A 60,948-nucleotide genomic window follows, 5' to 3' on the forward strand; every position below is an offset into this window, starting at 1 on the left:
GTTCGTACAGAGAATCGCCAACTCCAACTACTTCATTACAGTCGTAAAGTAATCTTCTCATTTTATTTTATTTTAACTTTTAGTTGGTGGGGGTGGCGGGAAACTTGATTTAGGAGAAATAGAAAAGGAAAATGACTTGTGAGAATTGATCATCTTACATATTTAAATAAAATTTTATATTAATGGTTGAATCAGGTAAATTAGTTAATAATTTCCCAAGTACCCCCTCAACCTATGCCCGAAATCCCAGAGACACACTTATACTATACTAAGGTCCTATTACCCCTGAACTTATTTTATATGTAATTTTCTACCCCTTTTTAGCCTACGTGGCACTAGTTCAAGAAAAAAAGTCAACCATCGTTGGGCCCACAAGATAGTGCCACGTAAGCTAAAAGGGGTAAAAAATTATTAATAAAATAAGTTAAGGGGTAATAGGACCTTAGTATAGTAGAAGTGTGTCTCTGAGATTTCAGGCATAGGTTGAGGGATACTTGGGCATTATCCCTTAGGATTATAATGAATAATTATTACTAGAAACGAGTGAAAAATATGCTTCACAAATTTCAATTAAATTGAAGTTGACTATATAAATTCTTACCGTTGATTGTCTTTGTCCAATAACATAAAAATGTAATCCATTATTTTCAAAGAAAATAATTTAATTTAATTATGTAGACAGTTTTATGTTTCAAGTGTATAAATAAATGAATTCAAACTCAAAAGCATTTTGATTATATTTTTACCCTACAGTGGGTAAGTGCTATAGTTTATTTTATTTTTATTTTTTGATAACCGCTTCGAAGTTTAATAAGTTGAGTTCGCGTGGAAAAAGTCTCAATTTTAAAAATAGAACTCCTTATTGAAGGAGTTAATTTCTCAATTTAAAAAATTCATCTAATAAAAAAATTTAAATTTAATAAAGAATGAAAAATTCGTACCAATTCAGTGGTCGTTTTTATTTTTTATTAGTATATATGTAAATGCAGTATTCGAATCCACCTAAGGACCTCTTCTTATTTCTTCTATCTCTATTGGCTATTCAAAACCACTTTAAAAGGAATATTTTTATTTATTTATTTATTATATAGGAGAAGCAAAGTGCAAGTAAATCATAGGTAGTATAATATTGTTTCACCTTAAATGGTGACTACTTTATAGGAGTAGCTCTTTTATTTTATTTTTTTGACTGCAGTTTATTCTTCGTTCCTGCACAATACTCTGGCTTTAACTTGCCATAATGTTTGACCAAAAAAGGATTAAACTAGTACTTAATTAAACATAACTAGTCTAAGAAATAATGAGAAATAAATAATTGATTATTCTTCAACTCCAGGCAAGATTTAGGTTGAACGAATAAATTTTCGTGGATTTGGTTCTATTAAAGAATGACAAAAGTCCCATATCGATGAGTGAACTCTTTATAAGGCTTGAACAATCCTCCTATCTTTGAGCTAGATTTTGAAGTGTGAGTTAGGCCTAAAATTTAATTTCACATGTATTAGAGTAGGGCCGACCGAAGACCAAATTTTATAGTTTCTAACTTTGAATTCAAGACCTCCATATACTACTCTATTCTGTTTAAGTGGCTATTCCTTAGTAGAATGTTAAATATAAATAATTGTATCATTTTTGCCTGTTATTAATTCTTTTTGGGTTAGTTGTTCTATAAATGTCTTCTCTTTTTATATCATTGGCAATTTATGGGTCTTTTAAATGATGGTCTATAGATTCCAGAAAATGTTAGATTACAGTATGGAATTTTGTAAGTTCTTACAAATGTTAAGTGTATTTTAATATTTAGTATGCAAGATTAAATAGATAAATAGATAGTAAACACGAGTCTAACATTGTCTAATAAGTTAATCTTCCAAGGACTATATATGTATAACGATAACAAAATCTAATATAATCTCACAATGACTATAATTATATTTTTTGACTTTTAATGATAGAGAAAAAATCTAAATAATGGACTAACAAGAGGATATATGCTTAAATCGGACTTCAATTTTTTTTTCTATATTTAAAAATAAATTAAACTTTAATTTTATAAAAAAATATTCAAATATAAAACTTCTATAATCACAGAGACAAATATCAATTCTACTTGTAGAAGACCTTCCTTTATATTATCATATTTTGATTTTTTTCATTTATAAATATATATAACCGATATATGTTCTTAGCAATTGAAATAACATAACAAAATGAATTACATAAATCGATATTAATGGAGTAAATTAAAAAGAATGAGAAGACTTGGTAATAACCATTGAATCTACACCCACTAACAAATTGCAAATGTCGACATATATGCTCCAAAAATATTGCCAGTATACATATTATATCACGTTGAATTTAATTATTATTCATTTAGATTCCTCACGCTAATTAAAATTATACTTACAGAAAAAAAATTGTTGCTCGTGACTAAACGTGACTTAATGCTTGTGTCCTATTTATCTACTGTAAAAAATTAAAAATTGCCTTTTATAATAGGATAATGCTACTAGTATTTGAAATCCACTAGGCACCGGCTTCTAAATTTTTTAAGTGAGAATGTTAGTGAAGCCTTAAATTTATTAATATGTGATAATTAAGTATGTTTATACATGACATGAAGTATCATTTCTTTTTTGTATAAAGACGCAGTAAATAAATGATCAAATACACGTGTTTTTTTCATTTATATATATTGGTATAATGAAGTCTATCTGATTTCACCGGCCAATAGAAAGTATGTAAAGAATCAATTAACCCAAAGTGTTTAATAATGTGTTGTATGAGATGGTTGTAATTTAAATATATTAACGTGTCACAAACACATAGTCATTCCATATAACGTGCATTTTTTCAAGTCAATTAATCTTGTCGGAGACTTATATGTCAAAAAATATGAGGGATTTGTAATATTGGATACAGTTTCAAATAAATATTACGATTTATATTTTCTTCGTTTAGAAAAAAATGACTTATTTTAAATTAGAATGGAATTTAAAAAAAGAATAAAGATTTTTTAATTTTGTGATTTTAAATGAAAGTTATATTAAATGTACCAAAATATCCTTTAATTTTGTGATATTATATATGTCACGTGAAAAGTTAAAATTATAATGTTATTATAAAAAGAAAGAAATTATTCGTTTTGAAACTGACTTAAAAAATTTAAATCTATCGGTTACGAACAAAAGGAGTAATTTTTATAAAAAGGAGCACTATAAATTATGAATATACGACCAAGGAACCAGATAATCAACCCCAACTTTTTCGGTATTGATGCAAAGTAATTGAAAAATGCGTAAAGCACCGATGAAATGTAGATATCTATACAAGCAACCCAATACGTTCCCTCCGTCCATATTTTTTCCGATCATATTAATATGCAAGAAGTTTTAATTTGTAGTGATTTTTTGTATAATTTTTAAATATTTAAATTTTTTTATTTAACACATTAAATTAATATAATTTAATTTAATTTTGAAAATTATTCATATCAACTTTTCAAAAATGTAACATAACAAGTAAAAATAAACAGATGTAATACAATTTTTCTTCAAAAGAGAGAAATTTTAACCCCTGTTGTTTTGGGAAATGGGAACACATTTGATTAGAAATTAGCCATATACTTGTAATGACAAAGACATGCTTTCATTTGTATCAGTGGTCGTGGATTGAGCTATGACTTGCATTTTCGCCCCAGTAACTTTATAACGAATTAATTATTTACTAATTAAATAATTTAACTTATTTTTACCCAATAAAATGGAGCTCAATCTATTCATTTTTTACTCTAATTTGTAACTTTGTCTACAATTTGTAGAATATGAAATAATAATAAAAAAAAAGACCTCTGGCTCTATAATATCCAGAGCAATGTGCAAATGAAGTCAACAATTTACGCTAAACTATTTGCTACCCCTCTAATTATCACAAGCTGAATTAGAGATATTTCTAACAAATAAATCTGCATCAAATAAAAGTGAATAAAAATACAGACACCTTAGAGAAATTAAAGATCCATATGTTAGGAACTATATATTTTATATATGTAAAGCTTATATTAGAAGTTTTATAACAAACAAGTTTAAGCATATTCTTGGAGAATAACTCGTTCTTATCCAGCTTTAATTTGCTGGATACCCCCTTTGGATAAAAAACATTAAAAAAAAATATTTGGCACGATAATATTTTATTTAAAACCTTAAAATAGTATAACAAGTTTATTCTGTAAAGCATGGAATTAAAGTGTATCTATCTGCTCACATTGAAGTGGTTTTATAGTTTTTTTATATATGCCCAGACATGTCCAATTGTTGGATAAAACATATTTACTGTTAAAGTAGATATGGTTGTTTGACTTTATTTGCAATTTTGCATATTATTAGATTATTATTTTTTTAACTCTGTACATCTATCATAATCACCAAGATCTCATTATAATGCAAAATTTATTTTGTGAATGAGATAGTCGTGCATACATAACTTTTAATTTCATCGAATTTGAGTCCTTCACGAGCTGGCTAGTGGACGCACCCAACCCCCACCAAATTAAAATCATGCTCAACATTAGTTTAGTAGGAATCTCAATTAAGTCCAACCTACTAGTGACATTGTTCGCTTTGGATCTAGGCCTACGGACTATAAAACGTGTCACTATTAAGTAAAACATGCTTACTTATATACATGACATTTCTTCATTACTATATTTTGTTGATGTTGAATTTCTTATCTCAAGTTATGGTATTACAGTATCTTTCTTGAGATTTTGTTAATTATGTCCTCGTACAACTTGTTAAAATTTTAAGGATACATTGTATGACCAATATTCTTAAGAACAGTACTCTTAACACATCTCAAGTTAAATCATACTTTCCTTATTGATATATAGGCGCGACAGGCGACATAATGTCGTTATTGATGGAACGATAAAATATTTGGATATGATGTTGTTGAATAAAGTGATAAATAATTGAAAGATAAAGTAGAGTATAGTAGATAGTGAATAGTGTGAGATGGAATTTTAGAAGAGACAAAGTAATAATGGCAGCTTTGAATTTAGTGGCTTAGCTTGCGTTCAAAGGAAGAGGAAAAATAGGAGCTAGCCACGGAATATGCTTTCTTCCAAGAAGAAGGGTGGTCATTTCTTGTTCCTATTCGTGTGCATGCTACATAGGACACATTTTATAGTTTCCTTGTCGTTCCTAATGAACAACTAGAATCTTTGATTAATTTTTCCTTTTCATTTCCGCCAAATACTTTTGTTAGATTTTATTTGCCCTAAATTTCTTATCATAAATAGGTTTTTTTCTTTAGAAAAAGGTTTTGAATTGACTAATTCTTTTTATAGTAGGAAAAGATTTAAAACTCTATAAATAGAGACATGTTCCTTCTAACTTAATCAGCATTCACAATGTAGTCTTAATGTCTTTGAGAATTTTGGTTAGGGGGAGAATTTATGGGTCACAAGCTTGATACGTAATCACTTATGTGAACCTCCCATGTATTCCGAGTGAATTGGTTGAGGTTGTTTCCCTCTGTATTTTGTACTCTCATATTTATAGTGGATTGCTGTTTTCTTTTGTGGACGTAGGTCGATTGATCGAACTACATTAAATCTTTGTGTCTTTTGGTAAATTTCTCATTGTCTTCTTACTCGTAATTTTTCGAGGTTTGCTTTGTTAGCTTTCGCATTTATACCTGCTTATTTCCGGTCCCAACAACTTTCCCTCATTCACTTTTTGTTCTTCTCATTGATTCCAAAAATAAAATCTTCGCTTTTACTTGTTATTTTTAATTACTCTATTCATTGATTACTTATTCCATAAATTATTTTGTAAAATCTAATAATACTAAACGTCACAGGAAAATACTCATACAAATCATTATTTAAGAGCCTGTGTAAAATCTAAAATGAACAATTAAAAGTGAACATAGAAAGTAGCTTATCCCATGAGGAGGAAAATGTTTTCCTTCCAATATAATTTTTTTGATGTTTGATAACCGAGAAAAAATATTATTCCAACAATATTGGTAGATGATTTTGGCGCCAAACACTGTGGGAATGGTGGGGTTGAGGTAGGGGGTAGGACTACAGTTTATTGGAGGGTAGAGGGAAGACGATCAAACTTATTTATTTCCATTCCCAAAAAAAAGTTATTTTTTTTCAATTTTTAAGGGAGTTAACTTATTTTTTTTGAAAAAAATATATTCTTCAAACAATTTAATGAACCAACCTTCTTAATAAATTTTTTTTGACCATACCAAACACTATAAATAATTTCACTTATTACACTATGATATTAGTTGCATGTGGGCATGCAAAATCAGGCAACAATGTTTCAAGTGAAGTGACATTAGAGTCTCCCTTGTGTTTGGGCGTCAAGCACTCCACAGGATCTTGCCGTTATTTCTAGAATGTTGCTTTTCGTCCTCTAATTGTGGGAATTAATATTCTTTAAGCCAAATCAGAACGCATGCATGGTGCAACTTGCATTAGTTAAAATGTTTATATGTTTCATTTCTGTATATATTGATCTTTGGTTCCTACCTTTTTAACTTATCGAAAGACACCGTGATAATGTACAGGTCAATTAAAATGAACATACTTTTTGATTGACACACATGCGTGCTAATATAACTTAATGTGAAATATATGTATTATGAGTTTGGATGGTGGTGGACATACGCTACCTAATTAGGTATAGAAGCTCTATTCGTCCTTTTAAAATTTTTACTAATTAAGAATATTTTTTATATATATTTTTGTCAATCTTTTCTTATTCACTGTATTATTTCGGAATGTTTAATAATATTTGTTCAATTTATGAAATCAATGAATAATTTATCATTTTCTATCTATTTTACTTTTGCTATTAAATATTACTATTTATTTTTTATGTTTAAATTATTTATATTTATTTAATAGGAGTGAATTGGTAAAATCACCGCCAACATTTACTATTTTCTTAATTTATGTGTCAAGTCAATAGTGGATCACAACTATTTTTGTATAGAGAAAGTAACTATTGGTGTAATAAACTATAAATAATATAAATTACCGTTGAAAATAAGATAACAAAAATGAATAAACAAATCTTTAGGCTGAGGCGCCAACATCTCGCTCTCTCTCTTCAAGGAGATTCAAGTTACTATGGCATAAGCTATAACGATCCATCAGTATCACTCTTGACTTGTCCTCTCTCGAATACAACTGTTCAACAACGTCTTACAACTCAAATAACTATAAAATAGTTAAAGAGTTCAAAACCTCACAAAAAAACCACTTCTTCAACATATAATTATTTCTTATTTGTACAGTAAATATAGTTGAAAACTTAAAATATTTTTTTTATCTCAATTCTTTCTCACTGTACTAATAACTCAACATAATACTCGTCTTTTTTTTTTTTTGGCTCTGTTGGCAGACAAAAAAAGGTGAGGGACTCCGGTATTTACATGTTCAGACACATGTTTGGATTAAAATATACACAATTTTGAGGGAGTGATTCATTGGTTCTCTAGTCTCCAACTCACTCATTTAGATTATGTTAATTCTTGTCACACATCATTTTCAATATATTGATGCAGAAAGATAGTGGCATAATTCACTTAAACCAAAGATACAGGCTAGAAGCTAAGATATCTCTACAAGTATTATACTTGAGACTTTGCTAAAATTATACTACCTTTTTTCCTGTCTTAATCACCATTCACCACTGAGATTGATTGGCCCATTTGTATTAATAAGCCCTTTTATGTGGGTCTCTTAGTTCTTTTTGTGCAGTTTGAAACTTTGAGGCACATCAAATCTTCCATTCAATAATGTAGTTTCAAAGGGTTTATTTTTTTTGTCCACCCTAAAATTTATGATTGAACGAATGTCGTCGTTTGTAACAAATTTTAATATGACATAAAATAAATTACAATTATAATAAAATATTAAAAAACACAATTTTATTGATAAATATTGCGAGTACAAATCTATTTTCCTCTGGTTTTCTTTCACTAGATTCATTGGGATTCGAGGGTCGTGGGGTATTTCCCGAACTTGAATGGTTTGGACTTAATTTTCGTTATTCGAGAGTCGTTAGTGGCGTATTTTCCGAACTAGGATGATTTCGATTTGATCTTCATAATTCAAGAGTGGTGTATTTCTCAAATTAAGATGATTTGAAATTTATCTAAGGGCCCGTTTGGATGGACTTAATAAAAGCAGCTTTAAAAAAGTACTTTTGAAAGTGCTGAAACTTATTTTTAAAATAAGCAGTTATGCGTTTGGATAAAAGTGCTGAAGTTAAAAAAGAAAGTTGTTGATGTGTTTGGCAAATAAGTGCTGATAACCAGCTTTTTAAATCAAAATGTCTGAAATACCTTTAAAAGCTGTTAACATAATAAAAGTTAATTAATTTATATTTTACAACCATAAATAATTATATTTTGCTATCATTCACATATATCTTTCTCACCACAAATTATTTATAAGAGGAATATAAACTTATTATAGATTTTAAAGATATATAATTTGAATAGATCAAAGAACGATTTAAGATTTTATTTTAGTTTCATCCATAGGTAATAATAATTGTCTATCATTCATATATTTCTTTATTATCACAAATTATTTGTAAGAGAATACAAATTTTTATTTAAGTTATATGTGCAACTTATTTTACATTTTAATAATATATAATTTGAATAGATCACTTGAAAGATTTAAGATTTATTTTATTTTCATTCATTAGTAATAGTAATTGTCTATCATCCACACGTGAAAAGGGAAAAATAGAAGAAAGAGATGTTAGGGTTATGTGGGTAATTTGGAGATTGTATAAAAATATTAAGGGCAAAAATGTAAAAATATGGTCAACTTAAAACAGCTTATAAGCTGGAAAAGAAAAGCACCCCTACCCCAACTTTTAACTTTTGGTTTAAAATAATTTTTTTTTAAACTTAAAATAAGTTATTTTGAGTATTGTCAAACAACTAAATAAGTCAAAAATCAGCTTTTAAGTCAGTTTGACCAGCTTTTAAGCGGAGCCAAACAGGCTCTAAATCTCCACGAATTTGTGGAATATTTGAGATTTGGATCTTTTTATGAAAATTTTGAGATTATGATCTTTTCATGAAGTTTTTGAGATGTCTTTTAAGAGAATTTAGAGCGTGTTTGGATGGGTTTAAAAGCTGGTCAAACTGACTTAAAAGTTAGTTTTTGACTTATTAAAGTGTTGACAATTATCAAAGTGACTTATTTTAAGCCAAATGCTAAAAGCTGGGTGAGAAGTGTTTTTTTTAAACTTAAAAGTTATTTTATGTTGACAAAGCATATTACCTTTTTGCCCTTAATTCTTTTAGTATTATTATTATTATTATTTTAAATATTATTATTATTATTGTTATTATTATTGTTGTTGTTGTTGTTGTTGTTGTTGTTGTTTTTATTATTATTATTATTATTATTATTATTATTATTATTATTATTATTGTTATCATTATAATTATAAAAATTTTGTGATGATAAAGAAATATGTGAATGATAGGAAATATTATTACTTATGCATGTAAAATATAAATTAATTTTGTTTAATTTTTTTAAGTTAAAAATCTTAAATTAAATCAATTTTTAATCATGTCAATAGTTTTAAGGGTTATTTAAAACATTTTTATTAAAAAAAGTGTTTACCAACAATTATTTGTCAACCACATCAACAATTTTTTTTCAACTGAGGCACTTTTATCCAAACACAAAAGTATTTTTTAAAAGATGTTTTTTTAAGCTCATCCAAACGGGTTCTTAGTACCCTTTGTATAAGCATGAACTATGGTTTAATTGAAATTGAATACATATTTTAGAGTCCAATTTAAATTAAACGTATCATGTAGAATCACATAAAATTTCAATGTCTACTATCGTATCCATTCTAGCACAATCCTTGTGGATGTGTGAAATTAGATCTTATGCCTAACTTATACCCCAAGAGTTAGCTCATTGCCCAAACCTTATAAGGATTTCATCTATCTCATTAACTATCGGTGTGAAACTTTTATCATTTTTTAACAGGATGATAATAACATAGTTTGATCACCTCTAGTGGTGGCTAAATTCATACATGACTCTTTTGTTTACTGTAACTTATTCCTTTTCTTACATTTCTGGCTTAATTCCTGCTTCAAGGGCTTGCCTAAATAAGGATTTAAACAAGCTAGTGTAATTTACTAAATACATCTAAACAATGAGAATATATATATTTAGTTGATTAATATTCTTCAACTCCAAGTAAGAATCAGGTTGAATGAATAATACACCTCCCGAAGAAACTAGAATCCTCACATAAAGATAAATTGATCAGTCAATGGGGAATCCCAAGACTAACAAATTGCATGTTGTTTACTATAATAAGTAACAACACAAAATTTGCATGGCTGTCAAAAACGAGTTTAAATTTGGTCAAAGAATATATATTTGATGGGTGAAAAAGGCTAATAAGTAAAAAAAACATGTCATGAATCAATTCATTTAAAAGTTGTTTGTTCAAATGTGTGTTCAGCGGTGAGTAGAATCAATCCATGAAAATATATATATCTAATTTATTTAATTTTGGATTGACTAATAATTTATAGTTCAGCTTATTCAGAAGTAGGACGGAGTATAGTTTAAATTGATTCATAAAACATTTTTTTTTTCAAATTATTTAAATTAATATATATATATATATATATATATATATATAAAATCAATTTATTTAATTTTGGATTGATTAATAATTTATATTTTAGCTTATAGTAGGACGGAGTATAGTTTAAAATGATTCATAAAACATTTTTTTAAAATTTTATATATATATATATTATCTTTTAAATTTTAATTTAATTTTTTTTACCTAAATTCGCATTTTATTATATTTTCTAATTTTTCTATCATTTAAAAAAGTTACAAAAATCTCGTCTCAGATACATCCCTATCCTCTGTCAGATACATCACTATCTCCTCTCAGATCATCTCTATCCTCTCTCTAATACATCTTTATTCCCTCTTGAATACATCTTTATCTTCTCCTGAATACATTTTGCCTATCGGATACACCCATATTTCCTTTCGTATACATTCCTCCTCTCTGGGACTCATCCATGAGATATGTGGCTGCAAGTTTTTTTTAAAAATAGTGTCACGACCGATGTATTCACATTTTTGTTGATGTATCCAAAAAAATTTAATTCTAAGAAATTTTTGTAATTTGAAAAAGAATAGGAATAAATTGTAATTAGCTCTTAACACTATGAAAAATTATGTAATTTATATTCAATTTATGTGACATATTTTTCTTTGTAGTCAATTTCAAAAGAATGATATATTAATATATTTAATAGCATTTTGACTTCAAAACATTCATTTCATTTTTAGTAAGATGATTTATAATTATATGAACGACAAAAGTTTGTTTTAGAGAGTTTTAAAAGTGATTTTTTTTATAAAAGAAAAAACTTCATGTTAAGTCAAATAAGAATTATATAAATCGAAATGGAGCGACTACAAACTTATATCCATTTTATATTTATGAAATTTAAGTTTTTATTACTATTTTGTCTTTTAACAAAATTTAAAATGAAAATACTAAAATTGTTTCACAATTATTTTCTATAGTATATTTTTATCAATATACTGTCGATAATAACCAAAATTGTAATAAAAATAAGGTAACAAAATAACTTAATTTTGAAATTCAAGTATTAATATCAATTGAGGAAATATTTATTTTTGAGTTGTAAAGCATTCATAATCTAATATTTAATATGTTTCTTACTCTCGACGAATGACACTAATTTATTATAATTCATGATTGTAAAAAATAGAAATCAAGATTAAAAATTACAACTCACTATTATATGAAGGTCCTTATGAGTTAATTGCCACTCATTAGAGATATATATGTCAATATGTTAATTGTCGTAATGAAAGAAACATGAAAATTATAAGAGATAATTTATTTATAGTTGAAAATTATTTATGAAAAATGGAGTACAATTATATATTTTAATATGTTTATGTCATATACATATTAGTGTAAAGAAATTTTACACTATAAATTTATTTACTTATTTTTATATGTAATTTATTTTATTATGAAAAATTACAAATTTGATATTTTGTGAAAAATGGTACGAATATTTTTATATGTCCTTATAGTAAAAATTTCTTTACTCTATAATATAGAGGATTGTTACTTAAAATAAGTTATCACGTCAATTAACCATATTTGTTGTAATATATTAATATAATTCTTTTAAACAAACATCACGTAAATCAATTTTCTAAGTCTTAACAAATCATTAATTTAGAATTATCTTTAGACCTATAAAAATCATTAGTATGTTGTAGAAATAAAAATTTATTCGACATTTGTTTAATAGATATTTTTGATTTAATGAAAATTTTACACCATATAAAAAAAATCTATACGAAGTGTAATATCTCATTAAAATAGGCTAATTATTAGTCTATACTATTGAAAATGTGAGTCCATATTAAATATCACATCATTAGGATACATATGACATTTTAGGAAAATATATTTGATTGTTTTGTCATTACACAGTATTTCTTGATATTATAACGTAGAAACAAACATTTAAGAATCTTTATGAATTGACAAATTTACCTTTGGTCTTCTTCAACTTGGCTCTTCTATACAATAGAAATTTGTAAGGATATTATATGAATTAGAAAAAACCTATAATTTGAGAAAATTAAAGTAGATTCGATATAATCTCGATGTTATTTGAATTGACATAAAAATTGATCAGATCTACTTTTAAGTCAGTTTTGGACTTATACAAGTGCTTGAATATATAAAAATAACTTAAAATAAATTAAAAAGTTGATTGAGTTAAAAAATAACTTATAATAAATTAAAAATAAAAATTAACTTACAAATCAATCCAAATAGGCTCTTAAGACTCAACTCATCAACACATTAAACCATCTTGTAGGTATCAAATAGGCTGTTCTAACAAATTTAAATTAAAATAAGTTGAGTTGAAAAAATAACCAGACTTGTTTAAAAGATATTTGGATTGAAATGGGTCAGAATAAAGTGTGGGTCATACTTACCCCTCTTAATTTTTATTAAGTTTTAATTGCTTATAAATTCCTTTATTATGATATATGCAACCCATTAAATAAAAAAAATGATAAAATTTATTCATGGATCAATTTGGATTAATTATCGCCCTATTTTCATTGAACTAGAATAAATTGAATTATAAATGACATATGAATAACCTATCCCTTTTTCATTGTTTATTTAAATTAAGCTTTAAGATAGAGAATTTAATTACTATTTGGATGTTGTTGCATAGTGGATTGAGAATGATATACTCGTTTTGTTATACTCTTATATTCTTTTCTAGTCCACAATTAATTAGGTTCATCAATCGTTCGACAAGTTGAGTGCATAAACTTAATTAGTCTAATTTTAACACCACTGAGAAATTAATACTGTTGATGGAATATTAGTGTTTTTTTTCTTTTTCTTTTCTGAGTGACAAATAGCTCACTCTAGCCAGAATAAGGTTCTAATTACTAAATGACATTCATTTGACCATCTCACTTGCACTACTTAAATAAGAGGAATGTGTTGGACATGGACTAATGATATTTTGTAAAGAGTGGATAGTAATGACATAATATAACACTGTTTGATTAACAAAGTATTTCTTTTTTTTGATCAGTTGTTTTCTTAAATTTACAAAATTATCATTGTGTGTAATATTATCTTCTTCTAATTTTTTAAGGACACAGAAGAAAATAATGGGTTTGGAATAAATTTTATTTTACGTTAATAATTTATGATGTCCTTATTATATTTTTTTATTTTTTGAGAGATCGAAATCTTGTAATTTCCTACTTCTTTGTGACTTTCTATATGTTACTCGGAACAGATTGAGATTACCGCTGTGCACTACATGTTTATCTTTGAACAAGAATTTGTGTTTACATATCTTTATAATAATTGTATAAAAGTGTATTATGCATTAAAACGTGGAAGATTCGAATCACTAGGCAATTTACTCGTGAGGTTGTTAATAGTAGTATAACCCAGTCGAGAATATTAATTTAATTTACACATATAAGAATAACATAACGCGAATATATTAAACTGTCAAAACACACTTTTATTTATTTATATGGTAAATAAAAATCTATACGAAACACCAGAAAAAACCAAAAAGAAGAAAAGAAATTGACCCACCATAAATTAAGAAAAAACCATGTAATAATTCATATCCACCGTGGGAGATTGAGAAAATAAACAAATTAAAAATGACATAGGTAAAAATCCAGAAAAGAAATAGGAAGCAGAAAATAAAATTAAGGATAGAAATTATTAGGCCACACATTAGCATTATGATTATCATTAAAATTGGGCAAAATCATCTCATCTGCATGTCCATAACCAATATGCTGATCACTTGCGTTGCTGTTCATCCAATCAGTAAACCACTCTGTTTGTGTCCTCTGCATCGAATCCAATCCCAATTCCACCACAGCAGGCTTTTGCTCCATCGGTGGAGCAACTGCCTGCGATGCTACTGCTGCCGCAGCAACTGCAGCAGCAGCAACAGAAGAAGAAGAGGAAGTCGAAGCCCCCTTTTTAACTGCCTCAATCCTCTTATAAACCTCTTTCAAATTCTGATCAATTACCCATCCAAGGTCATTCAAATCTCCCAAATTCAAATTCTGAAGCCCTTTTCCAGTCAACCCTTGATACATAACTTCGGTCATTTCCTTTTCTCTGTTTTCCTTGCTCTGTTTCTTCAATTGCTCGCTCGCTTTAGCTATCCTCTGCCTTATGAAACTCTCTTGATTCACCATTTTCTTGCTCTGTTCCATCTCAGGCATCCTTTTAAACTCGGCGAGCACGCGTTGAGCTCCCATGGTGTTTGGCCATACTTCTGGTGAAGTGTCATAAGGGCTATAAATAATAGCACAAGCATCAATCCCACAAAGGGTGCTCAATTCACTCACCTTCTTCATCAGACCCTTCTTCCTTTTCTTGAATGTTGCTTTTCTTGCCGAGTCATTAGTGATGAAGGCTAATTTCACTTTCTTTCTTGTCATTTTTTTGGGATGCAAAGCAACAAATATGCAAACAAGATGAAAAAATAGGGTAGATGTACAGTTCTGTGTTCTTTAGTTTCTTGGAATGGGCATGTTATATACAAATATGAAGATGTTTCACTAATTAATATGGAAGATTTTGTATTTATTTGCATATCTGGAAGATGAATTGATGATCAAACATATTTGGAAAAAAATTTAGTGCCCAAATATTTTCAATTTTGATTGTCAATACAATTTTTTGGTTCCACCTGACCAGGGGTCCAGTTATAATATCTCAATTAAAAATTTACATGATATATTGTTATAGACGTGTTTATTAATTTTTTTTTAGAAAAATAATAATAATTACTAATTTTCCTGCAACCCTATCTGATATAGAAACATAAAAGATGAATAAAATAAGATTGTTAATAACATTTTTCAATGGAATTGTAGTTTAAAAGTTGTATCTAAAATCACCTCTTATAATTTAGTTGTTATTTATTTCATAAGAAAAAATCATTAGTTGAAATTTGTCACGACTTTTTCGTAGACTTAAATTCTATTTAATAAAAATATAGTGTGATATGTTCAATTTTCACATATCTTAATTCTTACGGACCATATGATGCATGTAAACATTTAAATGAATGAGTTTTATAAAAGGTTACTATGGTAAGCTTTAAAATCAAATTGTAACGGTCATCCTACGAGATCTCATGTAGTCATTCGGTACATCATACATGGACAAAAGTGAATTTGGAAATAATAGATAAATCATAAATTCCAAACACTAATTTCTTTTCTTATTCGAGGTCATAATTTTTATAGACAAATAGTAAGTTATAATCAAATGTATAGACTATAGACTAACAAAAGATATATACAGTGTGATGAAATTTAAATAATATCCCCTCCAATTTATATATAACTTTCACTTTTTTAAAATTATATTCATTAAACTATTTACATTTTCACTTGTCATATGTATTTCTCTCTATGCAACTGTTACTTAAATATTTTCTTTTATCAATGCTTTGTATTACAATAGTCAAATTAGTAGAATAAATTATGTTTCTAATCAAATTTCATTATATGTAGTAATATGATGTATTTCTCTCTTTGCAACTGTTAGTTTAATTTTTTCTTTTATCAATGATATGAATTACAATAGTCAAATTAGTAAGATAAATAATACTATCTAATCAAATACCATTTTATGTGGTAATTAGGGGTAGTTACAATCAATTTAACAAAAACAACTTAAAATGGCGATACACATACAATAGGACAAAACTATATGAGGTTTCAAACACTAATTTTGAACAAGTTCAATTGCCTGAAATAAACCTCGTAAAATAAAGGTAGCGAATTGACTGTTGCTATTATATTTCAAATAATCTTAGCATAACTTGTTCTCGAATCAAACAAGCCCAAAATCATTAACGGCCCGTGATAACGATATGGGCTGGTTCAGTCTGGGCCTTAAGCCTAAGCCTGTTGCCCGCTGGTTTGGACTTTGGATCGTACCATATTTTTTCACTAGTTTTTCCGCCATTTTCAGAGTTGGTTTAAAACCCTAGACGAAGAAATGTCAGTTCAAAATTTCAAAATCTTTCTGAAACAGTAGATCAACGCACCAATTTTGTCGTGGAAAAAGGTTAATTTCTCTGTTATCGTAGTATTCATTTTTATTTTTTTTGTGTGAAGAGTGTTTTTAATTATCATTTCTCATATAATTTAAGAATTTCCGTTTTTGTGGTGTTGACATTGCAGAGAAAAAGCCAATGAAAGTCAAGATTTTGCGTATCCTTTTGTTAATTATGTCACTGATTTGAAATGTTTAAATGAAGGATACGGTATGTATGTTGGTTGAGCAGTTAATTAGTGCAGTGAATTATAGCAACTGTTACTAAATCATTTCTGATATGAAAGATTATTTTCTGTCTAAATATGTAATTAGTGATTGGATATGGCTCATCTTGTGATCTTAGGATTTTAATATCATTGATTTCTGAATTTTGTTGGAGAATGTAGAGCCATTAAACTCCCCCAAATCAACTTTAGTTTGTGTTTCATCGATTGTTTCACTAAGGTACAGAAGTGCATATTCTGACTTTCTTAAGTAAATGGAGGGTAAGCCTAATGTTGCAAGTTTGTTAGTTTCTTTGACTGAAGGATATGTTGGCATGTTTCCTTGAGAATTGGCTGTATCAGTATATCATGAAGTTTCCCTTAACTTGATCTATTGGGTGTTTTGCTGGGATTGTGAATAGAGTATGTCCTCTTGATTGCATTTGGTATTTTTATTGTTGTCGGACTTAAGACTACATGGCATGGTTACTTCATCTTACTTTTGTTACTTCCTCGTGCATTGCAGATGGCATGCGGTTTCTTCATGGACATGGGATGCTCAGGATGAAACTTGTGGTATATGTCGGATGGCTTTTGATGGTTGCTGTCCTGATTGCAAACTCCCTGGTGATGATTGTCCACTAAGTAAGCCTGTTTATCTCTCCCTAATAGTTTTCTCAGGCATATAAGATATGGATCATCAATCACATGTAATCTTGCTAAGAGAAAAAAGAAAATGTGATTGTGCATTCATCACTTCTTTGACAAAACGTGAAAATTCCACCTGCATTAGTTTTCAAGGTTTACATGTTTCTACATTGATGTTACTCATGAACACAAGGAGAGCTATAAACTGTTGCTTGACAATATTTGCAGTCCTTCATAGTTGGTTTAATTTGTTTGATTTGGTGTGAGACTGGAGAATGATATAAAAGGTACAATATCTTAATGGATGGCAGGTGTGTTAATGAAAACTGCATCTAACATGCTGACAGTTATAAGAGTATACTTTGTCCTAGTAACATTGTTAGTTGCTGTAGAGAACTTTTCAATTGAAACTTGTGATACATCTGGAGGCTGGAGCTGTCCAATTATCCTCCATTACAAAAGAGACTTTCTCAAGACAACTTCTCCCTCTTTTGAATTTGTGGTTAACATAACTGAACCTTCTAAAATATAGGTTTAGAAAGATACTTTGAAGGTAATTGTCAATATAGGGTGTGTTATAACAGCTAACTGAGTATATTAATCAAATATTTTCACCATAAGCTGTCAACTAAAAGATACTACAAACACTTGTCACGGATGTTGTATTCTTTCAGAATCAGTATTAACATATTATGCATCTTCTTGATGCTATTAATTTAACTCTTACTTTGTCAAGAAATCCAAACATATTATGTGTCTCTGTGTTACAGAGCATTTCAGCGGCTTGACTATATCTTGCTGTGACTAGTTCATATTACTGGCTCAATTTTTTATATAGATTGGTAAGTATCCATTTGATTTTCCCTTGTGGTTAGAAGTTTGTGGTATTGAATCTATTTGTATCATGCGTCTTCCCATGAAGACTAATGTCTATCTACTCTGATGGAAGCTTGAATAATCACAGTGTATTAACATCAACCAACAACAACCTTTATGCACAATTATGCATGTTAGAAGAGATCAAAGTTGGGTTTCGGGACAAGGATAGTCTTTAAGTGCTGGTGTTGACTTGTATAAGTTCCCGTAAAGCAGGAGTTTTCAAAAATCACAACTTCTCAATAGTTTCCACAAAAAAGTTCTTATTCTCTCCTTGTTTGGATATGTAATTTCCATGAAGTTGGATAAGAAAAAGAAAAAGTAAGAATATATTATTGTGCTTATTCATGGAATAAAAGTATAAAACTACTTCCTCTGTTAGTTTTTTTAATCCTGCTTGCAAGACGACCAATCCTAATGGCCTAAGTTTATGGAAGAGAAGAGATGGGGATCCAGGGCTAGACTTTATTTCTTTGTAAGTTCAGTGGTGAAGACGTCTGGTTTTTCTCCAAATAGATTTTAGTTATGACCTTTTGACCACCCAGTGAGACTGGAAAGGATATACTATGGTGGACTTACTTATAGGGTTAATAAAAGAAAACAAATGTTCAACTAGGTTTTACTTGAGACCTTTTGGCCTTAAAGTTATTTGGCAAAGCTACAGTATTGGAACAGAGCTTCTTATAGGGTAAATAACGAGAAGACGGAAAACTCAACGAAGTGTAATTTGTGACCTCTTGGCCATAGTTTTCCTTCCAAACATTAACTACAATATGGCATTTCCATTCCAACACAAGTTGTTCACAGTAGATTTAATAAAGTAAAAGAAGGATAGAGAAGTGATATATGTAACAAGAATCCTAGACACTAGTCTGTATACACAAGAACAAGCAGAAGTTCTGTCTTGAAGTAATCTCCTCTCTATAGGCAATTTCTTGAAGAGCATAGACACTTTATTCTTTCTGTATCTGGACTGCTTCTCAATGAGCCAATATTTATCAGCATGAAACTTGAAGGGGTATTATCTCTAAATGGGGCCTTTATACGCCCACCTGTCAAGTAAAGTAGAAAAATGAATTAGATACTCTTCATAAATAGTAGAGTATATTGTTTGAACTCTAGAATATCTTTTAAGCAAATTGAGAGAATCTTCAAGCTGTTAGATCTGAGTTGAATGCTCCTCTAAACTAAAATGACAGAAGTATCTTTTACCCCTTTTCTATTTGGCAGTAGAAAGGATGAAATTTAAGAACAATTACCATAGGAAAGGAAGACCATTTGGTGAGGACTGGAGGGCCCAAAAAGCATAAAGAATACCAGGTATCCACCCAAGGAGAGTCAGCAAAATACAGATGAAGAATTCAACCTGTTTCCAGCACAGAAAAGAAAATTTTCAGAGAGTCAAGAGACCATGTGAAATCTGCACCATCTTTATACAAAAATTCCAATTTTTTAGAAGAAAAAGTAATTTTTTTACTGTCATTTGCATTGTAAACTCACAAATCCTTAGCCCTGGCCAGTGGCCACCCTTGAACCCCAAAAAGGAGAAAAAAGAGGAGGAAAAGGTAGTACCTCTCTAAGCCTCTAGAAGGCTGGTGCTATAAAAGAGCAGATGCCATGTTTTTACAGGCAATATTCAAGTTTTCGCCTGCAGTAGTTATAAGTTAATTGGAAGGAAGCCTTTTATTTAGTTGGTTTATGCATTTAAAGTAATCGAACTAGTGAATTTGGTTACTGAATGTCCAAAGCAGAAAATAAAAATAAAAATTACTGTAATATGAAATCAAGAAGAGAAAGTCGGGAGAAGGGAGTAGTACCTTACAACCGAACTTGCGGTAAGCAACAAGGGGAGGCAAGATAATTGCCAATAGAATGTCTAGGCATGTCATTTTGCTGTCTTCCATTTTCCCCTCTTCTTCTTCTCTTCTGTTCCTTAACAACTTCTGATAAAATGCTAATCAAACTCTAGATTTAGGAATGTCGATGGATTTTGAAAATGAGGAGGAAGTGGTTGCCCTATATATATATACATAAAAGGAGAACAGTGACATTTGATTTTTTGATATATTGAATGGGTTCATAAATTTTTTGTGGATAGTATTGACATGACTTTTGTGGTATCTGGCCCCCTTTCGCTTATAATGCTTTGACAATTATTTGTCTTTGACTCTTTGCAGTATGGGGTGCTTGCAACCATGCATTTCATCTTCATTGTATTTTGAAGTGGGTGAATTCTCAATCTGCTCAAGCACATTGTCCCATGTGTCGTCGTGAATGGCAGTTCAAAGAATGAACAAAGGTTCCGTGCATCTTTTGCTCATGAATGTGGCAGTAGGAACGGAATGATGTGTCTTGTGTGTGATACAATGATATTCTAGCGATAATTGCTGAGCTGATATGTGCTCATCCCCATTTACGATTACTAATTTAAGCCATTTAAGGCCTAGAATAGATAGTGTATTTTATCAGCAGGTGCAGATATTATATTAGCCATTTATCCCAAAAGTCCTCAATACATCAGTTGCCAGCCATTGATTGAGAAGAAAAGGATATAACGGATGTTCATTTCTGGTCCAAAGTAGGCTGCCTGTCATTATAAGTTTGGCTCCTTTACGACAGCCGCCTCTACCCCATTTTGTGCCCACTTGAAATTGGAAAACAAACATCAATATATTAGTGCCTTGTGACTACTTTGGTCATGTACATAAATTATCATGAACGTGCAGGCATGGGCCTAGACGTAACTGGCATAGGGACAATGTTTTGTTTATGTTCTGTGATATATCTACAACTCAGATATCTTGAGGTGTTTGAAAATTTGATTTCCCAATTCTGGCTTTCCATATTTTTACCCTTTTTCGAAATATATCAGTAATTCCATTAATCTTATGGATTTGCATGTACAATTGCTTCTTGTGAACGGTATATGCTTTTGTGGCTGTGATAGGTATATGTCTGTTTTATATTTCAAATCGATTATCCCAAAATACATTATAATATCAATTTTGGTTTGAAATAGAACTCTGTCCATTATAGGAAAGGAAATCAGTTGTGTAAGAGAGTCTTATTTGCTTCTTTTTATCTTTTGTGGATGATCCAAAGTTATTTGCTTTCTTTTTCTTTCGTGGATAACCCAAAGTTAGGAATATGAAAGAGAAAGTTAAGGTGGATGGCAAAGTAAAATGATTTAGACATAGCACCACCGCTTGTCACTTGCTACTTTGATGATGATTGATATGTGACAGCTATTTTGTCCCCATTTGTGATTTTTCTTTGTAAAAAGAGAAAGTATGACCCCACTACAAAATTAAGAAGTAGTAATAATCATCATAAGGTTGATTTTGGATAAAATCTGACACGTATCAACATATATATAATATTAGATATAATAAAATAAAGTTACAACCTGATACCAGCTGTAACACAATCAACATAATAATCCAATAAAATACAGATTGGAAGTTACATTACAATCCCAAATGACATGATATTATACGTTCATCAAACAATCTATCCACAAGAGAAAACAACCAAAAGCCAAGAATAAATAGAAAAAGTAGCTAGATACTCCATTAGCGAAGTAGTAATAATATGGTCTTCAAATATCCACCTGTCAAACAAGAAAAAAAGAAGAAGGGAGAATTGGATACTGTTTCTATACACTACTATTAAATTGTATGAAAAATATCTTCTGAGCAAATTAAGAGAATGATAAAGCAAATTAGATCCTATTTGGATACTTTTCCAAACCACCAAAAATAAAATAAAATAAAAAATTGAGAAAGAATTACCATATGATGATCACTTGGTGAGGACCCAAATAGCATAAATGATACCAGGTAGCCACCCAAAGAGAGTCAGCAAAACACAGATCCAGAACTCCACCTGTTTTGTTTTCCCAAAACACAAAATATACATTAAAACTGCACAATATCTTTATAAAAAAAAAACCTATAACAAGTAGAAAAAATTCAGGGAAATTGTGTGCAGTAGTTATTTAGTTGGCATATGAATTTGAATTAATCGGACTACAAAATTAAAAAAAAAAAGTAAATTTAAAGAGAAGTTAACCTGGCAGTTAAATTTGAGGAAAACACCAAGGGGAGGCAAGATAATGGCCAGAAGAATGTCTATGCATGTCATAGTGTTGTCTCCCATTTTCTCTTCTGATAATCAAATGCTAATTAAACAATCAGTAGGTATTTTGATTAAAACAGGAGGAAGTTGTGGCCACTATATATAGGCTGATAATTTCGTCTTTAAATGCGTTTGCTTCATCATAACTGTTTTCCCTTTAAAAACTTTTTTTTGGGGATCAGTACGAATAGGATTTAGACAGCTAATCCCCATTTAGCACGACACGTGGCAAAAGAGCTTTAATGGGAGGGAGGATGGAGTACTGTTTTCACCCTCTCCATCACATGGGAAGTTGGCGTGACGTTTGGTACTGAAACTAAAAAAAGAAATAATAATTTACATGAAATTGTTTGGGAGGTCTTGATTGTTGAATTGTGGGATAATTTTTCACTCCAGTTGCGGATGGAACCCTAGTTGTTGCTTCATATATGGACATGAGATGACTTTTGATAGGCTACTTTCGATGAAACTTTTAATAATAACATTTTTCTTAATTGTTAAGTTAATTATATTCATATTGAGCCTTATTCTATTTGTTTAATTGATGTGATAGTTTTATATCGATGTCTAGATTTAATTTTTATATTTAAAAAATAAAAATAAATTCTTTGAGAATTACATAGTTAATGATGAATAAGAAACTAATAATCGTCCTCTCAAAAATATGCAACAAAATTAGAACGATACCCACCAAAGAATAACATACAAAGCAAAAAATGATTCAAATTTGAAGAAACAATAAACGTTTAAGAATTGCTAGTTCTGTTCAAATTTGAAGAAACAATAAACATTTAAGAATTGCTAGTTCTGTCTTCCCTTCAATTGACTCCCAAACACAAGTGTGGAATTGAAAATTGAAATTTGAATCTTCTACAAGTGATCGGCCGTGTAGGGATGGGAATGGAATGTGCAGGGTTGGGCAGGTAAAAATTTTAAAATATATTTGAAACATTAAAAATAGATAAAATTATCATTTATCTATTTATTGGTTTCAAAATGCGTTTGTCATCCACTTATTGACTTTAAAATATTGACCACTTCTTTAGTTGTTTTAAAATTAAAATCTTTAAATATTTTTTAAAATACTTTGATGTTCAACTATTGTTATAATTTAATTATTAATATAATTTATAAACCAACCCATTACCCACTCATTACTAACTAAAACTCACCCAATTAATAATCTAATTATAATATCAAAATCGTCATAAACACTACTAAAACACGATAAAATTATAGATTACTGAAAATGACATCCAAAATTATTTAAGTCCGAATCGAAACCCCAATTAAATTGAGGTTGAGCCGTTTATTTAGGAGGACACTTTCAATAGGATTCTCTTTCAATATTGAATTAGAAATTTATGGTTAAAGGTAAAGAAGTAATACATCCCAAATAAATTTATGCACTTTTTAAAAATATAATTTTATAAATATTTATGATTTGTTTTAAAACCTTTAATATATTATTTTGAAAACAAAAATTACATATGAAGTAACATTACATAATTGAGACGTAAAAATAAGTAAGATAAACATAGTCAGATTTTTAAGTTTATCGGTAGTTTATATTTAGACAATTATGTATGATAATTTAATTCGATAGATATTTTCTCCTCAAATTTTTTAAAACACTCAATCGGCAGTAGCTTTTCTGTTGTTGCATTAAAGCTAATTTATAAATAATGTGACAGGTTTATTAATTTGGAGGGGTTTAATTAGTTATAGGTGGGTAGTGGATTGTTTTATAAATTATACTAATAAATAAAATTATAACAAATAGTTGAGCGCCACATATTTAAAAAAATATTTAAATAGTTTTAATATAAAATCGTTAAATAAGCGGTCAATTTTGAATCAAAAGATGGATGACAAAGGTATTTTGGGCTGAATAGGTGGGTGGAAAGTGTATTTTTTGGAGCCAATAGGTAGATGAAGGATAATTTTGTACCATTTCCTATATTTTGAAAGTATTTTAGGCCCTTTTCGATTTTTTTAAAAAAATCATTTTCACCCCTTGCAGACTCGCATGGCATGAATCCGTCTTGTATAAATTTTACAAATATTTTTTTATCTAGTTAAGTTAGATACTAAAATTAAAATTTATAAAAAATAGAGGTTAATTGAGAAATAGGTAATACTTGAAAAAAAAAATTTATTGAACTAATTCATTTACTATCTTGAATATTTTACTAATTTTAAAGAAATTATCTTAATAAATAATACTCTATCACTTTTATAACTTACAAAAAAAATTAAAATTAAATTTAAACCCATCTAAAATTACATATGCCCGCAACTCACTTCATCCCATACTATTTTTTTTTAAAAAAAAATCCACTTCAAATCCAACCAACCACGGCCACGTGTGGGCACTAGCCAGTCAGCGATCACAATTTGGTCACGAAATTGCGTTCATTATAACTGGATACATCTGCCGACACACGCTGCTAATATTGCCAACTTGGATACCTGATTTGGATTTCATCTCTATTATTATTTTCTCCGTTTTATATTTTATTCGAGCAAATTAATTTGACATATCTATAAAAAAAAAGTCATTAAAAACGTATTTTATTGAACTAACCTTGCTGACCATGTCTTGAAATATAATTTTATATAGTTATAAAATGTAATAAAATCCTCTTGATTTGTTAAAATAAACCATTTAAATTCCACATATATTTTATTTATATATCTTAAAGAAAAAAGCACCACGATTGTCGCTTACTACTTTGATGATGAAACTGATTGTGACTGCATGCCAATTGTCTACTGTCCTCACTTCCCATATTTATTTTTCTTTGTTTAATATGAAAATAGAAAATTGAGTATCACCATAGATGTTGTAGATAAAATCAAACACGTCTATCGAAATATCCTACCTACCAACTACCAGTAGTTATACTTGACAAGCAACATGTTAAAAAGAGAAACCATAGGAAAATAACAGTACTGACAATTATTGGTATATTCAATTAAAATAACAGAATGGAAGTACACAACCAACACTCTATCCAAGATGGAATACACAAGAGAGAATAGTAGCCAATAAAGAAAAAGGAGGGGATAAACTTAGAAAAAAAATACATCCAAGAATAAATAAAACAACAGCTAGATAATACTCCATTAGGTGGAAATAAAGTGACTTAGTTATGGGCTTCATCACATATTCACCTGTCAAAAACAAAAAAAAAAAAAAAGAAGGTAAAAGGGGAATCAGGTGCCTATCAGAAATTGTAAGCAAATTGAGAGAATTTGATCTCATTCCTCCAAATTAAAATGACAGGTTTATGTTTTAATTTACTACCTTTTTTCTCACTTGGTCAAGACCCAAACAGCATAGACAATACCAGGTAGCCATCCAAAAAGAGTCAACAAAACACAGATCCAGAACTCCACCTGTTTTGTTTTCCCAACACAAAAACATAAAATTTGAGTGTTTTTATCTAAGTAGTAGAAAATTAATTGCGATGATCACGACTAGAAGATATTATCCATATACTAGTGAAAAATACAAATATCTAAGCGCATAAATTGATCTAAGACACTAAATCAAAGAAGGGGGTACTACCTTGCAGCCAAATTTGAGGAAAACCCCAAGAGGAGGCAAGATGATTGCCAAAAGAATGTCTACACATGTCATTGTGCTGTCTCCCATTTTTCGATGATAATCAAAGAGTACTAATTAAACAACAGATTTAGGGATGTCACTGAATTTTGAAATTATGTGGAATTGGATGCCCTATATATATAGACTGATTGGTATTTCTCTATCGAGGGGCTAATTCGGTATTTTCACTTCGTTTCCTTAAACGCGTTTACTTCATTAATAATTGCCTTTTTTTTTTTTTTTTGGTTCAACGGTTTTTAATTTTGCTTTTGGGGGATGAAGACGAATTCGATTTGTACAGCTCATAGCATTTAGTGGTGCCACTTGGCAAGATGGATTGTCATGTGGGACCATTATCTACTACTTCCTTAGTCCATTTTCATGTGTTTTGAAAGTCAATTTAATTATTTTTTAATATTAAATTAAATTATATTAATTTGATATTATAAATAAAAAATTTAGATATTAAAAAATGATATGAAAAATATTATAAATTGTAATTTTTTATGATTAAAAATATATTTTAAATATTAGTCAAAATTTTTATGATTTAACTATAAAATAAAAATAATGACAAATAATTATGAAAAAAAAAATAGTGGTTTCTTACATCTTGGAAAATGACAACAATTAATACTACTACTATTTTTTTGTTGAAGAATCATTAGAATAGGAGGGAGAATATGACCTATTATAATTATTTGAGATGAAGAACTCTACAAGTGTGAGCTTGTAGAATTATGATATATTTTATATATATATTACTTATCAAGCGACAATTTCAAAATAGGATAAGTACAAGCGAAATATTTTGGAACCAAAGCGATATGCTGATAGAGTAACTACTAGCAACTGAATATCATTGGCTCCAATTTTAATGCGAATGTTGACTGTCAATATGAATTTGAGTCTAAATTGAAAAAGCACTATATATTTTAATTTAAACATGATCCAATTTCCAAATGAATTAAAGAAAAAAGTAAAATGCCGTTGGACAATTTTAATCACTTCTCCAAAACAAACAATTGGACAATCCCCCGAGATTCTGGGTTCAAATTCAAAAATTTTAACTTGTGGGGTGATTTGATTATTGAAAGGGCCCTTTGGTGATAACTAATTTGCTCAGAACTATTAAGTTTTTATTTGTTAATAGCAAAAAAGTTTAGCCCTTTACATATTTGGAAAAGTAAAAAAAAAAATCGATCATATTTTAAACTGATGACGATATTTTCCCAATGATCATTTTCTTGGCCAATTATTCCTTTTTCATTAAAATTTCTGTTACAGTAGTCATTGTTTAACATTTTTGACCAATTTGATTACCAAATAAAGAAGAAAATCATCTACCAGCAACATTTGACAACATCTAGATACATTTTTCATACTAATAAAATCTCTACCTACCCATTTTGAGCCCTCCTTCATTCGCATAAAAAAGAACAATCATGAAATTGGAGAAAAAGGTCTTTTTTTTTCGTAAAAAATCAACTCAAAATTTTGTTTTTTAGTTATTGGAGTCAGTCACCATACCTAATATATAACAAAAACTATACATTTAAGTTCGTTTTTGAACGTGTACCTGATAATGCATTATGTGTCTTGAAAATACATGAGTACTTTTTTTTCCCGGAATGATGAAATACATACATTGTTGAAAAGAAAAAAATAAAAGGTTCTCCACATGGTCAACTAGCTGTAAGAACCAAATTGTCGAAACATGAAATAAAAGGTTGATGGAAAAACAACTCATACAGATCAGAATAAGAAAAAAGCTGATGGAAAGAAGAAAAGACATTAATAATATTTGTTTCTTTTATCAATTTATATTTTTTTCTATGATTTTTTTTCTTCCACAAATTAAGCAGCTTTGCTTAAAGCCGGGATCCAAGGTAATTAAGTTGCTCTATCGAAGAGAAATCAACTTTCAAATTTAAAACTTGTCCCACAATTAATCTGGATTTTATTAAACATGAAACATTCACTATATCAAAAATGAGTTTTAATGGCAATTAATTAGCAATTATCATTAAATATGTATTTTTAGCGGCAAGTAACACTCTTTGTATATGTTCCTAAAAGCTTTAGCGACATTGAATCTAATGACATTTAATTAATGCCGGTAAAGACTTTAGCACGCTTTATCAAGATGTCTTTTTATTAGTGCTAAAAGTTATTTTTGTTATACTGATTGCAAGTGCCCAATTGTCCAGTATTAAATAAGCGATGAGAATATAATCAAATTATTAAAATGTGTTTTTAACGGATTAAGTTTTTAGATGAAATGCTCACAAATTTCACATGTTAAGTTATGAAAAAAAATTAGATCAGCTCGTAAAGGATCGTGTTAAGAATATAATTAAATAATATAAATATGTTTCTAGCTTATATTTTCACAATAGATAGTCACAAAATTAAACAATAAATGCGTTTATACGTAATTTTATCATTCCTTTAAATCCAAAACAAGATTGGAAAAAATAATTTATGATAAAACAATTTATATAACTCAAATTATTTAGCTTACGACAATAGATACATGGAATCAAAATACCTAACTCTGATTTCCTTTTGTGGTTTCCACCAAAATGAAGATATTTCTCCACCTCATAAATCAAATATTTACTTTTCTTGAAATGTAATCGTGTACAAGTTCATACCATCGACATTCTCTTCGTTTTTTTTTTCATTTTAGCACATTCAAATTGACAGCGATTTGATACTCAAATCATCAAATGGAAGTCAATTTTTCTTGTCACGAAACGTAAATTACGTATATTATTTAACAGAAAAAGGAAAAAAAAATGGTCCTAGTATTAGTTGAGGGCACGTGACAGATTAATTAATCCCCCGCTTCTTTTTATATATCACCTTTTTATTTATATTTGAATTAAAAAAATAATATAATTTTACTCTTTTATTCTTATTTAATTTTTTTAAAATTCATATTTTCAAATGAATATGAATAAATTTATTTTGATTAATTAATTTAATTGATAAATATAAATTATTTACTTAATTTTTTCTAAGTTGATCAAATATATATTTTTAAACTAATAACTTACAAAGGTAAAAAGAAACGATAATTCATGTATTAATTTTATAAAGTGACAAATATTATAGATCAACTATTTATAGAAAGAAATGATATATAAAAAAAAACGGAGAGACTAGTAATTAGTGTTGATTTATATATGAGCCGTCACCCCACGTGTTGGAGGATCATATTCCACGTGTGCCAGATAATAAACCCATGTTTGCTGCCAGACAGTTTCTTCTTAATTTGCTAACAGAATGTTATTAAATTCCCAAAACCGGTTTGGGTATGAAATATATATAGCCTAAAAACTTATGGTCCGTTCAATTCACTTAAATTTTTTATGTACAAAGTACAAGATAATTTTGTATCGAATTGATTTTTAGTCTATTTAACAAAGAATTTATTTTTAAAGCTAACTCCATTGTTTAGACTGAACTTTTTTTATAAATATAAATTAATATCGATTTGATTATTGTGATAGATAAAACGTGCTAAATAAAATAGGAGGGTTTAAAACCGACAAAAATAAAAAAGTAGAAACTAATTAAAATGAATTTATGTATAGTTAATATGAGTTGATAATCAATTTTTTCCTAAAAAAAAAAATAGTTGGACTTATCAGTTAGATCATAGATGTTTTATTGGACCTGAATCTCCTCATGTATAGATCCTATTTATTATTAAAAATTATTAGGACTTATTATTGGACCTGAATCACCCCTCATCTTGTCAACGCATGTACTCTTCGTCCCGTTTTATTTTACATGCCACCTTTTAGACTTGACGCAATATTTAAGAAAAAATAAAAAACTTTTAAAACATAATTTCATTAATAGTAAGATAGAAACTTTAAAATTTAATCATATTAAGATGAAATTTTTTTTTTTGTCACGAACTAAAAAGAAAAAAATTGTATCATAAATAACACGATATGGATAGGTTGGCCCTTTTTGCCTTTACCAAGGAGGTTAGGTTTATCTCATTGGGATTGTCTTGAAGAAGATGTCAAAAAATAATAACGTAACATGAAATATAGTACTCTATGTGGGTATTAATGAAGAATTACTAATTGAATTGTGGTCGTGTTTGCATGTAACATGACAATATGATGTCGGTCTACGTTTTACGCAACATCAAACTTATAATCCGTTGGCTACGGCGTAAAAAGTACAATACCTTCACTTCCCCCCATGTGAACATTATGGCCTAGCTGCACCACTCAACAACGTAACTCACAAACATTCCAAACAAATTTAAGTCAACTCTAACTAATTACTCAGTCTGTTCGTTCATTTTTATTTATCACACGATAATAAATATTTATAAAATAACAATTTTTATTATATAAGTATAACAAGTTCAACGTTTTAAGAGATGATTATAACTAATAAAAAAAGTTAATTGAATATTAAATAATATACTATGTCTTGATTTTTAAAACATGCAGATGAATGTTTCTTGTATGATGCTGGTCTGGGTGTTGCATGTCTTGGACTTTAATGAAACTTACAAACATTAATATTAATGAAACAAAGTCAACTCTAAGTTAAATAGGAGTAGTAAGCTTAGCATATGCATTAATCATTAATGGTGTGTCTTGTAAGCGTTTTATTGGGGCTGACTACATCGATCAAGCTGATCACCGACCTTGTTGCCGACCATTTTCTCATCACAAATTTTTATTTTTGTAATGTTAGATTAACTTTAAATAATAACATCATAATCCATTTTAAATTACTAAAAGCAACAACTTTTTTCTTTAAATTTTTCCAAGTTTAAACTAGAAATTTATTTGGATATGCTAATGATGCTAAATGAAACAATGGATTGATTTAATTTATAGATTTTTTTTAGTGTCACCAATTCCCAATTGTTTTAAAATCGCAACAATATCTTCTTATTGTTAAAGAATGACAAAAGTCCCATATCGATGCTTAATGAGATGGGTGGACTCCTTATAAAACTTGGGCAATCCTTCTTCTTTTGAGCTAGCTTTTGAGGTGTGAGTTAAGCCTAAACCTAATTTATACATAATATCAGAGCAAGCTCTACGTGCTAAGCATTAGGCGTGAGGTGGAATGTTAAAGAATGACAAAAGTCCTACATTGGTGGTTAATGAGATAGGTGAACTCCTTATAAGGTTTGGACAATCATCCTCCTTTTGAGCTAGCTTTTGGAGTGTGAGTTAGACCTAGACCTAAATTTCTACATGGTATCAGAGCAGGGCCCGTCTCCAAAAACCAAAATTGCCACGCACCACATGCTAAGCATTGGGCGTGAGGTGGAATGTTAAAGAATAACAAAAGTCCTACATTGGTGATTAATGAGATCACCCGATGTTGGGGTCCCCAAAAATCAAAATTGCCCACGCATGCACGCACCACATGCTAAGCACTGGCGTGAGGTGGGGTGTTAAAACTAGCTTTTGGGGTGTGAGTTAGACCTAGACCTAATTTCTACATAGTATCAGAGCAGGGCCCGTCTCCAAATATCAAAATTACCCACACACCACATGCTAAGCATTGGGCGTGAGGTGGAATGCTAAAAAATGACAAAAGTTCTACATTGGTGATTAATGAGATCACTCGATGTTGGGGTCCCCAAAAATCAAAATTGCCCACGCATGCACCACATGCTAAGCACTGGCGTGAGCTGAGGTGTTAAAGAATGACAAAAGTCCTACATTGGTGGTTAATGAGATCACCCGATGTTGGGGTCCTCAATAATCAAAGCCTATGCACCACATACTAAGCACTGGGCGTGAGGTGGTGTGTTAAAGAATGACAAAAGTCCTACGTTGGTGGTTAATGAGGTGGGTGACCTCTTTATAAGGCTTGGGCAATCCTCCTCCCTTTGAGCTAGCTTTTGGGGTGTAAGTTAGGCCTAAACCTAATTTCTACACTTATAAAGCATAATCCTTGATAATAATCGATGTAATGTTCTCGCTATTGCAATCCTGCTCCCTTTGAGCTAGCTTTTGGGGTGTGAGTAGGCGTAGACCTAATTTCTACACTTATAAAGCATAATCCTTGATAATAATCTGTTGTGCGGAATTTGAGATAATACGAGAAAATATAAACGCGAAAAATAAGACAACAGATTTACGTGGTTCACCAACAAATTGGCTACGTCCACGGGAAGAGAGGGAGCAGTTTTATTATGGAGAGGCAAAAACAGAATTACAGAATAGGGTTTCCCATAGCGTCTATATATAGTGCTAAGCTACGCCCTAACAGGCTTGGGCCCAACATACAGAATCAACAGAAAATTAAGGGCCCAATACAACAACATTGTATACCGTCGGCCCGGGGGCGTCTCCGCCCCCCCGGACCCCCAGGCCAGGGGGCGCGTCGCCCCCCTGGACCCCCCGACTCGCTGACCGGGCAGCGAGACCCCCGTCCTTTCTGTTTGTAGCGGGTCCGATTCAAGGCATTCAACAAATCTCCACCTTGACTTGAATTCTCCGAACAGATTCTTCAGACGCACTATGATAGTGCCAAGCCTCCCCCTCTTCCTCAGAGTTGCCCCGCAGGGCAATTAACAGCTTCTGATGTTGAGCAAGTCCAAACAGTGTTGAAACTTGCTCTGTGGAACCGGCTTTGTGAACATATCAGCAGGATTATCAGCAGTTCCTACTTTCTTCACCTTGATTCTCTTCTCACTTCTTAGAAAATGATACCTTACGTCAATATGCTTGGTTCTCTCATGATGGACTTGATCCTTGGCTAGACAAATTGCGCTCAAACTGTCACAATACACCGTAGCCTGATCATGATGCAGACCAAGATCACTAACCAGCCCTTTCAACCAAATCCCTTCTTTTGCAGCCTCTGTCAAGGCCATGTACTCCGCTTCCGTAGTAGACAAAGTCACTGTAGGTTGCAAAGTTGCCTTCCAACTGACGACAGATCCTCCAAGGGTAAACACATAGCCAGTCATCGATCTTCTTGTGTCAACATCTCCAGCATAGTCTGAATCAGAATAGCCAGTAACCAAGCACTGAGTATCACCTCCATAAATGAGACCAACGTCAGATGTACCTCTAAGGTACCGGAAAATTCTCTTCACAGCCTGCCAATGTTCTCTCCCTGGTTGTCCCATGAATCTGCTCACTACACTGACTGCATGTGCTAAATCTGGCCTTGTACAGACCATAGCATACATCAAACTTCCTACGGCACTGGCATAAGGGACTCGTGACATATACTCCTTCTCTTCTTCTGACTGTGGAGCGAACATGGCAGTGAGATGGATATTGGCAGCACTGGGGGTATCAATGGGCTTAGATGAAGACATGCCAAACCTCGCCAAGACCTTCTGAATGTAGCTTCTCTGTGACAAGAAAAGTTTCCTTCTCTCTCTGTCTCTAATGATCTCCATCCCTAAAATCTTCCGAGCGGCTCCCAGATCCTTCATCTCAAACTCAGCACTAAGTAAACCCTTCAGCTTCTGAATGTCATACTTCTTCTTTGCAGCTATCAACATATCATCTACATAAAGCACCAGATAGATGAATGAATCATCATTGAGCCTATTGTAGTAGACACAACAATCATATGAGCTCCGAGTATAGCCCAACTTCACCATATAGCTGTCAAACCTTTTATACCACTGCCTTGGAGACTGCTTAAGTCCATATAAGGACTTCTTCAACTTGCAGACGTGATTTTCCTTCCCTGGAACTTGGAAACCATCCGGCTGAGTCATGTATATCTCTTCCTCCAACTCTCCATGTAGAAACGCTGTCTTCACATCAAGTTGTTCAAGCTCCAGATTCTGATGTGCAACTATCGCTAGTAACACTCGGATGGAAGTATGTCTGACCACTGGTGAGAAGATCTCATTATAGTCCACTCCCTCTCTTTGGTTGAAACCTCTGGCAACAACCCTGGCTTTATACTTGACTCCTTCTGCTGGTGATATCCCTTCCTTCTTCTTGAAAACCCATTTGCAAGTAATAATCTTTCTCCCCGAAGGCTGTATGACCAGATCCCATGTCTGATTCTTGTGTAGGGACTCCATCTCATCTCCCATAGCGGCAAACCATTTTTCAGAATCAGAACTTAAAATGGCTTCTTTGTAAGTAGACGGCTCAGATGTATCTACCTCTTCAGCAACCTGCAGTGCATAACCCACCATGTCCTCAAAACCATACCTCGTAGGTGGCCGAACTCCAACCCTCCTTGGCCGATCTTGAGCTATACTCTGATGGATATCTGATGGCATAGATTCTGGAATATCAGTTTCAGTCTGTGGCTCTTGATCCTCCTCTTCAGGTTCCTTTAAATCGCTCTCGTTCTGAATGACTTGAAACTCCACCTGTTTGTCAAGACTCCCAGTTTCTGACGTAGTTGTAGGCTTCACAATGGTTCTAAGCAGAGGACTTTCATCAAAGACAACGTTCCTGCTCATAATAACCCTCTTTTCTGCTGGAGACCAGATTCTGAAACCTTTCACTCCATCTCCGTAGCCCACAAATACTCCCTTTTTAGCTCTTGGTTCTAACTTACCTTCACTGACGTGATAGTAAGCCGTACAACCAAAAGCTTTCAGATTTGAATAATCAGCAGCTTTTCCAGACCACATCTCCATAGGTGTCTTGCACTGTATACCTGTATGTGGTCCGCGGTTAATCAAGTAGCAAGCTGTACTAACCGCTTCTGCCCAGAATCTTCTATCTAGCCCAGCATTAGAGAGCATGCACCTTGCTCTCTCCAGAAGTGTTTGATTCATCCGCTCAGCTACACCGTTCTGCTGTGGTGTATTTCTGACTGTGCGATGTCGAGCAATCCCTTCATCCTTACAGAATTGATCAAATTCAGACCAACAGAATTCCAGCCCATTATCAGTTCGCAACCTCTTGATCTTCTTCCCTGTTTGATTTTCCATCAAAATTTTCCACTCCTTGAACTTCTGGAAGGCTTCACTTTTATGCTTCATCATGTACACCCAAGTCATCCTTGAGTAGTCATCAATAATGGACACAAAAAATCTGCAGCCTCCCAAAGACTCAACACGGCATGGACCCCAGCAATCAGAATGGATATAATCAAGTGTGCCTTTTGTTCTATGAATGGCCTTTGGAAACTTGTTGCGATGTAGTTTTCCAAAAACACAATGTTCACAAAACTCTAGGCTCTTAACCTTATGACCAGCAAGTAAATCCTCCTTTGACAGAATTTGCATCCCTCTTTCACCCATATGACCAAGTCTTATGTGCCATAACTTAGTCATATCCTTCTGGTGAAATTCTGACGATGCAACATGGGCTGAACCTGTAACCGTGGAACCTTGTAGAAAATACAAAGTACCACGCATGACACCTTTCAGAATCAAATTTGAACCCTTCCAGACCCGCAAGACTCCATCTTTTCCCGACCAGCTGAATCCCTTGCTGTCCAAAAGACTGAGAGATATCAGATTTTTCGTCATCAATGGAACGTGCCTGACCTCGTTCAATGTGCAGAAGCTACCGTCATGTGTCCTTATCTTGATCGAGCCTGTCCCAACCACCTTGCAGACAGAACTGTTGGCCATCGAGATGCTGCCTCCGTCTACCTGCTCATAAGTCGTGAACCACTCTCTCCTAGGACAGATGTGATAGGATGCCCCAGAATCAAGAACCCACACATCTGAATGATGAGTGTGCTCATCCGCAACTAGGGCAATATCTTCTTCAGAATTGGTGTCTTCTTCAGCAACAGCAGCAGACACTGATTGTTTTTCCGATTGCTTCTTCTTCTTCGGACAATCAAATTTCCAATGTCCCTTCTCCTTGCAGTAATTACAAACATCATCCGGCTTTGCACCCTTCGACATCGGCTTATTTTTCTTTCCGCCGTTTTTCCTTCCCTTTCTGCTACTGGTGAACAGACCGGAAGGCTGTATGTCCGTACTTGTGCCGTTAGCCTTATGCCGTAATTCCCTGCTATGAAGGGCTGATCTGACTTCTTCCAGTGACACAGTATCTTTCCCAACAATGAACGATTGAACAAAATTCTCAAACGACATTGGGAGAGATACTAACAGAATCAGGGCAGCATCTTCATCCTCGATCTTCACATCGATATTACGCAATTCTAATAACAAAGTATTCAATTGCTCTAAGTGTTCCCTGAGTTGTGTACCTTCAGCCATTCGTAAACCGAATAGACGTTGTTTCAGAAGCAGCTTGTTGGTTAGAGATTTTGTCATGTACAAACTCTCCAGCTTCAACCACAGACCAGCAGCAGTCTCTTCATCCGAGACCTCCGTGATGACGTCATCCGCGAGACACAGCATGATCGTCGAGTGCGCCTTTTCCTCCAGAATCGCCATCTCAGGAGTAACGACGGCGTTCTTGTCTTTCGACAACGGCGCCCAGAAGCCTTGCTGTTTCAACAAGGCCCGCATCTTGATCTGCCATAAACTGAAACTGTTCCTCCCTGTGAATTTGTCGATTTTCACGTTCAAAGCAGACATCTCGAATTCTCCAAGAACACCGATTAACCGAGAGGCTCTGATACCAATTTGTTGTGCGGAATTTGAGATAATACGAGAAAATATAAACGCGAAAAATAAGACAACAGATTTACGTGGTTCACCAACAAATTGGCTACGTCCACGGGAAGAGAGGGAGCAGTTTTATTATGGAGAGGCAAAAACAGAATTACAGAATAGGGTTTCCCATAGCGTCTATATATAGTGCTAAGCTACGCCCTAACAGGCTTGGGCCCAACATACAGAATCAACAGAAAATTAAGGGCCCAATACAACAACATTGTATACCGTCGGCCCGGGGGCGTCTCCGCCCCCCCGGACCCCCAGGCCAGGGGGCGCGTCGCCCCCCTGGACCCCCCGACTCGCTGACCGGGCAGCGAGACCCCCGTCCTTTCTGTTTGTAGCGGGTCCGATTCAAGGCATTCAACATAATCGATGTAATGTTCTCAGAATTTCACTGCCCCAAAATGCCATATCAATATTAACTATAACGTTTGACATTGTGAATATAAGATATAATAATGGTTACAATACTTGAGAAATTGCAATTCTGAAGCGTTTACTCACAATTTCCAAAATTACGATTCAATCTGAATCAACAAAACATGAATAGGCTATATACCTTCGAATGCAGAAATTGAATGATTTCGATCCTTTACACATCAACTAGAGTTTGATTTTTCCTGCTTACAGACGTCAAAACATGATTTTGACAATTTTAACTAAGATAATATCTCATATACAACCTCTTAGCGAGTGTGTGATACACTATATCACGAGTGAAACTAGTGCTACATTTTATAAATATTAAAACTATTGTTGTGTATGGTAATTCAACCCTATAATACAGTCATTTGTGAAAAAAAATCAAAAAAATAATCATACTTAAAAGCAATGGTTACACGTATTTTCATTTCATGGGAAAATTACGCGTATAAACAAATATATACTAGTTAATTAGCTAACATATTTAGAGCCTATTTGGCTCAGCTTAAAAGCTGGTCAAACTGACTTAAAAGCTGGTTTTTGACTTATTTAACTGTTTGACAATACTCAAAATAGCTTGTTTTAAGTTTAAAAAAAACTTATTTTAAGCCAAAAGTTAAAAGCTGGGGTAGGGGTGTTTTTTTTTTTAGCTTATAAGCTGTTTTAAGTTGACCACTTTTTTATGTTTTTCCCCTTAATATTTTTATACAATCTCCAAATTACCCATATAACCCTAACATCTCTTTCTTCTATTTTTCCCTTTTCACGTTTGGCATAACAACTTCAGCACTTTTATCCAAACGCATAACTGCTTATTTTAAAAATAAGTTTCAGCACTTTCAAAAGTACTTTTTTAAAGCTGCTTTTATTAAGCCCATCCAAACGGGCCCTTATAGTTTGAATCAAGGACAGCCCACAACTTAATTTTAGGTGTAATTACATATCACTTGTACAAATTATACACATATATATACACAAGTATATGACAACTATACAAATAATACAATTAGCCTCTCTTGCTCGCCTCTCTCCTCCCTCTCCCTATCTCGTGCACCTCTCTCCTCCATATAACATGTATATATAAATCGTAATGAGCAAACTATAGCTATAGAGCATAACTAAGTTATTTTTGAGTGATTATATACGAAAATTCCCCATTTTTCATTTGTTTTAAGGTAAATGCAACCAGAAATATTCAAGTTGGGCCAACCTCTTTTGTAGGTCTTTCTGAAGCCCGTATCCCAGCCTAAACTCTGGACTGCTCGACTTATGGGCCCTTACCCCAAATCCTTTAACAGGGCTGGCCCGGAGACAAGTATAACAAACTTTGATTGTTCCATGATAACTCAGATTCGATTATTCAATTTTTTCATGTTTGATTGATTATAAGTTCTGACAAATGTTTTTCTCAGAAACAACAAATTTCTTTAACTTCCCCTTTTTCACACCACCCAAAAACCCTACACAGCCCTGCCTCTACTCCTAATACTATTTGACAATATTAATAAGGAACAAAAATTGAAGATAGTTATTGCATTTAAATATTTCTCGTTTAATAAGAAGATGTAGAAAAGGTTCAAATTCAAAACATAAATTAGTAGGCAACATATATAAGATCTGAATCTGACAGTCTTTCAGAAAACTTTCAAATTTCAACATCATATCCTTAAATCATAATTAAAAGAGCTGACAATTGTCCTGAAATTTTCATCTTAAAAAGTTTAGTTCCTTGCACTTTGTATGTGTGGTCCAACATAGAAGTATTTTTTGTTGGACTTTTGTGCTGACAGCGGAGCTAGCTTTGTAAATTGTAATCCTAATCTTTTGCTTTGCTTATCTTTCCACCTTTTATATTCATAATAATGGCCACAAATGTTCCTCTATCTTGCTTTCAAGTATAAATGAGAATTAAAATTAAATCTGGCTTGGCAGCAAATTTAATTTCTCTCGAGTCAAATTTGCCTTTAATGAATGACTACATGTGTGTGTAACTTCATTGATACAAGTAAGAAGATGCATGCATTGAGAAATTTGCATCTATATCTCTAAAATGGAAAAAAGAAGAAAAGGGCTATGAATCTTGAAGTATGCATGTATTTATACATTCTTCTTATACAAAGAACTAGCTAGTACGTACTATGTTTTTAACTAATTAAATGGTTATCGGTCCTTTTTTATACTAGATCAAGATTTGATCGAGTTTATTTTCTTCTTGAACGGATTGTGTATGAATGTATTCTTTTTTAGTATCATTAGATTAAGATCTTACATTCAACGCCAGACAGTAATATATAATCTTGACTCAATCACATAAAGTATTAGTAAATTAATAAAGCAACAGTATAACTTTGCTTATACTATTAGTATATAAGTAACGTCATTCTCAGTGTATAAAGAAAATTAAACTTCCAAATTACATATCTATTGGTAAAGCTTCGTCATTAAAAAAAAAATGGCCCTACAGGCTACATTTTATACAGAAGGTGGGAATGGGTATAGCTGACAAATACACAAGTGATGCATGCTTTCAGGAGTCAAGGGCGGCCAGGTCATTTATTTATGCATTGAGAATCTCAGTCAAAAATATGGATGACATGATGAATATACTATCTTAACCTTTTTTATTATTTTTATCCGTATTTATTTTTGAAATTCGATTAATTTAGATTCGTGTCTAAACATTTCACTTTAAAAAACAAATTATTTTTTATATCAAAAAACTTTTATTTAGGGTTTCAACTTGAAACGGCTAAATACTGATTACCACTCTATCACAATCTTAATTCGGTGATAATACTATCTTGACCTTGGGCACAGACATCTTAGGTTCTGGACATGAGTTGTTATAGCAGGTTTCAGTACTAAATATTATTATCCTTGCCTTTCAGAAATAATGGATATTGCTAATTTATTCTTCATTGTTTATTCTTATGATTGGCAGCATCAATTTCTTTCACCAGCTAGCTTCATTTGTTTGTTGGTTTTGTATCTACCCTACTATTACTATGATTGAATGCTTGCTGATTATGTTGCAGCTATGCAACATTAATATAACACTAAAAAATATTGCAACTTGCCTTACCCAAATCATGATATGTCCACTACATAATTCGTATCCTACGTATCTTCTTCTAGTAGTCATAGTACATGTACCAACTTTCATTAGAAAAATATATATTTTACATCAATAAAATTTCTTCATATGTTTCTAGACATTCGACAATACATCGGTTAAATTAATTAAGTATGAGAGAAATTGTGGTGGCCAATAACATTAATGTTGGTGTAGTGATCATGTGCAGAGTCAGTGATTCAGATAAGCAAAGACAAAAATCTGCAGATACTGTTAAGCACTAATTAAGAAGACATTTATTCATGCTTTCCAAATTCCAAATAACTAGGCTCCCTAAGCCCACAATCGAATTTTCTATGTATATAAGGACTCTATCCCCTGCTCCACCACTTTCAGGGCCCCAACATCTTTTTTCCTTGCCAGCGGCAAATCGATGGTCTTCCCCACATTTTAATTGTTTTATAGGTTTTAATATCGAAAAGCAAAAATTATCATACAAATTAAAATTTAAAAAATAAAGAAAATTTTAATTAGCTAGCATTTGGTCTTATAGATTTTATATTAGATTTGGAAATCTGTTTGAGATTTAAAATTATTTACTCACAAAACTTCTAACAATTTTCTAGGTAAATGTATATTTAGACACATAAATTTTAAAAAACAGCAGCTTAGTTTTCGATGACACAAGTACTACACCAATGATAGATGAGAAGAAAATAAATAAATTTAAATCCTTGGTCTGCTATATGTATATATTACGTCGATCGATAGAAGGATCACATGCATCCCGCACGCCTTCATGAGGAGTTCACTCTTTGATTTAATACCATACTATATTTATATCTTTTCTACTTCCCATATCTCTGCAGATGGCTCCAGAATAAGGTTGGTTTGTTATTTTCATCCGTTCAGTAATATTTGTTTTATATTAATTTGATATATATCTTAATATTATTATATTGAATTTGAACATATTAAATTTAATTTTTTAAGAAACATATTAAATAATATTTTATAGCAAGTACAAAATAAACATAAAAAAATAATTTTTTTTGATTTATTAAATTGAATTGGAAAAAATTATTTTTAATATAATGAATAAGTAAAATGGATAGACGAAAGTATTAAATAAAAATGTGTGTTAAGAGATGATATGGTAGTCTCGTGGACAGGCAATAACCACCTAGCTATTTGTGAAAACCATGGTTTTGTCAGGACATATTTTGTTGTATATGTGTCCATTTCTACCTTGTTTTCAGGTTGTTTTCATGCTTTTTTTTTTTAAATTGGATTTTTTCATATTGGTAAACTTTCGTCATATTCTTTTTTTTTTTTTTAATATGATTGAAAAAAAGGGAAAACAAAAATGATAACATGAGAATCGAACATATACTTTTGTTTAACACGGTGTTTGGATGAGCTTGTATAATGAAAATAAATAGAGAAAATCACCAAGAAAATCCTTCTAAATTTTTGGCTTGAGTCTTGTAAAATGAAGAAATTTTAGTTGCATTTTGACAAAGGAGTATGTATTAGGAGTTTTAGTTTAATCTATTTTAATATATTTAATTTCAATCAAACTCGTCCACGTGACACCCTCAATCAATCGTAATGATCCTCCGTTTTCCATCTTCTGCTTAGCCATCTTCCAAACCAAGACCTAAGCGGCTTTCTACTTTTCTAACGGTTGAGATATATGAAATTAAACATAATTTATTTATTTCTATTTAACCATCATTAAATTATAAATTACATGCTAATATATATAATTTTATTTTTGTAACATTATTTTGTAATGGTCCCAGTTTAGAATATCAAATGAGAAAGTTCCAGATGTTCGGGGTGAAAACAATTTTTGTAAAGTTAGAACACCCCCTGGAAGCAATAGAGGCAGCCAACTATTTGCGTGTGGGCGACAAATAGTGGGTCTTTTAAAGATATTACTAGTCATGAACCTGACAAATGAAAATGACTCCAAATTAAATCATATATATTTGGAACCTAATAAAGTTAGGAACCTATTGTGTTTGAATAGGTTGTCAATCATTTCTAAGAGGTGACACATGGAAATATACATATAAAAAAATATAATTGAGATCAAACCATTACTTAAAAATTCATTCAACTTTGTTTTAGAGTAACTCAAAAATTACTCAATTTATAATAATTTATTTAAAAAATTACTGAACTTTATTTTATAGCTCAAAATTTGCTCAAATATATTAATATTTCACCTTAACTATTTTATATTATTATTCATATGGTTTTAACGGATTGAATTAAGTGAAGCGGGTCAGTAAAATAATTAAAATAGCAATCTTATTATTCCTTAAAGATTTAGCTTAAAACAAAAATTACGTTTCGATAAGGTAAAACGAAAAAATTATTTAATTTGATTAGGTAATTTTCTTTGTGAAATATTAATAGTTGAGTGACTTGTAGATTATAAAATAAAATTGAGTGTCTTTCTATGTGAACTATCATAAGTTGAGTGACTTTCTAAGTGAACTATTATAAGTTGAGTACTTTTAGATTATAACACACAGTTGACTAACTTACTAAGTAAACTTTTCTAAGTTGACTTGACTATATGAGATATTATCTCAATATATATATATATATAATTTGAATAGAAATAATTAACTTTATAAATTATATCTCTTGTCTCTTGTTCATATATTGTTGTTTTAATGAGCCACAAAATAAGTTGAGGTCGAAAATGACTTGACAAAATTAAAATGAGTTGATAAGACAAAAAGCAATAAATAATGTAGTCTATCATGAGATAATAAAGAGGATAAGGGAAAAAGAATTAGTAGTGTTTGAGAAACGAGAGGTACTCATAGCCTTGATCATCCTAGGACATGGCTTGTCACAACAACAACAACAATGGTGGGCCTCAATATTAACAAACTTGTTCTATTATACTTGCTTCACTAACACAAAAGCTTGAAAAGTCACTTGAACAATGAACTATTCCACGTGAACTTCACATGAGTACACCTATTCAACATTGTTTTTGTGTTAAAACTTTTGTAAGTTCTTGAACTAAGTGTGGTGCATTCCTTTCAAAATCATATCCATCACTTTCAAAAAAAAAATTTGGCCATGCGATGAAAATTTTATCATTCTATCAATCCGGATTATTGTGTAATGATAGGATTGCTTCATGTTTAATTAAAAAGTTCGAGTTTAAATTTTAAATATAAAAAAAATTCTATTAAGAACATCATCTTTGAATATATCCTACAGACAATGTATAATTTAAATTTAATCAAAATTTTAACGATAAATTCAATATTAGTGTGGAGAAAAAGTTAGCACTGAGAAAACAAATGAGGTCCCCTTTGATAGCACCAAATCACTTGCTTGCTCCAGAGGTGACCACTTGGAAAGCATTCGTTCCTCCAATCTAGGCCCACCTGCCGCACTAGAAAAATTTATGACAGAAAAATAATTTATGTATTTTTTACATAAAGTTAAAAGTATTTGTATATTTTATCCACCATAAATTCATTAGAAATTTATTATTATTATTATTCTTATTATAATTTCAAAATAAAAATATAAGAGTGAAATATATTTGAATGTTAGATGATTTTTCAAACGTTTTTATTATCCTCAAAAGGAAAACAATAGATTCTTTCTTAAGCAAACGAACCAAAAAAAAAAAAGGATAAAGGGCACATGTATTTTACTCTCCATATCTACTTGCAGAATTATATTAAATTTTTTAATATTATTAGTACGTTTTTTAAATAAAAAAAATATATCTATTTATAGAATTATATTAAATTTTCTAATATTACTAGTACATTTTTGAAATAAAAAAAAATATCTATTTGAAGAATTATATTAAATTTTTTAATATAATTAGTATATTTTCAAAATGAAAAAAAAATAGTAGAATTGTAGGAGGAAAGATATTTGAATATCGTGGTTTCTTAGATGTTTCGTTCATTCTCATAACGAAAAACAATACTTTTTCCTTTTCAAAATAAAAATATTCCGTTGCCGGGACTTGAACCCGGGTCTCTCGGGTGAGAGCCGAGTATCCTAACCAACTAGACTACAACGGATTTTGACAAAAACGTCAATTTTTTTTATAAGTACTAATATTTCTATCCTATAGTATTGATTAATGTTAAACTTTTGACCCTTTGATATAACTATAATCACATTTAAATGTTTAATTAATTAAATTTTGCACTTTTTGTCTATTAGTTTATAAATATTTACAAATTTATCATAATTATTAATTATCCACAACTTAATTATTCGTATGCTATATTAATATTTTATTATTTCTCTATTTTGAGGGTAGCATAATTTTTTAAATAGTCAAATAAAACATATTTTTGACTCTGAAAAGGTGGAATCACATATTTATTTGATTAAAGATTAATAAATATATTCAATTTATCATAAGGATTAAAAGAAGAGCCAATCGCTAAGGGACGCTAAAGTGCTAATCCGATGCAATAAAGTGATGATTAATTGGACAAATAATAACCAAGAGCTTGTTGGTCAGCCGTATAAGGACAATAATTTTAAAAAAATTTACATTACTAATACAAAAAACGTACGTAACGTTGCACTCCACAAATATAGCACGGTTTCTAATATTAAAACTCTAGATAGTTAACTTTACGTTACTATTATGAAAATTATTATTTTTACTAGATGTAATGTGTAAAGATAAAACGTGTATGTATCAATTAGTCCATATATTTCTATTTTCACATCATGACTTTGTAGCCATCTACATTGTTTTTTTAAAAAAATAAAAATAAATAAAAAAATAGACTAACATCTAAAGCAAACGGGCATTTAAATTAATAGAATTTGAAACAAAACATTTCTATAACAAGAAGTAGGATGTACCGATGTAGTAACTAATTGAGTTTTAAAGTTGTTAATTGGATTTTGATGGGACCTATAATTATCCATAAGATCGAAAGGAAGATCTTTGGGAGACACTAATCTCCAAATAGCAGATGAAGTGCAACGCTGACTAATTTTATTGTTAATAAAAGCAAGTTGTTTAATTAAAGCTTAATTATTGGCTACTTAGTCGAAACTAAGTAATTATCTAGTCGTACTTTTTGCTAGTTGCATCACTAATTAGTTTTCATGATGATGGCTTCAAATATCGTGTCAATTTACTAAAAGCGCAATAAAGCTAAACCCTTTCGTACATCAACCGATCTTCGGAAAAATAATCATCAAATGATGTGGTGTAGTGAATGAAACTGGTCATTTCGAGCTTGAATTTTAAGTAAGAAAAAAAAAATCCTACTAGAGTATGCTTTTCTCCTTTCTCCTAATAAAACTCTACATGGCGCAACTTCAAAATAATCGAATTATAATACGAGTATCAGAATTTTAAATAATAAAAAAAAATTGAAGCGAATGAAATTCAATTTTCCTTTATCTATAATTATAAAAGAAATATATATGTTCATTTTTAATTGAGAAAATAAAGCAAAAAAAATAGACATTTTGCATTATCCTATTATGCATGTGACAAAATCTACATTAATAGTAACAAACAGATCAATAAAGATTATATTGATCAATTAATAGTTATTTAAATTACTATAAAAATAAAATAAATAAAAGAAGAAAAACTTTTTTTCCCGGTAATTATGGACTATTTGTAAGTTGTGACGAGGGCATGTCTAGAAAAGGAAAACATATGGGAAGGAACGCCAAAATATTACTCAATGAGGATGAAATTAACTATTCCGTTTGACCCTAGTTGTCATTATTGATCTTTTACACTTTTAAAAATATAAATAAAAATGTAATTTTATTATATCAGCCTTTTAATATGGTAAATGTAACGTCTTGAAAAAATATAATAGGAAAATAACTATAATTAATGATAAGGATAAATTAGAAACTCAATTATTCATTAATTTTATAAAATGGACAAGTATTATTGAACATCAAAAATAGTATAATGGACAGCTATTATTGAACGAAGAGGATAATGAAGTCGAATACAATCTTTTTTTTTCTAAAATATAATTTATGTTTAAGCTACGTAAGAATACTATAACTAAATCATAAAAAATACAATATAGTGAAACGAAGAGAGTATACAAAGCCATTACACAATAGAAGGCCTTTTGTTTTGCTAAAGATAGTAAGCCTTCCCAAGAATAAGGGGGAAGTTAGAATTAATAAAGTCCACTAGGTATGGTCAATACCTATATTAATGGAGCCTCATGATATCAATTATTATTAAAACCCTAAAAATATATATTTAGATAATATAAATGATTGTGGAAGAAAAAAGAAATTAGAAATGATCATAAAAGGAAAGAACAAAGGGGGCACATCAACTGTACCACATGCTCAATGATGCAATATTGTTGACCTCAAAAATAAAACTCTATATAATATACTAATATTTTTGCGCCAAAACCATTAGAATTATATATATATAAAAAAAAGGTGAAAATAATTAAATGAAAATAAGGAGCATCTCAAAGGGATAATATTATTATATACTCCGAATATGATATGTTTTTTCGAGATACACAGAACACAGACGACACGATGCACCACTTTCTCACCTTATCTAACTACTTCTATGATTTATAATAAATCGACTAAAAATATAAATAAACTATATAATATGTATGTAAAATAAATGGGAAGCCAATAAATGCGTACGAAGAAAATCTCAGTTTCAACTATATATGTACATCCAATTTCAGAAAAATCTACCACTAATTTGGATTGTAATAGGATTGACGAGATTCTTTTATTTAATAAGAAGTGTTTTTGAAAATAAAAAAGGTCTTGTTGAAAGTGTTATCTCGCAATCATGATAGTATCTTGTACCTGAATCGATAATTTATTTTTTCTAAGTAATGGCGAAGAAAATCGAAATGTACCAACTCAACAATAAGCAAATTCTAATTTAAGTAAATCTTAATATACAAAAGATGAAAAATCGACGAAAAAGAAAAAATAATAGTTTAACCTTTTGTTATTATAGGATTCCATCTCTTCCCACTCTCTCTAATAATGAGAAGGAGAAAAAAAAATTATAGACAATAAAGAGAAAACGATTAATCGGGTACTTACAAGTATAGTAAGAAAGGAAACATCTAAAATAAATTAAAAGAAAAACCCATGTTAAGAATCTCAAAATAGGGGCAACAGAATGATTTTTTTTTTTTTTTGTAAAAACAAATATATGTCTGTGTTTTTATTTATTTATTAATTTTTTGTTTGTATTGTTATTCAATAAATATTTTGATCGAAGGCACATAATTAATATTCGATAAAATAATTGAGGTGACATTAATTGATTTAATCACAATAATTCTTGGCTCAGAGGTAAGGCAACACATTGGTTTTCAATTTGAGACAAAATTTGAAGATTATGTATTCGATAAATATATACATATTAATTATTTGCTTTAAGACAAATACAATATCTCTACTAAAACTATAAAACTCGATCAAATTCATAAATTTTATGCTAGCTTCGCCGTGCTCTTTCTCAATAGAGATGACAACCCTAGTCCCTACGTATGCATATATTTAATTTCATGTATTTGATTAAATTAACCAAGTATGAAAAGCACATCACTAAATAAGAGACCAATTTTAATAGCAATAAAGTCGAGGTTTAAATGTCTTTTTGTTTGGTGATTGAGATAAGCACATCCATTATACTAGACTTTCACAATATATAATGAAAAGGTTAATGAAATGACAGTCAACCAACAACATGTTTGGTTCGATTTCGACTTTAGGGAAAAGTAGCAAATGAGAGAGACATAATGCTCTCACAACGTTCGCTGCTACAATTATTATTATTATTATTTTTTATTTATTTTTTTTGTTTTTTTTTATTAACGATAAGTATAGTATTTTAAAAGAAGTTTTTAGAATGAGATATACCAAAAACATTTAGAAGTGCAAATGAGAAATGTTAGACTGATCATGGGGATTAAGCCCAAAGAGTATATCCTAAAATTTTGAAATGTATACTCCTTCGTTTAAAAAAGAATGTCTTCATTTCCTTTTTAGTTTGTTTTAAAAAGAATGATTCTTTTTCTTTTTTGGCAAGACTTTAACTTTAACTTTCTACGTGTGACATGTTTAAGGCAACAAGATTAAAGAACAGTTTGGTATATTTGGCATAACATTAATTTAAAATCACAAGATTAAAAAGTCTTCTTTTTTTTCTTTCTTAAACTCCGTTCCAAGTCAAACTAGGTCATCCTTTTTGAAACGAAGGGAATATTTTATTTGTGTCGTATAAAATGTCTCATTTCACGCTCTCTTTTTCAAAATACTGAACTATGTATTAGTATACTTTTTGATTTACAAATAAAATATTTAAGCCCCCCCTCCACCCCCACCCCCAAGAAATATTTTGGGTTATATACATTAAAAAAAAAACTCATTAAATGTGTGAAATCTAAAAGTATTTGAATTATTTGTCTGAAATTTTTAATTAACATTGACATATGAGATAGATAGATATGTATACCTTGTTGCTTCACTTCGGGTGGGTTCAGTCCGAAAGAAAAAAAACTTAAATTTTTCTATCTTCGTAGTAAAAAATGCGAACTTATGTTTTTCAAACGTGAAGAGTAATTCTTTTTTGTTGAGAAAGTAGAAAACAAGTTCCACAGATAATGTTCTAAATTTTAATTATATTTTACCATTTCTCATACTATTCGTTAAATTATATACGTATATTTTTAGGATAGTATTTTACTTATCTATGAAACACAAAAAATAATTTTAAAAATCACTTATTTTTCTCTAAAATACTGTTCTTCATACGAACACACCCTTAATGAATTTTTTTCAATAGCACATTCAAAATAATTTTTTAGTACGCGTAAATAAATAATCAAATTATCTTAATTCCTCTCCTTTGATTGTATGAACACACAGAAATTCCAATTTTGAATCAAGTTACGTTATATTTCTACCAGAAAAATGATTTCATATTCAGACACACAGTAATCACAATCCTTATAATGAATAAAAAAGAATTTTGTTTTTATAGAATAACAACGACAACACAATAGAGGACAAAAACTAAAAGGAAAAATGGTATTCGAGGAAAAAATTCACACTTTTTGTTAAGTGTATAGTAAGCACATAGAAAGAAAATTTGAGTTGTAATGACGAGGCTTAAAACTTGTCCTTAAGAGATGTCACAATATTCGAGGCACTCAAAGAATATTTATAGAAAATTTTGATAACTCATTTTATTACTTTCTCCGTTTCAAAAAGATTCATCTAGTTTAACTTGAAATGGAGTTTAATAAAAGAAAGAAGATTTATTAATCTCGTGGTTATAATTTAAAGTTATATTAAATGTACTAAAATACCTTTTAATCTTGTGGTCTTAAAATGTATCACGTAAAAAGTTAAAATTAAAGTATCATCAAAAATAAAAAGAGATCATTCTTTTTGAAACAGACAAAAAAGAAAAAAAAATTATTCTTTTTGAAACAGAGAGAATAATAATGATTTGCACGTGATCATCCCATAATTTTCTTTCTTATTTTTTCTACAACATTTTTCTAGTACATCTTTTGTAATTATAAAACAAGAAGTGTAATAGGCATTGCGATCATATCGATAACAAGATATGCAAGGTAAAAGGTCTTCTACTATAATAATATAATTTGTTATATTGTCTTGCCAAACAAAACATAATTGGTAATTAAAAAGTCAAAAATCAATTAAAAGAATCAAATCGAATTGAACTACTTTTAAATTTAATTTGTATATCTATATATTGAAAGTCAAAAGTTCTTGTGATTCATTTTAATATAAAATTAATAAATAAAGTTATAAACTTTTATAAAAAAAATACATTATTCATTTTGATTTATCAGATACACCTCTCAATCAACACAAGTAAGGTGATGATTATTATATGTTACATTTTGAATATAATAAATTTAATATATTGAGATAATTATAATTAATAATTAAAATAAATAAAAAATTCTCTCTAATATTTCAAATTAAGAATTGGCCTAATTTGTCAATAAAATGATTAAAAATTCGAAGTCTTATTTAAAATTTAATAAAAAAAAATTAGATAATTTTTTTTTCTCTGTGTTAACTTACATGATATCGAAGTGTATGAAAACTGATCCAGACACCATCACTATAAAAAAAAAAATTCGACGGAGGTGTATAAACAAACAATATTACGTAACAATTACTACTCCTAAAAGGATAAACAAACCGCGGTTAAGTTATTTAAGTGTACTTTTGTTAACCATGGTTAAAGACAAAACAGAGTTAGAAGTTCTTTTATACTTTTTTTTTTTCTGTGTCAAGTTAAAAGGCAAAGTGCTATACATTTTTGTGCTTTCAGTAATATACTGAGAGAGTTCCTTCGTTCCTCGGCCACCTGCAAATTCGCAAACCTTTCGCCGCCTTCTACTACTCCCAAAATCCTCACTTTGCAATCTTTTTTTACTTCTCTCTCTAAATCTTCTTTACATTTTCAAGAAGTACAGTTGTTTTTCTTGGAGCTCAAAAACCCAAGTGACTTGGGTTTAGCTGTGAAGTTTTCCACTTTTTCGGAATGCTATGTTGAGCATGTGGACTCCCAAATATTGGTGATTTCAAGAAAAAAAAATTGTATCTTTGAGGAAAATACTAGTTCAAGAATAAGAATTTCTTGCAGAAACTTGGGTGTTTTTTTCTTTTTTGGGTGAGAGCTTTCTACTTTAGTGAACTGATCTTGAAGCTGAGTGTTAATCTTGGTGTGTATATTGAAGAGGTGGGTGTTGTTTTATGTTAAGCAATAGTTGTTTGTATTATTTTATATAAATAATAATTGTGGGTTGTTAATTAATTAAGGAAATCTTGAAGGGTTTTATACTCTAATGATTGAAATTGAATAAAAAGAATTGAACTTTTTAACTCAAAGAAAGCTCAAGTTGGTTGGTGTATTATTTTAAAGTATCTGAATGAAGTCTCATTAAACAATTGGGGGTTTGACTGGTAACTTAATATTTATATCTTTACTACTGTTATGGGTTTTATATAAATTTACTGATTAGGACATTTGTTTATGGAAACAGTTTTTGGTTTACAGTATTATATGCTTGAATAAAGTCTAAAATGTTTGTATTGTTGTTGAAAAGAAGTGTTACTGGACCAGGTGTGGAAGGCTTCCCAATAATGCTTGAGTGCCTAAACATAGATCAATTCTGAGTAGCAGTTAACACACTTGTTCATCATGCCTCTCTCTGAGTTTTTGAAGATGGCTATTGGGAAGCCTGAATCTGGCCAGCAGAAGATCTCATCTACCTCAAATCTGTCATCTTTGTGAGTAAAGCTCCTATTTTGCAATTCGTGTTTTTAAATAAAATGTTCCCGTTTGCATCTTATTAATGCTCTTTTATGCTTGGAGCTAGTTGATCAATAGTTTGCTAGTTAGTTGTTGCTATGTTTTGAGAATTTTGCTTTTTTTTTTTATGCAGTCCTGAGAATGACTTGGTTGAGCTTAAATGGCAAAATGGTCAGATTGTGATGCAAGGACAGAACAGTAGTGCTAAGAAAAGCACTGTTCCTAATAATCTTCCGTCGAGTGCCTCAGGGGATCGAGACAAGTACACGGGAAATTCATCAACCTCTAAGATTGGGAAGTTTGGTCTGATGGACTCCATGTTGAATGATATGTCATTAACTGTGCCAACTGGTGAATTAGATTTGATTCAAGAGGATGAAGGGGTGCCTTGGTTAGGATATCCAGCAGATGACAGTCTGCAACAAGATTATTGTGCTCAACTATTACCTGAAATATCTGGCGTGACGGCAAATGAACAGTCTGGACAGAGTGTATTTGGTTTAATAAATAAGAGAGGTAGTTCTGACAAGATGATTGGGGATTCACATAGTGTTCCTGTTCATAATGCTGTGAATTTTGAGCGAAGAAATACATCAAAGGTTTCTCCCTCTTCCAGATTTAGCCCATTAAGTTCATTGCCATCTCAGAAAGGTCATGCGTCGATACCTACCCTAGAATCAGGAGTTTCAGATGTCTTTAGCAGTAAAAATAGCAATACTCCACTATCTGTTTTGGGGGAATCAAATCAAAGTAAAGCTTCAGCTGGTGATGCTAAAAGCAATAGAATTCAAAAGCAAAACATGCCTGGAAATAGGTCCAATTTGTTGAACTTCTCACATTTCTCAAGACCTGCTACATTAGTTAAAGCAGCTAAGCTTCAAAGTAGTACTGGGGGTTCAAATATCTCAGGTTCACCTATTTTAGAAGCTAAGGGAAAAAAAGGAGAAGAAAAAGTGACAATTGGTGACAATCATGTTAGTGCAGCAGCAACTGAAAACTTCTTAACTTCTAAGAAGGATAACTTTCCCCACTATCCAACTAATGGGGTATCTTCCCAACTCGAGTCAAGACCATCTGGAGCCAGCTTTCATGATAGATCATGTCAGGCTGAACAGTCTGATAATGCATTCAGAGATTGTTCAAGTAACAATGACAACACCCATGATCATTTTACCAGTGCTAAGGCAACCAAGGATATTGCCGATGGTGAGAGAAATGTTGAACATGGGGTTGCTTGCTCATCTGTATGTTCTGGTAGCAGTGCAGAGAGAGGATCAAGTGATCAGCCTCTCAACCTAAAGAGAAAAACCCGAGATAATGAGGAGTTTGAGTGTCGAAGTGAAGTAAGTGTGTTGCTTAAAGGCCATTATATTTTAACCTTGTTTTGTAGTATGTTACTTAATTTTCAGGATGTTCAACAGTCTGACAAGGAAATTCTTTGTTCAGGATGTTGAAGAAGAATCTGTTGGTATAAAAAAACCTTGTGCTGCTCGAGGAGGTACAGGTTCAAAGAGAAGCCGAGCTGCAGAGGTGCATAATTTATCTGAGCGGGTAAGCAACCATTACCACAGCATCTGAGGTTTTTGGCAATATTCTGGTTGTAGATCTTGTTGAGACATTCTGGATCTAAATGCTTTCTTATTCATTTTCTGCAAACAGAGGCGAAGGGATAGGATTAATGAGAAGATGCGTGCATTACAGGAACTTATACCCAACTGCAACAAGGTATGAAAAATCTTGGATAAGTTAAAGTCATGCTGACAAGTTTGATTTCTATCGTTATGTCCATTCTTGTTAAAACCATGTCATTAAGCAATCAACTTTACGAGTTAGTCCAAAACTTGAAAATGTGATTATTTATTTAAGCTCAATGCATAAGCTTGAATAAGATTTTTCTGATATTATACTATATATTTCAAGTTCCCTTGGAACTGACATTGTTTGATGAAGTGTTGCTGGTAATCTTAAAATTAGCCATCACCTGTAGTTTCTCATTTTCATTTTTTTGATGGGTTCCCTTATTGATTGCTAGGCGGATAAAGCTTCGATGCTTGATGAAGCTATTGAATATTTGAAGACACTTCAACTGCAAGTACAGGTTAGATGATAGTTTTCTATGCTTGTGCATTTTGCTTCTTAAGAACTGGAAATTGAAGTCATAACTACAATTGCTAACTGCCTCATCCTATTTGTTTATTTTGCAGATAATGTCTGTGGGAGCAGGGCTTTGCGTCCCGCCAATGATGTTCCCTATGCAGCACATGCATGGAGCCCAGATGCCACATTTCTCCCCAATGAGTTTAGGGATGGGTATGGGGATGGGATTTGGGTTGGGTATGCTTGAGATGAATGGTAGATCTTCTGGCTACCCCATGTATCCAATGCCCTCTGTGCAAGGAGGGCATTTTCCCTCACCTCCTATTCCTGCTTCCACCGCTTATCCAGGAATAGCTGTATCTAATCGTCACGTATTTGCACATCCTGGTCAAGGACTTCCAATGTCAATTCCTCGAGCATCTCTGGGTCCTTTGGCCGGGCAACCATCAACAGGTGCTGCTGTTCCTATGAATGTTGCAAGAGAAGGGGTTCCGGTGGAGATACGGGGTGCACAGCCGAATTTGGATTCCAAAACTCCAGTACACAAGAACTCACAGATAGTCCAAAATGCTGAAGCTAGCTGCCCACAGAATCAGACATGCAGTCAGGTGTGTGTTTTTATGAAAGACTCGTGATTTTCTATCTATTGAACAGGAGATCAGGAAAAAGTAGATAAAGAGAAACAAATGATAGAGATATTACAATTGCTTTTTTACTGTTTGAAATAGTTTCTACTTTTTATTTTGTGGTTCTGTTTATAAAGATGGCAAGAGTTCGATGGGATCCTAGGCTAATTCAACAAAGAAAAGATCATTCAATATGAGATGATTGTTTTGTACAACAGTATGCTTTTACTTCATAGGCTGATACTCGTAAATGTAATAGTCAAGGTATAGTTAAGGTATCAGCATTTGGAACTTTAATTTGAGAAGACCATGTGATACTATACATATGTAAATAGATAAGAAACTTGATTTTTTTTTCAAAAAAATGGCAAAATACTGTCCAGACTATAATGCACCAAGGGAGAAATCACCTAGGGTCTTTTGTCTCCTCATTTGCTTAAGGCTTGGTGGACATAGTTATTCAATATCCTTTGCTGGTGGTTAAGCAGGTACAAGTTATAATATTAAGGTGCAAACAAAGCTGGTTCGAATAGAAATTCTAACTTCATCAGGATACTTTTTGAGATATTGGTTTCTCGTGAATCTGGTTTATTTTCTTTCATCTTCTGTTCCTTAAGCTAAGGACTAATACTGTAAAGTTCTGCACCTGTATTATCTGGGGTCAAGTGTATTTGTCTTAACATAATCATTGCTTGCATTCGTATCTGTATATTTTGCTTTCCGTTCATGGTGTAGTCCTCCTTGTTGTCAGATAAAATCAGTGATGTATCATAATAATTTCTATTTCCTGCTATACCAGGTACAAGCAACAAATGAGGTTCTGGAAAAATCAGCACAAAAAAATGACCAACTCCCTGATGTCATTGGTAGTGCAGCAAATAGGTTGACCAACCGAACAAATGTGCCCGGAAATGAAGCTGGTGAGTTTGTGTTAGAAAACGAATAACTTCATTCATTATGCGAAGATGGTTCTTCCCTATTATATTGTGAATCTCTGCCAAAACACCCTTTGTTGTAATGTATATATGGTCCTTCCTTTTGTCTACATGACCTGGAAGATAATTGAGTATTTCACTGAATGCAGGTCCCAGTTTGTAGACAACTGTAGGTTCTGATCAAATGACTGTTTGGTTCCATCCTAGCTGGGAAGAAGTCATTTCTCATTCAGTGGAAGGTAGCCTCTTTTAACTCCGACCGTTGTGCAGTTCTGAGAATTTATTGTTACTGGAGATGAATGGTAGAGTTCCCGAATGAAGTTGGTTTATGCAACTGCCATCAGAATGTAGACAAATGCATGCACAGACCTTGGTAATATAAAGACACCATAAGGTTCTCCTTCCAATGTAACATCAAAGATATCTAAAAGCAGGGAGCAGCATCTCAACAATGTAGTGTGTATCAGACATCAACGTTCTTCAAATAATAAAATAGCGCAAGCATTTCTCTTATATTCACCTGTATGTACTTTCATTATCCATATGAGCCTACTCTTTTCTCTTGAGATCATTTTGCAACCTGGTGTTTGGTAATTTTTCTCTATGCATGCTAAATTTAGTTCTGTTATACGAGGCAGAGAAATTTTAATTATTCAATTGAAGCTAGTTTTTTTTTTTTTTTTTGTATGGAATATCAATGTATACTAGGAACAGTTGAAAGTATCAACCAATCAAGGAATTTATAATTGCGGAAGTTAATGATGAGAATATAAGGATTAAAACCATCAAGTTCAAATTCTTGCTGCCTTAAAGTCTTCAACTTGTCAACAAATTTTGTTCCTATTCGCTTAGGCTAAGATTAACAGAAGGCTTTTACTGGGAGAGGGAAAAGAGAATGATTCTTTTCAGCTTAACCTCGATGGGTAGATTTACCTTGTTATGTACCATTGTTATGAAAAAAATAAAAAAAGCATGCTGATTTGCTTTTGTCATCCTGCTAATGTTCTTGATTCTCTCTATAAGAGCTATAAAGAAAGATAGGAAAAAAGGAGTTACTGCAGCTGTAGTTGAACTTGACACAAGCCTTAACGGTTGGTTAGTATAAATTTTAAAAACTTGAAAGTTGCTAATGAGAAGAAGCTGCAAAGAAGCAGTCCTTTTCACGCCATTAATCCAGCTTGATAGTGAATTTATTGCACATGTAGCTTCTATGCCCAAGCTTTGAATCCATTAATTTCCTCTGATGAGAATTGTGTTGTGCATAGCATCATTTTTAAGGATGAGACGTGTGCGTCTCCTCATCACTTCTTTTATATATGCTGGATCCTGTATGCATATATACTTTTTGTTTCCCAAAAAATGGATACCACATTTACATTGGATGTGCAGACAGTCCCACATTTATACGACTGACTACACAAGTAATCTCATAAATAGAGATTTTTTAACCATGACAAGCAACAATAAAAAGGCTTTGCAGCAAGAACAAGCCTACATGTAGAAAATATGACACTTTATGTACATCATTATCCAATCAATTGAATAGGTTTCTCCACAAACTCACAAACTGAATCAAAAGTCAAATATTGACTAGAAAGCACAACTATACAATACCTATGACAAACACTAGAATCATACGACATCCCGAACAGAGCAACCAATATATCTGACCCAAAAAAATGAAAAAAAGGTTTAGGAAAAGAAAAAATAAAGATCACACAACTAATAAAACAACTCACTTATGATCATTGTAATGTTTCTTCCCTTTATCTTATTTGGTTTTAACTTCATTCTTTGTATCAGATTTAGAGCCGGGAGACTTTCCAATGATTGCTTTCTTAGCCTTCACAAGAGACTGCTTCACCTTGGACATAAGGTTATTTGACTGCTTTGTCTTTACTGGTACTTCTTCTGTAGTTTTCTTGTCTTCACCATCCTTAGGAGCTTCTGTTTTTGCTGTCTCCTCAACTTCTTTCTCACCTTCAGCAGTCTTCAGATCTTTAGTCTCTGTCTCCAACTTCTGAGCGTCTTCAACTGATGGTTCAGCAGTAGCATTCTCATCCACTTTCTTCTCAACTTCTGCAGCTTCATTGCCTTCAATTGTAGGAATTGTGACCTCCTTTGAGCTCCCATTTTCCGCAATTTGTTCAGTGTCTCTAGAACCAATCACCACTTCTGGAGCCTTTTCAGCAACTTCAGATGTTTCAACTCCCTTTGCTTCTGGTTCAGCTAATTCTTCAGTTGCAACACTCTTCTCCACCTTCTCATCTTGACCAACAGTTTTCACATCCTTTATTTCTCTTTCGACATTTTCCACCTCTTCTTTTGGTGGTGCTTCAGCATCTTTAGCCTCTGGAACCAATTCCACATTGTCTGCAGCAACTTCTGTAGGACTTTCCTCGTCCATTTTCTGCATGAGAGTTTCTAAAGTAGTTGAGGTTACTTGTTTTGAGCTCTCTGGAACAACAGGTTCCCCTTTTGGGGACTCTTTTACCTTTTCCACTGGAATCGCTTCTTCATTTCCGGTAACAGCCTCGGCAGCTTCTTGCTCAATCTTTTGAGTAGCTTCAGTTGGCTTTTCCTCTACAATGGGAGCTGGCTCTGAAGCTTCTTCCTTAGGTTCTGCTTTTGGAACTTCTGCCTCTAAAACTTTTTGCTGTTCACTGGCCTCTAAGTCTATTTGCTCCTTGTTTTCCTCAACAGCCTCAATTGAAGTTTCCACAATGTCAACTGTAGCTGGCTGCTTCTCAGGCTCTATTTTGGATTCTTTGTCTAGAGTTTCAACATTTCCAGCCTCTGTTTGGACCTCTGGTTCACTTTTGGTAATATCAGCAACTTGATCAGGAATAATCTGAGCTTCTGGCTCAGGGGCAGATTCCTTGGTTAATTCAGGAATATCTTTGGTAGTGACATTCAATGCAGGTGTCTCATCTTGTTTCTTAACTTCTTTGACAGTAGGAGGCTCAATTTCCTTGTCTGTTGTCTTTTCTTCTGATTCTGCTGAAGTTGCAGGTATGCTTGGTAATTCCTCAGCTTTTGGCTTCTCTGCATCGTGAGTTGTGGCTAGTGGAGAAGGTGGTTCATCAACTTCTTTCTCCTCTTCAACTGTTGGGGGCAGTGGTTCATCAGCTATTGGCTTTTCTTCCTCGACGCTTTTCTTTACATCTTCAATTATAGTTACTGGAGGTTCCTCAATTGTTGGCTTCTCTTCTTCATCAGCTTTCTTTACTTCTTCCGCTATTGTTGGAGCTGGTTCATCAGCTTCAGGCTTCTCTTTCTCATCACTTTTCTTTACCTCTGCGATTATGGTTGGTGGTGGTTCCTCTATCCTTGGCTGCTCATCAGCTGTCTTTACTTCAACTATTGTTGGAATTGGTTCATCAGCTTTAGGCTTCTCTTCGTCATCACTCTTCTTCACCTCTTCAAGGATAGTTACTGGTGGTTCTTCTGTTGTCAGCTTCTCTTCCTCATCAGCTTTCTTTACTTCTTCAACTACAGTAGGAACTGGTTCATCAGCAACAGGCTTCTGCTCCTCCTCAGCTTTCTTTACCTCTTCAATTTCCAGGACCTGTGGTTCATCAACTTTTTGCTTCTCTTCTTCATCATTGCTCTTTAGTTCCTCTATGATGGCTGAAGGTGGTGTCTCAACTGTTGACTTCTCTACCTCATCAACAATTGCTGGGGCAGCGTCGTCCGTTATTGGCTTCTCATCTTTCTTCACTTCTTCAGTTATCACTTGGGATGATTCCTCTGCATTTGGCTTCTCCCCGTCGTCAACTTCCACTGATTTTGGCTTTTCCTCCTCATTCTTGTCTGGCTCTTCAATTACTGTTGATTCGCATTTTGTGTCCTCTACTTTTACCACTGGTTCAGTAGAAGAAACCACTGGACTTGGGGAATCTTCATTCTCCTTGGTAAGGGGAACACTCTCTCCTTCCATAGTCTTAACCTCTTCAGGCAGCACTTCCTTCTCAGCTTGCTGCAGCGGTAAATATGAAGAAGCAATGAGAATAGAAGAAACTAGAAATCAAATGAGAAAATGAAGAAATTAAGCTTTCAGTTTTGGTGTGTGGGGTAAGGTCACTATCAGTTTCTTTGAAGAAACTTGATGTAACTGAGTTGGTAACATAAATCTGAACTAGTTCAAAAGAGGACAAATTTAGGGAAACACATGGTAATTTCCTCATCAGTCACAAGTCACAAAAAAGATTGATACTGACAAAAAAGCACCCTTGGCTCTTTCTTTGGTGAACTCAGCATATAATACTACTAACTTTTGTCACATTCAAGTTACTTCCTAAGTCAAAAGGATGATGAATGAAGTAAACAGCCCACAACATCAACACAAAAGCAAGATTCCACCATAGCTATCAAAAATTTCATTTCAATTCTTCTGTCATGATATCATGAATAAAAACTAGAGAGTAATTTCATCATCTTCCTTAGAAAAAAGTCCATGGTTTTCTGTTCTGTAGACTAGTAAAATTCACTTGTGAACACTAAAGTTCTCTGTTTTTAATTGCTTACTGATAGCAGCAACCAATAAGGCTCAAAGAACCAATCTGTTCTGTGCTAGAAAAACTCAAAGATCAAAATTTACAAATATGAAATCTAGAATTTACTCTCTGCTAATAAAACTCAAACACATAACAATAGCTTATGATAAAGCAGAACAAAGGATATATATGCTGCAAAACTCTTATGTATAAAACTAAAACCAAAAAGTAACAGAAGACATACATATCTGGTAAAAATAATTAGCAAGAAGAAGAGAAAATTCAGAAGAAGCTTACCTCAGAGACAGTAGTTGGATGATCTGATGAAACAGTATTAGTAGCCATGTATAGAGATTGATGATGAAGAATTGAAAAAAATGATCCTTCTTAAACTGATAAACAAGTTTGAGTAGAGTAAAGAAAATAAAGAAAAAGGGGTAGTAGACAAGAAAGGAAAAAGAATGATATGGTTGGCAATAGCCCCCAAAAAAAAAAAGGCTTATACACAAAGTAAGTAAGTAGAGCAAACCACACTCTCTCTGTGTCTTGTAACCCCACAGGCCACAGCCAGCCCTTTTGAAAAAGAAGAAACAGGGTGGACTGATGTTCACATGATGAATGATCTGTCACTCACTTGGTGGAATTACTTTTAAAATTTTAACTAATCCTATAAATTTTTTAATTCACTAATACTAATTATGATGGAAAGACAACTTTAAATTTTGAATATAAACAAAAAATAAAGTATTAAAATAACTAGGCAAAAAAAGGAATATAAATTATGTTTGGGAAAATATGAAGAGGTTTGTGTTGTCAAGAATTGGATTGTCATGGTATGTTATGGGACCATTAGTTTTAACAGCCTAATACTAATAATTTGGGAAACAGTTGTCTATTTTGTCCACTTACAGAGAGTTGCAATTTGAAATTTCATAGATACTTTTCTGGCTTTGGCCCCATTTATTTTTCAGTGAGGCTAACTTCTCTTCACTATAAAAAAGAAAATTATTTTTCGGCATAGGTCCATGGATGGTGTCTAGTTGGTTTTATATGTATGTTTGTAATGAAAAAAAATATGCAATTATGTACTATGAAGAGGAGGTCCACGACGTTTTAAAAAGTTATC

At 31.6% G+C, this 60,948-nt stretch overlaps 7 protein-coding genes and 1 non-coding gene across 11 annotated transcripts; 2 read left to right on the forward strand and 6 right to left on the reverse strand.

Moving 5' to 3' along the window:
• Nucleotides 1-14,151: 14,151 nt before the first annotated feature.
• LOC101265589 (agamous-like MADS-box protein AGL80) lies at nt 14,152-15,396 on the reverse strand. The gene has a single exon (XM_004230315.5). It carries the CDS (start codon nt 15,116-15,118, stop codon nt 14,369-14,371), a length of 750 nt encoding a protein of 249 aa, XP_004230363.1. The 5' UTR covers nt 15,119-15,396; the 3' UTR covers nt 14,152-14,368.
• A 1,167-nt stretch (nt 15,397-16,563) lies between these two features.
• Nucleotides 16,564-21,308, forward strand: LOC101266269 (anaphase-promoting complex subunit 11). The gene is made up of 4 exons (XM_069295175.1): nt 16,564-16,610; nt 16,954-16,959; nt 17,481-17,599; nt 20,656-21,308. Exons 1-4 carry the CDS (start codon nt 16,564-16,566, stop codon nt 20,769-20,771), a joined length of 288 nt encoding a protein of 95 aa, XP_069151276.1. The 3' UTR covers nt 20,772-21,308.
• On the reverse strand, nt 19,166-20,455 carry LOC101265868 (Pmp3 domain-containing protein). Its single transcript, NM_001365566.1, has 3 exons — nt 20,296-20,455; nt 19,738-19,844; nt 19,166-19,530 (listed from the first exon to the last, which is right to left on the reverse strand). The coding sequence occupies exons 1-3, from the start codon at nt 20,380-20,382 to the stop codon at nt 19,506-19,508; spliced, it is 219 nt and encodes a 72-aa protein (NP_001352495.1). The 5' UTR covers nt 20,383-20,455; the 3' UTR covers nt 19,166-19,505.
• Nucleotides 21,309-21,804: 496 nt separating the features above from the next.
• On the reverse strand, nt 21,805-22,946 carry LOC101266765 (protein RARE-COLD-INDUCIBLE 2A-like). The gene is made up of 3 exons (NM_001329563.1): nt 22,550-22,946; nt 22,270-22,363; nt 21,805-22,088 (listed from the first exon to the last, which is right to left on the reverse strand). Exons 1-2 carry the CDS (start codon nt 22,634-22,636, stop codon nt 22,280-22,282), a joined length of 171 nt encoding a protein of 56 aa, NP_001316492.1. The 5' UTR covers nt 22,637-22,946; the 3' UTR covers nt 21,805-22,088; nt 22,270-22,279.
• A 2,622-nt stretch (nt 22,947-25,568) lies between these two features.
• On the reverse strand, nt 25,569-26,330 carry LOC101267065 (protein RARE-COLD-INDUCIBLE 2B-like). The gene is made up of 3 exons (NM_001329562.1): nt 26,190-26,330; nt 25,926-26,017; nt 25,569-25,792 (listed from the first exon to the last, which is right to left on the reverse strand). Exons 1-2 carry the CDS (start codon nt 26,274-26,276, stop codon nt 25,934-25,936), a joined length of 171 nt encoding a protein of 56 aa, NP_001316491.1. The 5' UTR covers nt 26,277-26,330; the 3' UTR covers nt 25,569-25,792; nt 25,926-25,933.
• A 17,979-nt stretch (nt 26,331-44,309) lies between these two features.
• On the reverse strand, nt 44,310-44,382 carry TRNAE-CUC (transfer RNA glutamic acid (anticodon CUC)). The gene has a single exon. It is a non-coding gene; the product is annotated as a tRNA-Glu (tRNA).
• Nucleotides 44,383-50,615: 6,233 nt separating this feature from the next.
• On the forward strand, nt 50,616-55,892 carry LOC101267355 (transcription factor PIF3). 3 transcript variants are annotated; one of them, XM_010315656.3, is made up of 9 exons: nt 50,616-51,095; nt 51,463-51,646; nt 51,802-53,011; nt 53,115-53,219; nt 53,328-53,393; nt 53,701-53,766; nt 53,873-54,373; nt 55,191-55,311; nt 55,476-55,892. In XM_010315656.3, exons 2-9 carry the CDS (start codon nt 51,558-51,560, stop codon nt 55,487-55,489), a joined length of 2,172 nt encoding a protein of 723 aa, XP_010313958.1. In that variant the 5' UTR covers nt 50,616-51,095; nt 51,463-51,557; the 3' UTR covers nt 55,490-55,892. The 3 variants fall into 3 exon arrangements, with proteins under 3 accessions (XP_010313958.1, XP_010313963.1, XP_010313968.1); XM_010315661.3 differs by having other exon boundaries at nt 50,640-51,095; nt 51,466-51,646; XM_010315666.3 differs by having other exon boundaries at nt 50,650-51,095; nt 51,480-51,646.
• Nucleotides 55,893-56,824: 932 nt separating this feature from the next.
• Nucleotides 56,825-60,664, reverse strand: LOC101267652 (uncharacterized). Of its 2 annotated transcripts, XM_010315673.4 has the most exons (3): nt 60,120-60,664; nt 57,821-59,305; nt 56,825-57,736 (listed from the first exon to the last, which is right to left on the reverse strand). In XM_010315673.4, exons 1-3 carry the CDS (start codon nt 60,165-60,167, stop codon nt 57,098-57,100), a joined length of 2,172 nt encoding a protein of 723 aa, XP_010313975.1. In that variant the 5' UTR covers nt 60,168-60,664; the 3' UTR covers nt 56,825-57,097. The 2 variants fall into 2 exon arrangements, with proteins under 2 accessions (XP_010313975.1, XP_004230369.1); XM_004230321.5 differs by having other exon boundaries at nt 56,825-59,305.
• Nucleotides 60,665-60,948: the final 284 nt, after the last annotated feature.

Source organism: Solanum lycopersicum, chromosome 1 (genome assembly GCF_036512215.1).
Source record: "Solanum lycopersicum chromosome 1, SLM_r2.1".
Classification (NCBI taxonomy): domain Eukaryota; kingdom Viridiplantae; phylum Streptophyta; class Magnoliopsida; order Solanales; family Solanaceae; genus Solanum; species Solanum lycopersicum.

Coding starts and splice junctions, on each gene's coding strand:
- LOC101265589 (XM_004230315.5), bottom strand. CDS start 15,118: ATGACAAGAAAGAAAGTGAAATTAGCCTTCATCACTAATGACTCGGCA.
- LOC101266269 (XM_069295175.1), top strand. CDS start 16,564: ATGGGCTGGTTCAGTCTGGGCCTTAAGCCTAAGCCTGTTGCCCGCTG. Junction 17,600..20,655: donor TGGTGATGATTGTCCACTAA/GTAAGCCTGTTT, acceptor GACTCTTTGCAG/TATGGGGTGCTTGCAACCAT.
- LOC101265868 (NM_001365566.1), bottom strand. CDS start 20,382: ATGGAAGACAGCAAAATGACATGCCTAGACATTCTATTGGCAATTATC. Junction 19,845..20,295: donor ACCGCAAGTTCGGTTGTAAG/GTACTACTCCCT, acceptor TGCTGGAAACAG/GTTGAATTCTTCATCTGTAT. Junction 19,531..19,737: donor AATGGTCTTCCTTTCCTATG/GTAATTGTTCTT, acceptor TTTACTTGACAG/GTGGGCGTATAAAGGCCCCA.
- LOC101266765 (NM_001329563.1), bottom strand. CDS start 22,636: ATGGGAGACAACACTATGACATGCATAGACATTCTTCTGGCCATTATC. Junction 22,364..22,549: donor TCCTCAAATTTAACTGCCAG/GTTAACTTCTCT, acceptor AAAACAAAACAG/GTGGAGTTCTGGATCTGTGT.
- LOC101267065 (NM_001329562.1), bottom strand. CDS start 26,276: ATGGGAGACAGCACAATGACATGTGTAGACATTCTTTTGGCAATCATC. Junction 26,018..26,189: donor TCCTCAAATTTGGCTGCAAG/GTAGTACCCCCT, acceptor AAAACAAAACAG/GTGGAGTTCTGGATCTGTGT.
- LOC101267355 (XM_010315656.3), top strand. CDS start 51,558: ATGCCTCTCTCTGAGTTTTTGAAGATGGCTATTGGGAAGCCTGAATCT. Junction 51,647..51,801: donor ACCTCAAATCTGTCATCTTT/GTGAGTAAAGCT, acceptor TTTTTTATGCAG/TCCTGAGAATGACTTGGTTG. Junction 53,220..53,327: donor TGCATAATTTATCTGAGCGG/GTAAGCAACCAT, acceptor TTCTGCAAACAG/AGGCGAAGGGATAGGATTAA.
- LOC101267652 (XM_004230321.5), bottom strand. CDS start 60,167: ATGGCTACTAATACTGTTTCATCAGATCATCCAACTACTGTCTCTGAG. Junction 59,306..60,119: donor ATCCAACTACTGTCTCTGAG/GTAAGCTTCTTC, acceptor TTACCGCTGCAG/CAAGCTGAGAAGGAAGTGCT.